The sequence below is a fragment of the Pelecanus crispus genome, chromosome 14, assembly GCF_030463565.1.
Source record: "Pelecanus crispus isolate bPelCri1 chromosome 14, bPelCri1.pri, whole genome shotgun sequence".
NCBI classification, from domain to species: domain Eukaryota; kingdom Metazoa; phylum Chordata; class Aves; order Pelecaniformes; family Pelecanidae; genus Pelecanus; species Pelecanus crispus.
The window spans coordinates 9567860-9637656 of NC_134656.1; the positions used below are offsets into that span (position 1 = coordinate 9567860).

Consider the following 69797-nt stretch of genomic DNA (forward strand, 5'->3'; position numbering starts at 1 on the left):
CCGGCACCCCAAGGCCCGCCGCCCTGGTGCCCGGCACCCCGGGGCCCGGCACCCCAAGGCCCGGCACCTCAAGGCCCCGCACCCCGAGGCTCGCCGCCCCGCACCCCGACGCCCGGCACCCCGAGGCCCAGCACCCCAACGCTCGGCACCCCAAGGCCCGCCGCCCTGATGCCCAGCACCTCAAGGCCTGGCACCCCAAGGCCCGGCACCCCAAGGCCCGGCACCTCAAGGCCTGGCACCCCAAGGCTTGGCACCCCGAGGCCCGCCACCCCGAGGCCCGCCGCCCCGAGGCCCGGCACCCCGAGGCCCGGCACCCCGAGGCCCGCCGCCCTGATGCCCAGCACCCTGAGGCCCGGCACCCCGAGGCCTGACACCCTGAGGCCCGCCGCCCCGAGGCCCAGCACCCCGAGGCCTGGCACCCCAAGGCCCGCCGCCCCGACGCCCGGCACCCCGAGGCCCGGTACCCCGAGGCCCGCCGCCCCGCTCCCATCGGCACTCTCCTGCCAAGCAGGGTGGGCCGGCTGCGGCCCAGTGGAGGCTGCACCTGCTGCCGCCGCGTCGCCACGGGCTCCTCAGAGCGCGCGAGAGCGGCCCCCGCCCCTGCCCTGCAGGGAAGCCCCCGTTCCCTCTGCCCCCCGGCGCCCGGCAGGCGGCTCGTGCCCGGGGCACCCAGGACAGCGGGGACCCTCGGTGGGAGAGCGGGGACTTGAGTACAGCATGGCGGGGGCTTGGCTGCATGCCACCCCTGAGCAAACCGGCCAGGAATTTAGCTCTTCCAGAGGCCGCCTTGAGGTAACGTGGCCTGTCCCATTCCAGCGTGGTCCTCACCTTCTCCAAACAGCAACAAGATTTCCCTGCAGAATTACTCTCCTAATACAGACTTCTGCTCAGAGGCTCAGCAGCCGCGTCCTAGCTATGGGGATGCCTGCACCAGGCACCGGCAACTTGCCTGACACACCACTGCACTCCTAAGGCGGCGTTTCTAAGAGCCATTGCACTCACGCGACGCTAACTCATGGCTCCACCCTCTCTTGGGATGTGGTGGTACTCTCGGAGTTTCACCAGGCTATGAACTAACTTGCTGTTTCTCCCTCCTCCCCCAGATAACGATAAAAAGGGAACATTCTTCAGACGTGTCCCAGGCGTTGGTTTGTCTCCAGGAAAAGACCAAACCCTCTCCTCGATGGCCTTCTGTCTTGTCACGTGGAGGTGGGATTAGGAGGGGCTTCGGAGCACCTTTTTCCTTCTGCGAGGTTTATCTTTAGGCAGCTACACTGATGTTATTACAGAAAGATGCAGCTTTATTCCAGCTGATAGCAAGGGAAAACTAATAACCCTTTTCCAAGAGGATTTTATAACCCATCCAAAGCCAAACCTTGCTAGCAATTTGCTGCTTGCTTCACGCTGACAGCATCTTGACAGACCAAGATGACTAACAGATGTTGAAGGTATCTTGGGAAACACACCCAAGAAGCGTACCTCAATTAAAACCGTTTGTATCGTTCTTCTAATTTACGCATTCATAATGGGGACGTACGGTCCCATACCTCAAACCACATTCAAAGGTGCCATATCCTACTGAACTGACATCAATTCAGTCACATTTACACCCCTTCTGTACTAACGTTACCGAGGTCGCTGTGACCCTAAGAGGATCTTAGCAAAACCCTTGGCATCGGAGCAGCCTAACCTCACACGTCTAATGAAAACATCAGCATCCCTCGATGCCGGAACATTCCCATCCCTCAGTCTAAACACAGCGCCGTCCAACAAATGGAGGCACCCCAAGCTAATGCCTTCTAATTGGCTTGTTACCCAATTAACAGAGAACACAGCAAAATCTCCCCTCAGATAAATACCTTCTTCTGTGTCAGCAGCAAATCATTCTTATTTATAGTTTCCAGAATGTTACATTTTTTTATATAGATGTATAAAAAAATAAAAAACTCGTGATGAGTCCAGGACTCATCAAATTCCTGAGCCCTTTTTTCATTAAGAACTGCCAATCTGAGCACGTGATTCCAGCTCATTATTAATTATCTGGCGATCCTCCCCGCAGCGGGGCAGGCCCCGGGAGCCACGCAGCACGCCTTGTCGCCTGCTTCGGAGCCGTGTCTTCGGAGCACCACGAAGTGGCCGGCCTTGAGCGACCCTTGGCCGCCGGCTCGGCCCAGGTTGGGGAAGGCCCCGGGTGGTTTGGCGCCAGTGGCATTTCTCATCCCGCTCTGCGGAGGGGAGCGCGCCGGGCAGCCCCGTGACGCAGCCCGGGGCAGGGGCTCGGCGGTCGCCCCGGGGCCGGTGCGTGGCCGGTGGCCTGGGTATGGCGGCGGGGCCCAGGTGACAGCGGCCCGGGCTCGCGCCTCGCCGCCCGGCACAGCGAGGCCTTTCGTCCGCCGCGGTGCGGGGTTTGCGAACGCGTAACCTTTGCGGTAGCAGCCGCCCGGTTCGGTACCTCAGCCTCTAAATGGAGCCGGTTTTAACGTTTAAGTGGAATGTGTCCAATTATTTGAAACGCTCCTTATTTTAGTGCGATTTTATTTGATCTGCAAATAAATCTGTTGCAAAAGCTATTTCTCCTGGGCATGACGCAGCACTCGGGCGCTGCCGGGGGCTCTTTTTGCTCCCTCCCCCTGCTGCCCCCCACGCGCTCGGGCCGGGGAGCGCGCGGCCGCCCCCCGCTGCCGGGGACGCCGCTGGAGGCCGGGCGGCGGCGGCCACCGACGGGATCCTGCCGGCACGAGGACGGCCCCGGCGCCTCGCGGCGGAGGCGGGGGCGGTGCTCGGTAGCGCCGCGCGGGGACCGGGGAGGCGCGCGCCGGGCAGCATCGCCGCCAGGGGGCGCGCGAGGCACCGGCCGGCGAGGGGGGCAGCGCGCGGGGCGGGGGAGGGCACGGCGGCCGCCTCCCGCCCAGCGCCCGCGGCACCGGCGCGGCCCCGCGCCCGGCCCCGGGCCCCGCCAGCGCCCCCGCCCGCGCCCCCGCCCGCTCCCGCCGCCAGCTGCGGCCCGCGGGGCGGGGCAACTCCAGCTGCGCCGCCGACCCTGCCGCCACGCCATTGGCTCCGCCGCGCCGGGCGGCGCTGCCCATTGGCCCGGCGGCGGGGCGGCGGCGCCGGCGATAGGCGGGAGGCGGCAGCGGGGCGTGGCTCGCCGCGCCCGCCCGCCCCCTCGCCGCAGCGCCGCGGCGCGGCCCCATTTCCCGATGCTGCCGCGGGCCGCAGCGCTGCCGCCGGGCGCCTCGCCGGGGCCTGGGCGTCGCTCGCCGCCGCCCGCCGGCCTCGAGGAGGAGCCGGAGCCGCCGCGGGGCCGGGCCATGGCGAGCGGCGGCGCCGCCGAGAGCGGCCCGCGGCGGGCGGAGGCGGCGGGGCCGCAGGCGGAGGCCGCGGAAGAGCCCGAGGGCGGCAGCCGGCGGTGGGGCGCGCAGCACGCCGGGGCCCGCGAGCTGGCCGAGCTCTACTCGCCAGGTGAGGGCGGCGGCGGCGGGCTGCGCCCCGCGGGGCCGGGCGGGGGGTCCCCTCGGGGGGCGGGGGCGGCTCCGCTCGGCGGCCGGGTGCCTCCGGGGGTGGCTGCCCTCGGGGCCCGGCCCCGCTCGTCCCCCGCCACGGCCGCCCCGGGGCGGCGCGGCCCCTCCCGGCGCGGCTTCAGGGAGCCCCGGAGGCGCGGAGGGAGCCGGGGCCTGGCGGGGCCGGGCCCAGCCGGGCGCCGGGCGAGGCGGCCCCGGGGACGGAGCTGTCGGCGGGGCGATGCCCTGTGCCGGCGGCCCCGGGTGCGTCTGCCGCCCGCCCTCACCTCGGGCTGGGCAGAGCTGGTGAGCGTGGCTGCTTGAGGCAGGCCCGAGAGACGGGCTGCGGGTTGGGCCGCTCGCTGCGTTTCTGGTACCTTCGAGGGCCCTTTTGTTGGCTGCCGGTGTCTTGGAGGTGTTTGCCGAGCCGGTGGCCTCCCCCCGCCGTGTGCCGTCTGGGAGATGCTCTTGTGTGCGGCCATCAAGCGACGCTGGGTTCCGGCCCGCTTTTGCGTTTGACGCTTCTCATTTATAAACTGAGACTTGATGAACATACTTAGCACGCCACCTTTAAAGCAAACTTTGAGAGGTTAGGAGAGCACTAATATGGCGAGGTTAGATGGTCAGCTCATGACAAGGTGCCAGTATGGGCCTGGAGTTGGTGTCTCAACTGCGGACCCGTGATCTAGCTGCTGGGGTGGAGATTTTCAAACTAGAACCTGCCCAGAATGCTCTTCCCTTCAAAAACAAACAAAAATTGTCCTTTCCATCCAAAAGCAGATGTACAAATTTGGTTGCTAAGCACGGTAACAACAGAAGCTTTCATTTCAGAATATTTATTCAGTGAACTACTCTGAGATACCCAGTCCTGGCACCTCAGAAGGGCGTGGAGGGATGTTTGAATATTTGCTTTGGTCTTGTCTTCCTGAAGCTTGCTATTTTGTCAGAGCTCAATAAAGTGACAGCAGCTATTCGATTATGCTATAGAAATAACTGCAAACTCTTTATAATAAATAATGTCATTTGTTTTTAGCTCACAGTGTGAGCAATACTAGGTATTCTTGCCATTCCCAGTGAATTCATTTGCAGGTGAAGGATTAGGAAAGGGAAGACATGTTTTCAGTATCTTACAGTTTCTAGGAGGTCAGCTGAACAGCTTAGCTTGCACATTCAAGGCAATTACTGGAAAAGCAGGTGTTCTTACTTGTACAGAGCCACATAATGATAAGAAAGCCAAGGCATTCATTAGTTCATCAGTTTTTTTAGAGTGTTCAGGGCAAGCCTGCCCATTTCAGCTTGTATTGGTCACCTCTTCCTCGCCTTGAGAGGAGGTGGTGTGTGACATCTTTCAGCTGGTCTAGATACGCAGTTCTGATCCAGGCACTGGCTGATTCCTGTGCTCCACAGAAAAGCAGTCACTAACTTTACTACTGCACTGTGCTCTTGCTCATAAGGAAAAGATTTTCCTCCCCAAACAACTTGCTACCCTTACCTTTAGCTGTAGACAGAAGTTCCTGGGAAGCTGGTGAAGTACTGTATGTATAGTGATATCTATCAGCAGTGAGCTGTGATAATGTATTAGATGTGCAATTTTTTTCTGGCATTACGTAAATAACTTGCATAAACATCAGAATACGTGTTATGGTGTGGTGGAAGCACGTGGTGTTGAACTACTGAATTCTTAAGAACGGGGATTGCATATAATTGTGCAGAGTGAATATGACTCTGGAGTATTTCCACGATTTGCTTAAGCATATACTTTGTGGCTTGGGCACCTTGTTCCTTCATGGAGGGCATACTTTTAAGTTTGCTCTTTAAACACAAGTTATTTGTGCTGACTCTGCTCTTTCAACTGATTTGCCTTCCCAGTCTGTCCAGAGCTGGGGCTGCATTTTTGGTCTCTGATATCTCCAGACAGTCATCTTGGGATCCCTGTGTTCAGAGGACAGTGGTGTTTGCATAAACTGAACTCATGGGACTTGCTAGTAAGGAGCCTAGTGTTTCCCTGCAGTCAGGTAATTGTTCAATGAGGAGCTACCCTCTTAGCTCCTCTAATCAGGGTGTAGTGTTCTTATATAGGAAGTGTGTGTTAATTAACTCTTACTTTCATTACTCCAGGGATCTCTTTACAGAGTCTCCCACATTGTGACCTGATGCTGTCTTGAAATATGCTTGTTCTTGTGTCTTAATTTAATTTTACGATTTTCTTCTCTGCTACTGCAGAGGATGTTAATTTATATACTCATCGTCTGTCTAGAACAAAACTCTGGACTGTAAAAGTCTTTGTTCACACTTCTTTAAAATACTGCATTGTAGGCACATCGGAGATAATACTGATCCTCCTTTGATGTTCCTAGTTTCCTTTTCATTGCATGGTGTAGTTGAGAAGAAGGACTTGATTCAGCATTTAGGAGGAGAAACTTGACCAGACAGTGGGTCAGCATAGAGGAGTAGTAGGAAAGAAGCTCCTATCCTGAACATATGCCAGACATGTGAGTATGCTTCTGCTCCTGCGAGAGGATGTGCATCTCGTGTGTAGTCCTTACTGATTGTTCCCCTGCACGTTGTTTTGCCTCAGACTCGAGTGGTGCACAGTGTGCAAGGCTACAGGAGGGAGCAGGGAATGAACTGCGGGATTAACGGCTCTGGGAGGCCCTGGGCAAGAGACAGCTGTGCTGACTGGCCCCCTAAAATAGGTGGAGACTGACCTGTCTGCCTCTGAGCATGTTAAGAGCTGACTACAGCCAGGGCCCCTCTGTGCCAAGGTGGCAGCTCACATCTTCTTGGATTTAGGCATTAAAGGTCTGTTTCTGATGCCTTAATCCCTACGGGTCTCGCATTGAGTGTTCCCTTGCTCTCAGCATCGGTGCCTTGTGAGGATCTAGTAGTGATTGACAGGCAGAAGCTTTCTGCTGCGAATATCTGAATATTCAAAGTGTTAACATACTCTGTGTCTGTTCTCTTTTTATAGGCAATAAATGAGGCTTTTGTCAAGGTACAAAGTAGTACAGCAAGATACAGGAGAGAATTTGTGCCAGTTCTTTCTCTTTGCTTATTCTGTCTCTTGTCATCTCAGAATGGCTGAGAGGTCACAGCCTTCTGCCGGGGAGCAGGAGGGCAAAGACAAGACTGCAGGAGTTAAGTAAGCATGCAAGCTTAGGAAGTATGCTTGCAATGTTAGGAAAGCAATTCTAGGGCCATCGAAGTACAGGAGGATGCTTTTTTTCTGTTAGTACAACAGCTTTATTTATAAGCTCTGAGATTTTAAATATTACAGATCATAAGGTGATTTAACTACAGGGCATCTGAGGCTATAAGTTTGTTCCCAGATTCAGCCATACCAGCACACTGCATGTTAAATCAAATGCAAATTTGAAAAAAGATGTGATGCGGAGGAACGTTATGCCAGCAGCCGCAGGGAAAAGGAAACTAGGACAATGTGAGATGATGTCTGATTTGTCCCTGTTACTTGGGCAAGGGCGGAAGGAAGGGGTTAGTAGTGGCTCAGGGAAGAGGACTGTCATTTAACAAAATATGCACACCTCCCGTGGATAAATAAGTTTCTGTTTCAGTTCCCTGTCAGACAAATGGAATGAGTCATCCAGGCAGTAGAATAGTCTCTGTATTATTTCAGACTTCAAAATGTCCTCTCAGATAAAAGTAAAACATGCTTTTTTCCTTTTTTCCAACAGGAAAGAGACTACAAGAATGGATCTCTGTCATCTTATGCTTCTCTCTGATCTGTTTCAATTTTTACAATCTTCTCTTCTACTTGCGACTGGAACACACGCCCTCTGTTATTGTTGGGATATGTAAGTAGGAACTGTTCACTGCCGTGAACAAGGCAAGGCTGTCTGTTCTAATGCTGGAAACGGATGCGTGATCTTTTAGGCTTGACTTACTGTTGGAAAGGGAGAGGGATGCTTGTGCGTGTGCAACTGTAGTGCCTCTGAAACTGGGACCATCTGCAAAAATTGTTAGTGCTTTCTGTCTTTCATTTCAGTGGCTTCTTGGTATCTCAAAGGTGAAGTTTTTAACGTAGCTATTTAAGTTTGGTGTTCTTATGTAGCCATTGCAAGTGTGAGGACTACTGAGAGGGAAAGTAGATGTCAAGACTGTCAGAGTTGGAAACAAAATACACTGATTTACAAAAATATTTGCAGGAACTTTTCAGAAAGCAAAAGCCCAAGAGAAATCTTACAAAAGCTGTTTCAGGAATCAAAATGGCTTGATTTCTGGGGACTCATAACTAAAACTGCATGTTTTGGAGTATTATGCTTTCACCTCAGGTTGTGAAGTTTGGCCTTTATCCTGAATGATGACTTTTTTCCAGCAATGTAAGAAAAGTTGCAGCTTTCTTTGTGATAATAAATGTGACTCTTGGTCTCTTGTTACTTTGTTTGACTGGAAGCATAGGCAAGCAAGCTCAGTCTCATATCTTTGCCTTAGACGTGTAGAGATATTTGAATTAGCTGGATCTTGGCAGTAGAGAGCTGGCTGGTCTAGATGCAGTGCGAGTTGGTGATTTCACCTTTCAGTGAAGGAGAGGAAGGACTAGTAAAGGATTCTAATTTGATGCTGTACAGTTTTATGGATAGAATCAGGAACTGTGTGGGATTAGCTAAAGGAAAAACTTGTCTTGGAATAAGCTGGGTGTGACAAGGGACTCCACAACATTCATTACAGTATTCAAAGCCTAAACCTGTGGACAACTAGAATGTTGCTTAACACTCAGGTATCAGTGTTTACATGAGCTTTGTGTTATTAGTATAGTATTGAAATGCTGTTGCACAGAAACTTTCTTGAGAACAGGCGGAAGGGCGGGCAGTGGAGCAGGCTGAGCTGAAGGCGGTCGTCATCTCTGGATGACTTGGTCTGTTGGCGTTATCTGGGCAGCATATGTTACTGGTAGCTCTGTGGTCGTGTGTGTATGGGAGGGGACGTGGGAAAAGGAAAGAGGATTAAATTTAGAAATTGGAAGAGTCAGCTCTGCAATGTATGCCTTTCATAATTTTCTGGTAAACTTCTAATATGGGATGAGGGATGGAAGAGAATGGTAACTAAGCATTTCACCAGTCTTCTACAGTACTTGCAATGCATATTGAATGCAATATTAACTTCATGTATTGGGTGTGTATAAATATTTGCATATTTTCATATGAATTGCCTTGTTAACTGAAAGAACATGGTGTCATTCAGTAGGACACCATATAAGCTAGCTACGGGCGTTCAGCTTCTGTGCTTTGTAATAAAAGTAACTTTTCTATAAACTGCATGAGGTGGTGTATGTTAGAAGAAAATGGTGCTTGTTTCTAGTCACTGTTGCATATTGCTAATGATTAAAAAAAAAAAAAAACCAAACAGCAGATTCAAGTAGCAATATATGATAGATGCCATGATTTTTTGCCAAAGCTGAGAAGTGGTACTTCCTGATGTCTGTTTAAAGGTTATTGGCTTTGTGTTGGGGCTAAGGGGGAGCAGTGTCCTCCCACTGTGAATCATACCGGCTCACTTGGCCTAATTCAGTCTTGCCTGCTCTCAGCTGAGGAGGTGGAGGTGTTGGGAGGAATGGAGAAGAACATGGCATGAGAACTGCTCCATAATGATGAGGACAGATGTAGACAAGAGAATCGGTAATGATGGTTAACCTGTGGTGCAATCTGTTTGCAACTGGCTTTCATCTCAGAGTTAATATTGATAAAAGCTTGAGTTCTCTGATATCCTGGTTACCAGTCTAACTGATAAAGCAGCCAATTCACTGATAATGTTATTTAAGTAGTAGTGAATGATTAAAGTAGCAGAATCTGGATTCTGTGTAAATAAAGTAGTGTGGAAATAACTGATAGTGTGTACAAAAATGAGTGCAATAAAATAATAACTGCTGCACACTATCTTGTTTTGCTGTCTTCCTTCAATATATTATTTCTCCAGGTAAAGTGTGAATGATGTCTGTGATTCCCAGTGATGATGAGGTTTTATTAAGTTTTGTGAAACTCATTTCCATAAATGTCCTGATTCCTAAATACCGCATGCAGCACAATGGGTGAGATAGGGAATACTGAGTCACGGACATCGTCAGATGTGTTCCCATTGAAAGCTTTCCTGAAGCTTAGATTAGAGTATTGACCTTTGAGTTGAGATCACAAAATAAACATTCTGCTAATAAAGACATAGGTCTAGATCAAGTTCACATCAGGTCTTTGGAAATCTGAAAGCAATCAGTGATCCAATGTGTTAGATCTGATCTGCTGCACAGACCTGTTCATTAAGATGCGCTGTTGGGACCCCCCTGTGTACTCTGATGTAAATATATATTTTCTTTTAAGAAATAGGGAGTAGTTTGAACCTTCTGCATCATTTCACCTAGCCTAAACCCTATATCTATAATTAAAGGCTGGTTTATATCTTCTTTTTTTCATGCCTTTAAAGGCACACATAATTGTAACATGGGTAATACTGTAAATATTTTAATCTAGAAATTCTTGGGGCAAAAAGGATCTGATCTTCCTCTCACTGGCAGTCCGAAAGCACTTACTTCCTTGTGTGATGCAAGCAGGCAGTCTGCTAAGAAATGAACTTGCTTGGCATGCTGTCATTTGCTGTGCTGAATCACCTACGGGTACTGGCGCTGTGGTGTGAGGGAAGGCAGGCAAGAACTTTATGGCGTTGGTTTAGAATAGTTTTTGAATTGGGTTGTATTCTGCTGACTAAAGGTGATCTTGCCGGAAAGGAAGAGGAACCTGTGTGAGTCTTCTGTCTTCCAGGCTGGTTTAGCAGAGACATGAGACAATACCCTTCCTCTCCTCACTGTTAAAAAAACCAAAAAGGCAGGGGATGGATTTTTTTGTGTTTCTATGTTAAGTCCAGTCATGCCCTATTCTGAACTGAGAAGCTATGCTGAGAAGCTATGAACATTTTGCTTTTTGTGCAAGCTGACAACTGTGTAGCTCCATTAACACGGTTAACTCCAGGGTAGGCTTGGTCAGGAAGGCTGGGTGTGATGGAGGTTTAATAACCCCATTTTTGCAGCTGCACCGTCCCATCCTAGCAGTACTGCAGAACCCCAAAGCAGCCTCTGCCACTGTAACAAGCTCAGTAGTGCCAGGGACAAGGCTGGCGTAGGTATTACTTCTGTGATAAGCAGAAATGCCTCACCAAAACATGTAAGATGGGGCTTGAAAGCTCTTGCACCTTCAGGTGAGTTTGTGGTGTCCAGCATTATTCCATATGTGTGAGTGTTACATATAGGTGGTATATTAATAGCATCTACATAAAAAGTTTGGCAAGTTACACCATGGATTCTGGTTTTCATTTTTCCCCTCCCTCCTCATGTCTTTTGTATGGGGTTTTAAACACTTTTTTCCAAATTGGTTGACTTGTTTCTGACATTGGACTTTTATCTGCAGCTACATTTGTTCTTAATAGATACTGTTTATTGCAGTCTTACAATGAGTTAAGTTTGTGTTGTAACCTGGTTTTATGCATAAAAACTGTCCAGTGTAGGACAGATCTCTTTAGAAACATCTTGTGACACAACACAAGATACAATTAATTATTGCTGACTTGAGAGATGGGTAACTAATTTTTTTAAACTCATTTGAGGTGCGTGTTTCATTATTGCAAATGTTGTGGGTTGGCCGGACAGAGCATGTAGAAATAAATCGCTTAGTTCACTTTCAAAATAGAAACTTGTTCTGATCAAGGCCCCAAACCTTTGTTTCAAGCTTGAGTAGCTCTGCAGAGCTGCACTTGGCTAGCTGCATTGCAGAGCCAAACGATGAGTGTGTAATACAGATGAAAGCTCTGGCACACATTGGAGTAAAAGCACTCTAGAGACCATGAGTGCTTTATGAAATGGACTGCTGTGCACGTGGATCAGCTGCTTCAAAGTCCTGCTGCCGTACAGCCAGAGACAGAACTGTAGCGATGTCACTTCACTTTGGATTTACTTTGTACATTAAAATGAGTTTCCACTTGAAATTTTTATTTTAAAGGTCCTTCAAATTACACCAGGGAAACCTCAGTTAACAAAGGAAAATTATCCTTTACTTCAGTGTTGGTCCAAATAAGCCAGATCTTTGTCACCTGCTGTCTCACCCTGACTATCAGTTACTTCATAGCTGTAGGTAACTTTGTGTTCTAAACTGTACCATCTCTTAAAGATGGGGACTCTACAAGCTGTGATTAAATAGGTGAAACTTTGTTTTGTTGCACTTTGTATCGCACAAATACAATTGCATTGCACTAACACAATTTGTATTCTATCTTCTTCTCTTGATCCATTTTGTAGCAGTTCTGTGTGTTAACTTAGGAGCTGCAGGCCTTTCCAGCACCGAAGGATCCTGGAGGCTGTTGGTCTTGAAAGTGGAATTATGGAGTATAATTGCTGGCTTGCACTCAGGCAGGCGATGTTCACACCAGTTATCTGTTCTTCATGTAACTGGGGTTAGGGGATGAACTTCTCAAGCGTGCTGGCAGCTGTTCTGGGGCAGGGTGGATGAAGGCGGTACCCTCATGGGGGAGAGACCACCCTCCCTGCCCGAGACCGCTCGCGTGGCAGTGGGGAGAAGCTGGTGAGATGGCCCCGTCTGCGCATTCCCACTTCTGCGCACAGCGGACGTGCTATTGCTCTTGATGTCAGCAGCAGCGACTGGGACAAAGACAGCTCTGTGTGCTTGCGGAGTTGTCAGGGGCTCTGTTAAAGTTGCGGGGAACTTTGGCTCGAGGATTTAAGAAGTATAGGTCTCAGTGGCCCCGATTCACTCGGAATAGTGCCTCTTGCACTTCAAGACACCAACGCATGCTGGAGTGTTGCCCTAATGAAGGAGTGGGTTATAGCGAATGGTGACAGCAATCTGCTGTGGTGACAGAGTGCAGGCCTTGAACAAAACTGGCATTATGGCTGCTTGCGTCCCGTGCCAGGCAGGTGTTCAGGTGTTAGGTCTCCTCTGGGTGCCAACCTGCACGCACAAAACTGCCCCGTGCTCCCGAGAGCATGTGCTCTCCCTGCTTAATTTCTGGGAGCATTTTAAATGGATGAAACTGGAAGATTAGTTTGATTAGTCATACTAATGAAAGTATTGGGGGTTTTTTTTGAGGGAAAATTTGCTCTTGGTTTTCATTTAGTATCCATTGTTCTCTGTTCTTTTAATCACTTTCTTCTGGGATGGCTTAATTGTTCTAATAAAGCATTTTTGGGGAAAAGAAGTGCACACAATGGTACTTTTTGTTTAAGAACCTGAGGCCTAGGTAAAGTTGTCAGGATTTTGTCATTTAAATGTGATGGGTGCTTCACAAGCTCTCCATCAGCTGCAGAAATAGTAGGAATACCTTGCTTTGTGCTAACAGACTAAGATTAAAGACATGAAAATAAAATTTGGCATTTCCTATCATTAAGCTTATCAGGCAGTGATTCTTAGCCAAGTCATGCTTTTGGTAGATGAATGTTTGCTTTAGGATCTGCTGCTCAACTCTGGGGGAGGTGGTGCCCTGATTCCTTGGGGATCTCCTTTTCCTGCTAGCTTCTGGCAGTGTCGCGAGCTGCGTGGTTTCTGCCCCGAGGCTGGCGTTCGGGTCCGTCGCAGTTAGAGGTGAGGCGAGAGGTGTGCCCTGTTCTCCGGCAGGGTTGCTGGGAGGCGATGGGTATAATCACACTGGCTTTCCCGTAGCAGGGAGTAACTGGAGTGTACAGGGGAAAGAAGAAATGTCTGCTATAGGAGTAGCATGCCAGTCTTGCAAAATAAGCTTGTGTGACCTCGGAGAGACTTTTCCCATCTCTGGAGTGCATGTATTATAGACATGGCTTATTTGAAAACCCAGTTATAATGTAATATAATTACAGTATATATTAATAATACATATAATATCCAGGCCCTTCTTTTATTTCATAGTTCAGCTGTGTTCTCTGCTTACTTGCACTCATAAGTCCAGTTCTGACTGAATGTTTCTCAGCTTTAAAAAACCAGAATTATTAACTCTTCTTTTTTGCTTTTAAGCCGCTACACTTTATACTTGTTGAAATATTCAGGGACTACTTTCCTAGGCTCATAACTTGCCATAGTATCAAACCCCTGCCTTCTCTGTACTGAAAGCCAATAAGCGTGGAATGGAGGTGACTAAGGCATTTTATTTTTATAAGCATATAAATAACAACTTTAGCATATTGATTTTTAGAAAACAAAATTTCTTCTGAGTTAGCCACTCCCCCCACTCTTCAGTGCTGTAACATTCAAGTGGTTCGTACAGTCACCAATTAAAAATTACTGTACTTCTCAATGATGTTACACAATAGCATCAAGTTATTTAATAACATTTTATGCTGTTTTTTCCTGTCCAAAGACTCTAACTGAATTTTTACAGTAAATACGAAACTTTATGTACTCTACTGTAAGACTTCTGGGTTACAATTTGAGAATTTTTCTATGCAAAGCCAGGCTTACACTTGACTCGGTAAAATTTGGGTGAAGTACAACTTTTTGTTGCAAACGTGCAAAATAGTTTTCTCTCTTGAACATGTTGTACCTCAAATGTCCCACTCTCATCTGGCTTCACGCCTGGCAGCAGCCAGGTTGCAGGAAGTGGTACGTGACTTGCTCGCAAGAGAAGCCCTTCATTATGGTTGCAAGGTCTAACCTCTCAATTTGGTCCTTAAGCAAGGAAGAGGAGGAGCAGGGGCTTTTCTGTGACACAAACCCCTACATATTATCTGGTTTCTGAACAGAACAAAAGCGGGAGCAAAGCCATCTTGCGTGGATTACATGTTTGGGCCGGTTGCACTTCCAGCCCGGCGACCCACCGCCCAGCAGGTGACCCGTCTGCCTGCGTGGTAGCGGTCGTGCGCTGGCATGTCCCCTGACTCAGGGGAGAGGCACTCGCTTCCTCGGAGGTGTCCCCAGGGTGCTGCTGTGCGTGGAGGCATGCCTACGCGAAGGATCACAAGTACGGGGTGGCTGGAAAAGAACAGCCGTTCTAGCAAATGTGTGCATCGGTCGTGTTCACTTACTTTAAAACATCTGCTACTGGTTGAAGTTCATTTGTACACCTTTGGTCTCCCTGTATGCTAGGCCTTTTTCTTTTCTGCTGATTCAGCAGTCTACTTCCAAAACAAATCACGGTATTTTGAACAAGTTCTGCAGCTCACTTCTTAACTGCGATACCTTCTTCCCCTTCTCCTGTGTTTTCTGTGTACTCACCTCCTCTTCAGATATAAGCCATAGATGGGCTGATCCTCCATCCCACCGCTCAGCAGGCTGGAGTAAAACTAATGTGTACAGAACAGTATTTCTCTAATGCTTTACTGATCTTGCTTCTAATAAGTGTGTGAATCTACCGTTTGCAGTTCATATGTATCTATACTGTGGATATCCTGCTTTTTCTGATGCTGTGATTAACTCGTAATTCATGTTCAGGGCTGTCAATCTTATCTCTTACCTCCCAACCCTGATGACGGAGCATCAAGATCTTACACCACCTTAGAGAAATAGCTGAGCACCTGTGCCTCGGTTTTCCCATTTTAACTAAAGACAGTGCTAGGTATATGAGAATACTGAGTGCAGTTCATTGCTGTCTGATGTGCCTTCCGAGTCCGGAGACAGGATGCAAACCAAGTGTTACCATGCCAGTCAGGTATAACCTTTGGTACAGTTTTTGCTCTTTTATTACAACTTGTCGTACACACTGCTGAAGAGTGAGCAAGCCCTTCTGCAGTACAGCTGAGAGATGATTTCTGGTAGTTAGGTTTTTTCAGATTGCCTTAGTATAATGCACTGCTTCAGGCACCTTTCATTCTTTCCTCTTAGCTTTCTACCAGCTGACATCAAAGTAACATGCAAAATATCTGTTGAACTGTCAGTATTTTGCCTCTATTTTTGTTGTTCTTCCTGCTGTTATTTCAAGCTCTGATAATGCAGTGTGCTGGAGGCGATGCAGGTTATTAGGGTGATTACCTCAGCAAGAATGGTATTTTAGTTGATGCAAAGGGAAGTGTTTGGATATCTTCCCCTCTGAATCAAGGCTGTTTGCTCTTTCAGCTGCTAGGCGCAGATCTAAAAGCTATTGGGCTCCACCCTGTCTCACTGTAGCTTACATGTATCGTCTGAAACAAAAACAAGTGTACAGAATTTACTGCTTGTACTGAAGACAGCTTATTTTTTTACAATTAGGTCATACATGAAGGATGAAGTGTCTCCTGCTGTATTTAAGAGTTTGGGCCAAGTAAATAATGGATTCAGCAGTGGGGATTGATTTATAATACAAAAAGAAAGCCTTTTGGGGTAGTAGGTGCCACGCTAATCCTGATTTCATTTCTTCTTCCTTTTTGGAAATGAAAGGTGAGGGGAAGGGCTGTAGGGGTGAGGGATCAGCTAAGCAAAAGGTAACCACGAGGAGGAGTATATCTGAAATAATACTGGGCTACATGCCCTGTAGATAACCACCGTATCCTGAAGATGAAGAGCATTTGATCAATAGTAACAGAACAGCCTCGTCCTCTTTCATGTTCTAAAAATTACCTGCTCTTTAGCAATTCTGCTGATGTTACAAGAGCTTCATTAAACTGGACTCTCAAGGCAGCGGACCTAAGCATCCTGGTTAGAGTAGCAAAATCAGGCAAAGTCCAGATCACAACTGGGGTAAATAAAAGTTGTGTGATTTATGGGGAAGATGCACATTTGTTCTTTTGTTTCCTGGCATATCTCAGATTGCTTTCAAGTTTCTGTGAGAGAGGGAGGAGTAACAAGATGTCTTGGAGTCTGTTATGGTTTAGCCCCAGTCGGCAACTGAGCACCACAGAGCTGCTCGCTCACCCTCCCCCTGGTGGGATGGAGGAGAGAATTGCAAGAGCAAGTAGTAAGAAGACTTGTGGGTTGAGATAAGAACAGTTTAATAATTGAAATAAAATAATAATAAACTGTAGTGAAAAGGAAAACAATGAGAGAGAGACAAACAAAACCCAGGAAAAACAAGTGATGCAACTGCTCACCACCCACTGACCGATGCTTAGCCTGTCCCTGAGCAGCAGTCGCTGCCCCCAGGCCAACTCCCCCCAGTTTCTATACTGAGCATCATGACATTATATGGGATGGCATAGCCCTTTGGCCAGCTGGCCTGGCTGTGCCCCCTCCCAGTTTGTTGTGCACCTGGCAGAGCATGGGAAGCTGAAAAGTCCTTGACTAGCACAAGCAGTACTTAACACACTGATATTTTAGTTGTTGCTATCAGCATTACTCTTGCACTAAATCCAAAACACAGCACTATACCAGCTACTAGGAAGAAAATTAACTCTATCCCAGCCGAAACTAGGACAGAGTCAAAGCAAGATGAACCAGTATGCCAACAATTTTAACTTTTGGTTTGGATTACAAGTGAGTTGGAATTGTCTTCCTAACATATTAGCAAGGAGAGGAGTACCTGCCTATCACAAAAAGCCTTAATACTATAAATGAGAATCTGTGCTTGAAAAAAGTCTTCAGAAAGAGAGAAACAAATGCTGGCTAGTAGAGGAGAAAGCCAGGAATTCTCCTAGCACCACAGACATCTGAAGAAGAGTTGGTGAGGCAGGCAGAGCAAAAAATAAATTTCCTGCATCACCTCTGGTTTTGCAACTCCCTGCTGTTTCTGGTGCAAAGACTACGTTGCAATAGGTGACTTCTGTAAACAGCCTGATTTTTTTAAGTATCAGTGGGGAAAACTAAAGAACTATGTTCCAGCTAGTCTGATCTGGCCCTGTGATGACTTCTCTGGTTTGCATGGACCCACAGGCTTCTCTGAGAACTGCCAGGCATGCCAACAGTAAGTGACTGGGCCTTATGCTCTGAGCACCAAATGAGTAGGTGTCCTGGTTTCAGCTGGGATAGAGTTATTTTTCTTCCTAGTAGCTGGTATAGTGCTGTGTTTTGGATTTAGTATGAGAAGAATGTTGGGTATCAGTCAGCGGGTGGTGAGCAATTCCATTGTGCATCACTTATTTTGTATATTATTATTTTCCCTTCCTTTTCTGTCCTATTAAACTGTCTTTATCTCAACCCATGAATTTAACTTCCCCCCCCTCCCCCAATTCTCTCCCCCATCCCGCTGGGGAGGGGGAGAGTGAGCGAATGGCTGTGTGGTGTTTAGCTGCCTGCCGGGTTAAACCGCAACAGTAGGGAATTGCTAACTGAGCTGCTTTGAAATGTGTGTTTTGAACCCATAATCTTTGTACTTCTGTTGCTGTGACTCATTTAACATAGACTGCAAGATCGGTATATAGTGCTTTAATTGGCATGACCTTTGTATATGATTTTGAGGGAGTTGCACTGAGATCAGATGCTATCAGTTCCCAGGTATATCATATTTGCACAGCATGCAGTAGCTATTTTGAAATCTGGGTCGTGCCTCTGCTGAATTCTTTTAACCAGACCTGCAGGTAGGAAGTGTGTGCTGCCTTCCCCTTTCAGAGCCTGAATGCTGGCTCTGCAGAGACTCACCAAGTGTGCTTGTATTCACCGGGTGGTCAATCTCAGAAAAAACAAACAGATCTTTCCGATATTTTTATTAACCTGAAGGGATGGCACTGCAGAGAAAAAGAATCCTGATTCTTAGTCTGGTTCATTCTTCACCAAATCTAGACTCCCTTCAGACCTGGTTCATCTCCCTTGAAACCTGCTCAGAGCAAGATGTGCAGGCTGGAACTAGTACCTCTTGGTGTCTCTGTTCTTTAAAGGGCAGGGTCTGACTGTCCTAAATCCCTCAAGCTTAGAGGTCCCAAGGCAGCATCTCACTCTTTGCTGTGTTGCTATAGCCATATTGCTGTGCTGTCTGCCACATTCCCCTCAGCCTCTCCGTTAAAAACATGGGAGATGATCTTCTCTGAATTTTCTTCCTCAAAAGCATGAAGAGCCTGGCAGTAGAGCTCATGCAGGAGGATGTCTCAAACTGTGTTGGAGACTTCATTACTAAAGGGATTGGGAACCTGGGAGTCGGACAGCTTCTGCAGGTGAAGAGTGATAGGTGTCTGTTAAACACCATCTGGCAGATCTATGACTAACTGGAAAATATACAGCTGTTCTGATCAAGTAAGATCTCTTACGTCCTTACTTTTAAAAGTCAGGATTAGCCAGAAACTTGGATAGGTAGATTATCCAGAACATGAAGGCAAAAATAGGGCTTTATGTGCAAGAACTGAAAATCACCTGTACTTGACCGTGGTTTTAAAGTTATTGTGATTGGCAGCTAGAAAAATCTTTACACTTGTTGCAACAACCTCCAATTAATGGTGTATCTAGTGTAGTATGCAAACATTGCAAGTGTACAGTGTCCCTTACAGAAAATCGTTAGCATCGTTTCTGGGGCCTTGCCTATAGCTTTGCAGATGCCACAGTCTTGAAGTTGTTTGATATTCCAGTCTTATTTTGTAAATAGTATTGCTTTACCTAGGAGTGGCTTCTTAATTAGTGCTTATCTGTAGCCATTGGAGTTCAGTGCTTCTTGATTACAGACGTAAGGAGGGACCAAGGGAGAAGAGGAAGGGTCTGCAGCTAGTATTATCTGTTGGGATGGCTTTAACAGCTATTTTATAGACAAGTAATCTGTTAAACGCTGCTGAAGGAGGGGGTAGGCAGATCTAAGTGATTCAGTTCTAACTTACTAGTATTTTCTGTACCAGCAATTGTAAAGATTTGTCAAGCTCTTCTGTAGAAGATGGGTTAAACACAAAATCTTGCTATAGATTTAATGAAGATTGTAACCGTCCAAATGGTGTCTTGTTAACTCTTTCCTAGTTGCCTGACCTCATGTTTATTGAGATTGGGTAGATCTCATGTGGTTGTAAATATCTAAGTTGGAGGTAGATAAACAAGTAAACTTGTAAAACAAGTATAAAATGTGAATATGTCAGTAAAAATGCTTGCATATATCTAACTGTCTCTCTCCTCATTCAAGTTGCAGGAGCTATTACGGCTGACTTTCTATCAGGATTATTTCACTGGGGAGCCGATACCTGGGGATCTGTGGAGCTACCCATAGTTGGAAAGGTTTGAGATTGTTATCCTTAAGCTTGAAAAAGTTGCGAAATACTCTTCTGAAACACTTCCAGTATTCCCAGCTGTGTTGGACAGTGTATGTAAGCTGGATCTTTCTTGCAGTCTTGCCAATGTAACCAGCTCCCCCCCTGCCCCAGACCCCTCCTCCACTAAGTGGCACGGTATATTGCTGGTAAAGTGCCATGTTTACACTTGGGCTAGGTGACATGTGCAAGGTGACACTGTTCCGCTTTATCACCTTGTTTGAGGTTTGCACACAGTTTTGCAATACCAGTGTTAACAGACCTTCCCAAGGTACTGGGGGAATGGCCTGTGACACCACAAGCATAGAAACCTGGCTAGAGCAGTGTAGATCTTCCAAAAGGCCAGTAAAACACAGCAATGTGGAGAATTGTTCCTGTAGCTAAACTCTCTAAAAGCTGTCTTGTAAAACATGAAGACTCTCCGGTAAGAAATATTTCCAGTTCTCTATGCTACTGGCCCCTATTGTAAATGCAATAGTATTAGAATGGTGATGACTGAAGATTTATATTTGAGATGTATTACGCATTTGCAGCTACAAATGCCGGATGCTTAGTGGAAGGTACGTTGACTTCTATAATAAGCAATAATCTGTTTTTTAAAATAAACTTCTTCATAGCTATTATTAATTACTCCTCACAGTGCAATATTAGAAGGATCTCTATTAAAAAAAAAAAAGTATATGGGATATTCCTTGTAATTATCCAGAAATACATGAACTGGAACAGCAGAATTAAGAGTGTTGGTTTTAGGCTTATTTTTGTTCACCTTCAACAGACTTCTTAGACCTTGAATCCCTGTATCTCTGGACCATAGTTAAAAAAAAAAAACCCACAAAAAAAAAAACCAACCCAAAAAACACTGCAGGAGACTATGCACTAAATAAACAAGAGTTCAGACTGATCAGGACACACTTGCATAGACTGTACATGCCATATATGTTAAAGGCAAACAAGCGTACTTGTTTTACTGTCCCAGTCCTACTTATCACATTTGCTCTGTCTCCTCTGGGATTGTGTATTCAGGTGTGATTTTTACCCCTAGAGGAAACTTTTGTATAGTCTGTTTGACTTACATTGGTTTGTCTAATCATTTAACTTGTAGTTAGTCTGTTAATGCTGTCATCTGTAGGCCATACAAAATGTTAGGCTGAATTTTTTTTTTTAGTGTTTTCTTAGTTTATGCTGCTTAGCAAGTCACTTATATTTGTGAATTTCACAGGGTTATTTTGTCTGTGAAATTAGGATGCTGATGCTTTGGTTTTGAGATCTAGAGACTAAAGGTCCTAAGTGAAAATTAAGAAGAAAAAAACTGAAAAGCAATGAAAAACTGGATTTGAGTCTGGGAACTGAATTGCTTTGCAAATGTAAACCAAATTATCTGAAGTGTTGTCATGACAAAAGTTTGAATCCTGCTTACATGCTTTGTACTATGGAACTGTCTTAAACTCAGTCATCAGATTTCAATGCCTGCAAGGTTTTGGGGGTTTTTTTATATATTTTTCTTTCCAAGATCATTATTGAGCCATTGTGTCATGTTTATCAATTTGTTTTTTCAGGCTTTCATCAGACCCTTTAGAGAACATCATATTGACCCCACAGCAATTACCAGACATGATTTTATAGAGACCAATGGAGACAACTGCTTTATGACGCTTGTCCCGTTGGCAAACATGGCATACAAATTTGTTTCTTTTTCCCCAGGTAAGCTGTTACTTCTGACTTACGTGGATTTAGCATTTTTGTTGATGTTTAAATGAACATTTGTCTGAGGCTAGGAGAAATCAATTAATGTGAGATGACAAGTAATAGCTGTTGGAAGCATGATGCTCCTGGGAAGACGGAGGGAAGGGTTTTTTTTTTCTTGAAGGTGGAGCAACTAGAAGGTGGGACAGCTAGATTCTCTACCTCAACAGAGGATCTGTGGCTGAAGAGTCTTGCAAGGAAGCATTAGAAGTTACAGTAAGTATTTTTATAAGAGGGATCAAACTGTGCATATAGGGAAACTCATTGTTCTAAAGTGTATAAAAATGCTTCATCTCTGTGTAGAAGTACTTTATTTGCAAATTAGAAGTGCAAGAATTAATGGATTAATTTAATTTTATAGATGGTTAACTTCCTGTTTATGGCGAGTTGACAGACATTGGCACTTACCAGCCTGTCTTGTGACATTCTGGAATTGCTTATGGATCACTGGCTCTCGTGACTCTTCTGCCAAAGCAGCTTCGTTGAGGCTGTTGTTAGTTCCTGCAGCACCAGGCAGCTCTGTCTGGGCAAGACATCGTTTTCCTAGTAGAAATTTACCTTTTCATAAATGATATTTAAAGATGCACGTCTTGTTTTGCAGAGGCATTATATGAAACATGTCCTTGGGAGTGTTATGTCTTTGCCCTTATCATCTTCATAACCATGACGAACCAGATTCACAAGTGGTCTCACACGTACTTTGGTCTTCCACGCTGGGTCATATTTCTACAGGACTGGCATGTTATCCTGCCACGGAAGCATCACAGGATCCATCATGTATCTCCACACGAGACGTACTTCTGCATCACAACTGGTACTGCCATCTGGTTCATACTGCAAACTCTCTTTAGTAGTTTAGTGCAATTCACCTGGCAAGATGTAATTTAGTGACAGCTGATTAAATACCTAGAAAATTACATGGTAACGGTGCTCTTAGCTGCACAAGCTCTTAGCAAACTATAGTTGTTTGTGTTGCATAAAAAATGTGAGGCAAGGATTCGTGATTGGCTGAAAGGTAACTTTCAGCCTGATGGGATAGTTGGTGGTACTGACATCCGATTGCATGGTATCTTGGTAATTTCATGTTAGTAATGGGTTTTGTTCATTCTTAAAGCTGCTGTTCCTTCAAAAGAGTGTATCATCTGCAAGTGCAACTTACTTCGAAGGCTCATTTCTAAAGCAAGGCTTCTGGATTTTCAGCATTCATTCATTCTGATTTGGGGCAGATGAGTGGACAGGCTTGCATAAAACGGGCTTTAGGTTCCTCTTATATCTAGCTTTAATTTTATGCCCGCTGTACAGGGGGGTATACTCATTTTGCACAATCCTGAATAAGTTAATCAGACAGGTGGAAATAAACCTCTCTGATTCTTCATTCTGTCATTGGCTTTGACAAACAGTTTATATCTGTTTTGAAATCTCCGCCAAGAAACAGGCATTCTATTTCTCATGACCAGAATGTCATGTAAAAACACGGTACAATTAAGAAGCCTGACTTGACAGGTGATGACAAGAACTTTACCACCGTAAGAGCTGGTTTCAGTCCTACTATGTCCTGAAAGTTTAAGCCTGACCATTATTAGCCACCTTGGGCTAGTGGCTTTTTTCCCTCATTAGGAAAAAAAAAAAGTATGTGCTTCTGTTGACTCCATGCTTTCTGTGAGTGTTCACACCATATTAGTCTGACATAACACAGCATGATAGATTGTGTACTTGGATTTTCCAGTGAAGCAAAGTTTCTGCAGGCTGAATTCTCTTTTTTTTTCTAGGGTAGAAGTGAGGAGGAGGACAGAAATACGCAATCGGTGTGCTATTTAAAAGGGGCCTTTACCAAGTAAAATAGGACTAGTTATTGTAATGCACTTGTTAGTGTCTTAAGAGTAGACAGCCAAGTCCAAAGAGTATACTCGGTTTCAGAGCTGACCTATGTACGTAAAGGTCCGCCACTAGCATTGCCAGGGAAGGTGTCAGATAACAGAGCTTTCTGGCATTCCCAATGTTAAAGCTTTCGGACTGACTGCCATTTTTAGACACCAGGAAGGAGTCATCCATTCCTTGAGGGCTGATGGCTGTGTTAATGAGAATTGCATGGGCTGACTTCCTAAAGGGCATCAGTATACTGGGAGTTGAGTGGAGCTGCAGGACTGCAGGTGAGCTGGGGAAGGTCATGTCCACCTACAGAAGGTGGCTGAAAACAGTGCCTGTTTTGATAGATCGTTAAAGCTGTAGTTTTGTCTGATTAGGAACGATCTAGCTCTCTAGAAATATATTTTTCAGCAGTGAACATCCTGAATGTTCTCTCCCTTTAGTATTTCTGTCCCGTAATAGCTGTACGCACAGTCTAAGGCATCACCAGCAAGAGCAGTTGCTTTCCTCCTGCTGGCTGTGTCACCGCCGGGGATGGGACTCGGACCTGGCAGAGCTGGCTCTGCGGCAGCTTTCCCGTCTTCCAGCCTTGCTTGTGCTAGCCTGCATTTTAGCTCTTTCCTCTAACACGAACTGCTGCTGCTAGCTCACCATTTCCATTGTGGTAACAACTTCTTCGTTCCCGCCTCTCCTTTGGTCTTGTTTTCTTACGCTTTTTTCCATTTTCCAGAAATGTACATGCAATAAAGTGTAACGTGTGCTTACGGAACAGTTCTGTAAGTGTAGGATAACTAATGCAACCCTGTGTACATCCATCTCGTCCTGGTTGTAGGAAAACTTCTACAGGGAAATAAAAGTTCCCGGTGCTGATTTCTTCTGGTTTTCCTAGTTTTACAATATTTAATGCAACAGAGGCCTAAAGTTACTATATAATACATTGTAATAAAACCGTGTGAAATTGCCTCTTCGTGCGCTCTCCTGTCAGTTATATGTAGTTAGGTTGGCATCAAAATACAGTATCAGAAGATCAAGTTAATGTACTAATTAATATCTTAAAAGTGAGACATTAAGCCCTTCTGTGAGGGTGAGGCCTGTTAAGCCTGTGTGAGTTCCAGTCTCGCAGTCTGTACAGTGCAACACTTCTACAAAGCATTCAAAATACCCTAAATCTGTTGGCTAGGAAGGGTGCGTTAAACTCCTGTTGCATACAGAACATGATGGCACTTACTGCTATTTTTATGTAAAATGCTAAAAGCCTGTCCTGTACCAACCTGTTACAGCCTTTCTGGTTACTGGGAAGCAGAAGTGCTCCATTAGCAGAGTTGCACAGCTTTTGGGAGTGTGCTGCTAGCAGTGCTGCCCTTTTAATCCAACATCAGCTACTGTTAAATGCAGTGTGGTACTACAAGAAGATTTCCCCATCACAGGTTTTATTAGCAATCATTCATGTGAACTTTAATTTTGCCCAGGGAGAGCATAATATATTTCAGTACCTTAAAAATGAAAATTGATGTTGGAACTATCTAAACTTGAGGCTTTATTTAAGAAAAAACTTTGTTTAGTTTGCTGAGCCTTAGTGGTGTTTAGGTCCCAAATGGAAATCTTGATTTTTTTTTTTTATTATTATTTCCTTTTTTCTAGAAACTGTGGCATTGATAATGTATTTGAGATTTCAGAGCCATGTTGTGCGTCTTTACTTTCTTGCTGTACTACCTAATAAGAAACACAGGGAAAAGCTGAGCTGGCTTTGGTGATGGGGAAAATAATTGGGGGAAAAATAGCTGAAATTATTGGATTGGGGTTTTTGTTTGGTTTCTTAAATTTCAATACTAAATCTAAGGTGCTACTAATACAAATGTCTTACTTTTAACACAAATCATTCAACTTGATGGTCCCTTTTCTGATAGCCATTGCAAGACATTGAACTTTGGATGCTATGACAAACTAATCCTCTTTTTCCTTTGCAATCACTTAGGTTGGCTGAACTATCCATTAGAGAAGATAAGATTCTGGAGGTGTTTGGAGAACATTATCCAAGGAATTACTGGGGAGAAGCCAAGAGCAGATGACATGAAATGGGCTCAGAAAATTAAGTAACTGTTGCCAGCCGTCTGCAGTCCTTAACTTGTTGCCAATGTTGTTTTTTTTAAAAAAAAAAAAAAAAAAAGCCATCAGCCAAATTCAAGACCTGCAAAGAAATAACAGACTCTAAAGGACAAACTAAAAAGTGCTAACACAGACTGTAATGAAAAGAACTAATTCTTAAAACAATACTTGAAATGAAGATGATTACTCTTACTGAGCACCTTTTCGTTTAGCCATGTCTGCTTACATCTTAGAAAATACTTCATCACTGTATCTCATAAGGCTATCGGGCAAGCCAGGAAGGCAGAACAGTCACTCCATTGGTACATGGTGGCGTAGTAAACATGTGTTGTATCAACATTATTTAACACTGCAGAAATAGCTTGTTGCCTAAGACCTATAGGGGGAATGGTGACAACAGTTTGTCACTTCATGTTTGAGTTCAAATGCACTGCATGAAAACAGTGTGTCAGTAATGGAAGCCTATAAAGTCATCACTGTTCAATGCACTTAGTGATTGATAAACTTACAGCTCTATCTTCGCTATCATGTTAAAGCTAATTGATGTAATGTGGAATGGACTTTGAGAATCCCACTCCACCAGTGGGCCACAAATCCTCAAGTGTCTTCAGTTTCCCTTAAAATAAAATTGTTCTACTCTACATGGAATTGAGCAAACCATTTCTGCATAGGCCTTCAACTTAACAAGCCTCTGAGGAGAGGGAGGGCACCCAGTACAACACATGCCCACGTTTGTTCATGTGGAGTGCTCACTGATGAGTCTTCGATTAAGTGTTTCCTACCCTGACAATAAATGTTTAAAATAGCTCTAGCATTGGACACATTGCAAACAGCTGTATTTGAGAGCTCAAGGTATCAAAATTGTAATGTGAGAAGGGAAATGTCAATGACTGGTGTTTTGTTGTTCTTTTGTTGTTTTTTTTTTTAAGGTGCTTGCTTGTTTCTGTAAATAATATAAAGCCTTAATCTCTCTGGTGTAATGGAATAATATTTTAATGTGATGTTTGAATGTATATAATATATTTATAACAAAGCAGTTGGATAATACTAATCATGTTTGTTAAGTCTTGTTGCTGTTCTTCATTCATGCATTGTCAGCACTTAGTCCAAGAAGTTGATCACTGGTTGCAAAATGCTTCGTGCTATTCCAGTCACCCGAAACACTTTGCAACATGTTAAGTCTTGTTTTGGTTGAAGCGATCAATTTTTTGTCAGCATTGTAGGAGCCTGACGCTATATTATGCCAGACTTCAACACCTTTCAAGAAGTGCAAGTAATTCTGCTTTGGATGCTAAGGAGTAACTCTGCTGGATTGGAGGGGGAGAAGTTCCCTTAAGAACTTCCAACAGGCACTTTATTGAGTTAATGTGATTTGGATCTTGTTTAACTCCTTCCTAAATGAAAGCTTACTGATGGTCAAATCTAAGACTATTTTCCCTTCCCTAGTTGTAAATTGTGTTGAATTCAAACTGTTTTTTCCTGAAGAGCATGGTAAGGTGGTTTTGAGTCATAGGTTTAGACTGACCTTGATCTCAACTTCTTCCAACATAATGGACCACAACTTCTGAAAGGGTTGGGACTTTGCAGCTCTGCTTCGGTGACAACTGCTGAATGCAGACGTGTCTGAGCTGGGTTCTACAGATTAAAATTGCAGTTGGTACCTTGGTTATAAAATATTTAACATGTTGAAATAATTCAGACCCTTGGAGAGCTTTATACCATTACATGAAACTGTTGTCTACTCCAGTTGTCATAGTCAATATCAGGCCTCCATGTGGCTTTGACAGTGAAGAATACTTCTACTTCAGTAGGAGTCTCAGAATGCATTTAGTTGAAATGGGAAGAGGGAGGAATACTCCTTCAATGCTGTTACTGTGGAAGACAGGTGTGTGATTTCATACTATCTTTGGTGAAAAGAGCAGGTTTTTCCCTTTTTCTCCCACCCACACCATCAAAAGCCTTGGCAAAGAAGGCCATGTGTAAGAACACGCCATGTATAAAAACACAGAGCACGGGGGGGAGCAGCCAGGAGGTTGCAGGCTTGGTCAGGGAAGATTGTTGCAAGCTGGTAAGTTCTTTATTAATTATTGCCTACTTCTCCTAAATCTGGGTGTTTAAGAGGTTTGATTCTGTGCCAAACCTGTTGGCTCAAAGTTGTTCCTAGAAGTCATTTTATCTCTACTTGTTTTAATTTCCAGGCACTGATTGTTCAGCTTTATGTTAAAAAATTGAGGTGTGAATATAAACTTGGGTGGGAAGAAAGGTAACTTCCGCTACTGTGGAAGTCAGTGTGACGATCATTACTCTGAATCAGTGAAGTTAGATTCATTAATATTTGCTGTTTGTGGCTGAAACTTATTTTATAATTTCTTTGGCATAACAGGTGTGACAGGTGTTGAACTGAATATATGCCGAATGCTGGTGAGGTGAGGATGCAAACTACCGTGTGTCCAGAGCAAAGAATGCTTCTCCTTCCTCTTCTCTCCTTCCAGTGTGAGTGTCCTGCAGTTTTAGAGGTGTAGGAATGCTTAGGGAACATCATCTTTTGCTGTGATTGCAAAGAAGTGCAGTAGTTATTTCTGCCATCTTGACAAAAGTTTTAATTCACGCCTGCTTCTACCTTGAGACTCCCATAATCCATATTCTGACAGATTTGTAGTCCTTGGTTGTCTGTCCCTCCTGCCCTCATCCCTTTCTTCCCCTTTTCCTCGACCCCAGTTTGAGTTAAGTAAACCAGTGTCAAAGCCCAGTACAGAACTGGGTGGATGCTCAGGACTCCCGTGTAAAACAGCCTTCAGCACTAAGTACTTTTAGAGCTCATCTCTTACTGCAAATTTCAATGCCAAGTGAACAGCAGTGGTGCAGTGTATATAACAAATGGATTTGAAGCACATAAATTATTAGAATTTGTACTTCCAGAGTGCTGTTAAAGGCAATTGCTGTTGCCCAAACCTCTCTTAGCCACTTGATCTATAGTCTTAGGAAATAAATCTGAGCTGCTAATACTGGTGGCTGCTGGGACTATCTATGTGTTAATCTTGCTTAATTCTGAGAAACTGGGACAGCAGCAGTTAATCTCTGGATGCTGTTTTACGTGCTGATGCTGTGCTCGAGTCCTGAGGCAGCTCTGGCTCAGAGTGACTCAAGGCGTCCGACATGGCTGGCATCTCCCAGGGTCCGGTATTAATGTCACTTGATAGGGCAATGTCGAGGGGCAAGCAAGGTTTGGTTTTGTAATCCTTGATCTTTCCCTCTCTGCTGTGAGTTGAGGTGCATCGTAAAGCTTCCTACTCCTTAGTGTGGGGCTAATGAATACCTGTATGGATTGGCTTGGTTTTCGGTCTTCAGTTGGTTTCTGGAAACGGTTCCACCCACTTCAAGTAGTGGATGCATCTATAAAATTGATATGGCAATTCTGGAGCAAAAGGCTATGTGGATCCTTTTTAACAGATGTAAATCTGGGCTGGTTTCTGGAAACTTTTCCACCCACTTCAAGTAGTGGATGCGTCTATAAAACTGATACGGCAATTCTGGAGCAAAAGGCTTTGTGGATCCTTTTTAACAGATGTAAATCTGGGTTGGTTTCTGGAAACTGTTCCACCCACTTCAAGTAGTGGATGCATCTGTAAAACTGATATGGCAATTCTGGAGCAAAAGGCTATGTGGATCCTTTTTAACAGATGTAAATCTGGCTTAAGATAAATTTGTCTTAAGTTGATTAGGAACAGATTAGAGCTAAAGCAGAATAAGGCACTCCTTTTGAACTCCCCAGAGATGGCCTGTGGTTCAGTTTAACTTAATGCTTTTAAAAGCGATTTGACTTCAGTCTGTCACTTCCACAGAAGGATGCTGTTAGTCTCCTGCTCCCTGGACCTTCAGGAGAAGGTCTTTCAGGCCTTCAACTTCTGCCAAGTCTGTAGTTGCCCTCCAGCGAGCCGCTTACTTGTGGTAATGCGACAGCCTAGCAGGAGCAAACGCATTTCTTTACCTTTATCTGTGGTGTTGCAGAGATCCTGCAAGCAGAGTTGTTTGGGGACTCATGTTCAAGGGAAAGCATTGCACTGTGGTAAACTGAGGAAAATAACCGTAAAGTGTCTTAAAACCCTGTTTGGCCTTTTCTGAAGCCAGGCTTCAGGACAGCCTGCTGGGGTTGGGTTTGGTGTTTGCTTTGAAGGTCCCATGGAAGCATTTCAAACTGCTCAGCTTTCTGGTGTCTCTCGACGTCTTCAATTTTGTTTCATTTTGCTGCTGGATCAACTTATCTGTGTTCTCTCCGCTCACCTGCGGCCCTGACCTGTCTGTTCCTGCTGTGAAATACTGGGGACAAGCAAGGAGAGCCCCGTCTCGGAGTTAGAATAAACGTGAAGCAGTCACACCGCACGAGGAAAGGGGGTTCTCTTTAAGCCAGCCTAGAGATCATGAATGCAGTGGCAGATCTGTGTCTTTCTGGTGTGTTTTTCTTCTGCACTATTTTAAAAAAAAAAAAGGGGGGGGGGGGGGGGTTGGGCTCAAGAACTGGTGTGGCCCACAGCTGTTTGCACAAGACAGCTGGGCCAGCATCAGCAGCCCTGCCTGTATGAAATGAGGCCAAACTAGGAGGTTTTGGCTCGGGCGTGGTGCCGGGCTGGCCGTGGTCCTGCTGCAAGGAGGGGGAAAGGCAGCTCTGGGTGGTGCGGGGTCGGACCGGTGATCCCACCTTGCCCCCTGAGATTATCCTGCGGCTGCTCGGTACCGAGCGCCATTATCCCGGCGAGCCCAGTGGCAGCAGGGATGCTCCCGTCGGCCGGTCCCCGTCTCCCGGGCAGGTTCACGGGGCTCTTGTGCCACCTGGCTGCTTCTGCCGTCGCCATCTGCTGCCGCGCTCGGCCGCCTCCCAGCTGCACGTCTGAACAAAATGAAATAAAATCCAACCGGCAAGACCAGCGTTGCTGTGTTACAGTAGCTTCAAAGAATATTTGATAGAACCGGTACCTTGGCTCTGTTTGCTGCTAAAAGCTGAGTACATTGAAGTTGACTTAACTGAGTAAATGGCTTGAAGCGCAATGGGTCTCCAAAACATTTTGCTTTGTAATTGTTTCTGCAAACTTTCATAGGATGTCTTGGGGCACAGGTTTTTGAATATGTGTTACAAAACAAAGCAGAATTAATCTCCCTTTTTTTTTTTTTTTTTAAATTACTGTATTAATTGGAGAGGGACAAGGGAGGATGCGCTGTTGATTGAAACACGGCATTGTAGATCTTCCTGACGTTCCTTACATTTCTTCTGGGTAGAGCTCTTCTAGAGTTGTATCAGCTAGTTTAGGCCTCAAAATATTTTTCATTGCCACATGTCGGCCAGCAGCGACCTCCTGAAGCGCAGTAAGGAATACGTGGCTGTGCTTCATGTCCGCTGTTGTGCAGGGAGATGTCCCAGACCCCGCGCTCGGCCCGCGCATCCGGCCCTGCGCTGCTGCGCCATGCTCCCACCAGGCCGAAGCTGTGTCCCTGCACACGCGTGTCCCCGCGCACGCGTGTCGGGCTGCGCGCTGCTGGAGTGGACGTTGCCGTCGGCCCGCGAGCGGTGCAGGGCGGCGAGAAGGCAGCAAGTTCAATGACGCTGCTGGGCCCAGCGCTGCGTAAATGCATAAACAGCGTCCGATCATTACACAGTGGCTGTGCGTAAAGCAGGAGAGCTAATGCTGCTCGTGTTCTGGCCGTAATGAACGTAGTACGCCAATTACTCATATTAATTGCATTCGAGCTTTATGGGCTGTTCAATGCTCGAGAGCCTGCTGGTGTTTCAGCGCTCCCCAGGGAGCTCGCTGGGGTTGCTCTCCCCAGGGCTGCCTGGCAGGGAGCGGGGCAGGGGCAGCCCCGCGGAGCCGCTGCCACAGCCGGGGGGCCGATTCCCCTCGCCGGCAGCCCCCGCCCGGGACCACCGGGGCCCTGCCCCTCCCGGGGAGCCCGCCCGAGCCTCGGAGCTCGGGAGGCGCCCTGCGTGCACCACAGAGCTCTCCGTGCCTCCGCCCCGCTCCGCCCGAGCCTCCCCTTAGCGCGCCCGCCCGCGCCGCGCCCTCGGAGCCGCACTTCCCGCGTTGCGGTGACGTGGTGGGAGGGGGCGGGGCTCCAGCGGCAGCGGCGCAAGATGGCGGCCACCACGGGTGCGGGTGAGCGGGCGCCGGGGCGGCGGGGCCGCGGGCCGGGGGGGGCCGGGCGGGGCCGCTCCTCGCCGCGGGGCGGGCACGGACCCCGCGGGCGGCGGCGCGGCGGGCGGCCGGGTGCCCCGGCCGGGTGCGTCGGGGCTGGGGGGGGCGGCGGCGGGCGCTAGGCCGGGAGGCGCCCGGCGGAGGGGCGAGGGCGGCGGCGGCCGCGGGGGAGCGGGCGGCGGCGGCGGGGCCGGCCCGAGGGGCGCGGCCCGGAGGGGGCCCGGCGCCCGGCCGGGGGCGGTGGAGCCGGTCCCCCCGCTCCTCCGCCGCGGCTCCCGGGCGGGCCCGGCTGGCGCCTTCCCGGGGGCTGCCGAGGCCCGGCGGCGGGAGCGGCCCCGGCGGGGCGAGCCCGGTGCGGGCCGGGAGGGGCGCGTGGGGCCTGCCCGGGCCCTGCGGGAGCCGTGCCGCGGCTCCGCCGGCCGGCACCGGGAAGCGGCGCGCCGGGCCGGGCCGGGCCGGGCCGGGCTGGGCTGCCGGGGCTGGGAGCCCCCGGCCGGGCCCCGCAGCCCGTGGCTCGGCCCCGCGGCACGGCCCTGGGGCGGGGGCGGCCCGGGCGCTGACAGCCGCCTGAGCGCAGCCGGCGCCGCGGCTTCTGCCTGCCCCGGCAGGGCCGCCGTGCAGGCGGTGTCCAGAACGTGCTGCTCTCCGGGCCGGGTCCCTGCGGGCAGAGCTGGCCCGGGGGGCTCGGCTCTCGGCAGTCACTGAGCCACGGCTAGAGCTACGTGGGTGAAATCAGCTGCTTTAAAAATCTTTTTCACTAATCCTATCTTCCTGTTACATCAGAAGGATGTAACTTCCTTGTCAGGACATCTGTGTTTCAAGAAGTCGGTGTATTTTTTTTCCCCTTTAGAATTGCTCCTCGCCTGCGTTGAGTAGTTAAACAAATCCTGTGTTTGCGTTTATCATTGCACATTACACAAAAATACCGCAACTAGATTTTGAATGTTTTTTTTTCTGCCGACATCCTCTAATGAACTTCGACAGATCGAATAAATCGGTTTCATTTCTGTTTAGCCAGTTTCATTTTCCTGTTTTCCTGAGTCCGTATAAGGTTTCAAATGTGCCACTGTAATACTTGTTTTCAGATTATTTCCTTTAAATTTTAAATATGTGGTCAGCAGAGGACTGCTCTTGAAGATGCAACAAAAATGTTTTGGAATTCTTTTTACGGCTAGGTCTCTATCAATGACCACTTTTAAGAATAACCATCACAATGCAGATGATTTGTAGTAATCAAGTTTATAAAAACACTTAAAATGCAGTGGATGCTGTCCTGAGAATTATGTTTTGCAGATCTGTGTTTGAATGTATGTGATTGTGAGGTGTTGGAACACTTAATTAAAATACACAAAAAATGTAGTGGAGCCTTCTTCCCCCTCTTATGTCGCATTATTCTGGCTACCATACTTTCTCAATAATCCTTTCAAGCTGCTGACTTTTCATTTTGTATTTGGCTGGAAGAACAAGACAAATACTTTTCTTTTTAAGCCAGTGCAGCTTCATGAATTAATTGTCTGGGTGGTCACGGAGGGGTGTGTGTGGAAAGGGACTTGAACTGCGGTGATAAAGTCCAAAGCCGGTCCTACTGCACAGCTTTCCTTTTGTAGTGAACAGTCTTTGTGATGAGCTGTCGTTAACCGTCATCTGCTAGCCACATTGTGTCTTTTGGCTTGCTTCCTATTATTTCATGGATTTCTGAAAGCTGTCTGTTCCTTCAGCGCTGAAAGCGGGTAGCAATACACAGCCAGGTAGATGTGAGTAGGGGCCTCAGTTCCTTGTGTCTACAGCGTGGGCATCTGACAAGCACTGCACTTCAGCTGCTTACGAGAGCCTGTGTGTTTAACTGCTTCTGGGGGAGAAAAAAAAGAGTGTGTGACTTATAAACATGTGCTGCAGTAACACCGAACTTTTGTAGTAAACCCTAAATATAGTGTAGAAGGACATTCAGGTATAGACCAGCAGCTTACATTGATGGGAGCCTTAGAGCTTTGTTGAGCTGTAAATCAGAGGCTGCCCTACCAGCAGTGGTCTGTGTTTTCTTGTTGCATTAGTAAAGGATGGAGATTGTCCTCTTCTGATAGAACAACGTCATGTCCTGTTACTGGTGGTGGTGGTGGCACTGCAATGCAGTTTGTGTGGTTCCTTCTTGACACTGCACTGAAGGCATTGCCCAGCACGTAGGAATAGAGCCTGGAAGTGACACCTTCTTGTTCTCTACTGCTGATGGATTCGCTGTGGGGCTTCGGGCAACTAGCTTGGCAGTATCTTTAGTCATATGTAAAACAGAATTTGCTAATTCTTGGTTCATGGAATCTTAATTATTCGTATTTGTTTATAAAACACTTGAATGTGTTTGATATCCTAAGTTTATAGTTGTTCAGCAAAGGAGCTTAAACAGAGGTTGAGGGTGAAAAATACTGAGTCTTTCTTTAAAAGGAGCTACTGACCCAAGGAAGAAATGGTAGCAAATGTCTCTGTAACTTAAAAAAGTCATAGGACTGGTCCTGGGAATTAGACAGGTAAGCCTTATATTTGTATCTAATAAACAGGTAGAAATAATTAACAGGAGGGGGGAAAAAAAACCACCTTACCTGGAAGAAATGTTTTGGTGCAAGGTCTGCCAGGATCACTTACATAGAGGAGAGTTCTGTGTTGCTGATGACGTGGGTTTCCCACACACACAATATGTGCATACAAAGATAGGGTTGACTTTAATCATTCTATTAAGGCTCTTCATAGGAGACTATAGACTCCTGTGTAAAGTGTAAGCGTATGTCTGTCCATCCCTCAGACTGAAATGTCGTGCAGGAAGGCTCAGCTGGCTCAGGTACCAGAGGTGATGTGGCCAAGAAATCAAGGGTTCCTCAGAGGCTCGCGTGCGCCCTGGCCCCGCAGGGAGGTTGGGCTGTGTGGAGTCTGTGTTGCAGTTAGACCGCAGGAGCTTGCTCCACATCGCTGTCCTGCAGACTCTGGTATTGTAATGGGTCAAACCTGACCTTGTTGGCCTATGGAATCCTGTTTTTCTCACTTCCATCCTGTGAAAAGTTTAAAGGCCTCATTTAACCCACTTTTCTCCCGTAGGTGCGTCTAGGGGGTCCGTTGCAGGGCTGTGGTAGGCGCTGCATTTACCAACAGCCTGGAAAAACTGAGTAGTAAAATGATTTGCCCAGATTTAAGTTATTCAAAGTCAGAGGAATGTGAAGAACTCCAGAAGGACAATGCATTAGGTGAACAGGCACAATAGTACTGATATATGTGGCTTAATATTGCTACCAGAGAGAAGAGCACAGATTGGTTTTAGTACAGTGTATTAAAAGTATATATTTGTAATTGTTGGGGGACCCATAACGTCGCTGTAAACTCAAAGTTATGCTTGTGAAAAGCAAACGAGACATTACACTGCAGAAGAAACTGTGCGTTGAAGGATATAGAAGGTGTACCCTGCCTCTGCAAATGGACCGTGATGTCTCCTTTGGAGTGCACCGCATACAATAGTCATTGTTATCTCAAAATAAATATTGCCAGCCACCAAGTACTTTCTAAGTCTGTAAGTAAAATACTCAAGGGTAGGGAAAAAGTAATTGAAGAGAAACTGGGAAGATAAATTGTGCTTTCTTAAATAAGATGGACTATAAGAGCACATGAAATAGCATGTGCTGAAGGAGTTGATTGCAGAGCTTCTTTGTGTATTGTAATGGAAGGATGCGGTAGATTAAATAAAAAGGTAAATAGTTCAGAACTCTTACAAGAAGATACTCAGTTGAATCTTTTCATGTATAATGATATAAATTACATAGTATATTTGAAAAATGCTATTCTGGCTGAGAACTTAAAATGATTCAGTAGGGTATTAAATACGTAAGCAGGTAAGGATCGTAGAAGATGCAATACTGACAGATTTTGTAAGGTGTATGGAGGTTGGGATTCTCAGGTTGTAAGGGTGTGTTTTAACTATTGGAAGTCAAGATGAAATTACTCTGTTTCCATCTGCTGATGAGTTTGTGCGCTTTCCTCCCAAGTCTGGCCTGGGCCTGGCCAAGAAGCAAGGCCCGGGGCGGTGCGCATCCTGCCTCCGCCGCTCCCCGCCTGTGCTTGTCAGCTCTGGCGTTACAACTGGAGTCCCGTAGCAAACAGGTAACTCTGCTGTAGTCTGTTGGTGTGGCGTCTGACTCTTCAAAGCCGATCTTAAAAAATCAATGAACCCTACTTGTGCATCCACCTGTTGTTGGGCGGTGTGAATTTAAGAAAACCTAGTGATACTTTGTGGGTAGAAGAGGCAGGTGGAGGAGAGCACTCAGCTCTTGGGTCAGTAACAACCGTTTCTTTTCACAACACACAGAGGAAATGGTGGGGGTTTCCCTGGTGAGATCCTAGTGTAAAGATTTTGCCCAGGACACTAGTTCAGGGTGGCTTATTTACTAGAGTAACTTCTAGCTGAGCTTGGTAACGTTTTGCTTTCCAGCTGCGATACGAGCCACGGAATGCATCTGATTTGAACTCTTCTGCTGCTGGAAAGCTTTATTTGGCTTCAGACCTCAATGATACTGCCAGTCTGCCTCAGACAAATGTTTTAAAGCGATCTCTTTTCATGTAATGTGCTTAAAGTATTGAAAGACAGAACGAGCGCTGTAGCTTACACAGAACAGAAAACACTTCACATTGTTTCAAGTGGTCAGGAAGTTATTTTGGATCTGCAAAATATCTTGGTACCCGTCTGCGTTATCAGAGTGGAAATCATGACTATAAAGATGATGCAAGAAATCTAAAGTTCCTGTCTCCTGAAAGTTTTTGTGGCAGTTGCTGAAAGCCTTTTATTCAGCTTTAAATATTCTGTCACTTCAGAAACTTTATACTGTGACAAGGAATGATTTACTTATTTTTTATAGTTGCAGTGCTGCAAGGGTAAGCTATCAAATTTTCAATAGTTGCGATCTCTGCAAAGAGATAAAAAATATATTGGAAAAGATGTAATTAAGGCTGAATGTCAAATACACAAAAACAAACAACAGAAGGGGCTTTAACATATTAAGCAACAGAGGTCTTTAAATCTATTGGATTTCAGTTCACTTGAGTTACTATAAATCAGGAACTAGTACAGAAAGCAGAGTGAAAACTGGCCTGAAAGGCCTATTTGATAAGCTGCCTGTTATCGGTGAAGTTATCAAGAAACCTTCAGCAAAATGATGGTTCCTCTTTTTAGAGCCACTAGCGAGTGAAGTGCATTTTCTGTGTGCTTTGCTAAGGTGTTCTGTGCGGTATATTTGTGCTTTAATCCAGAAGAGAAATGCTTGTAATCTGATTTCTCTTTAGAAAGGAAAGAGAAATGTATTCTTGAAGATTTTGTGAGAGGTATATATTTTGTTCTACTGCCACCAGTGAAGAAGATTCAAGAAGAGGATCTACTCTCAAAGGCATATTGTCCACCTTGTTTCAGTGGTTTCATTGTGCTGTTTTTAGCTTGATAAGGATTCTGAATTTGGAATTGCTTCCACTATGTAACTGGGGAAAATTAAAATATTAAAAAACACAGTCTGTCAGAAAATATTGGTTTTAACTTGTTAAAAACATACTGTGTACTTCACATGCATGTAAATTTAAGATGAGAAAAATCTCAGACTGGTAAGTTCACTGTTAAAACTATCGTAAGACACATTCAGTTATGTATCTGTGTATCTTTAGTGTGCCGTGATATGAAGTAAATCTGAGAGTGCTTTAAGGTAATTAAAAGTCTATGCTGGCATTTAACTGTCTTCCAGGAATAATTCTGTTCTTTCCTAGTGCAGAACTTTCCTTGGTGAGATTCTGACCAGACACGGTCAAACTCCTTTTGTCCTCATTTCACCTTGCTGTCTCTCTGTCTTGCAACTCGCTGCTTGGAAAACAGCTGGGTTGTGAGGTGCCGTGGTGGCGAAGGCTCATCAGTACCGGCCCGCCTGGCAGCACTGGTATTAGGTGAAATTTTTGACAAGGAAAACAGAAGGTCCTGATTCTGTTAGAAGGCTGAAGAGGATGCTACCCAAAACCTAGCAGCTTCTTAACTGCAACTTTAAACTCTGTAAAGTACACATCCTGACTTTCTGGAAGACTCAGTCTGTGGTTTAGTTTTGTTCTCTGGTTTGCCATAAAAATATTTCATAACCTTTTTGTAACTGATGAACTAGTGTGTGGGGTTGAGGCTTCACAGATGCACATTTAATAAGGGTGAACTTTTAGAAAGATGGTACAAACCTGTGTCATTGGAGATCTTACCTTGTCAGTACAGTTATAATTTAGCTTTCGTATGTTTGCTGTTGTGATTAATAGTAAGTATCTTAATAGTAAGTATCTTCTTTTGCTCTGAAATGTTTTTTCAGTTCTATTTCTGGGAGTCTTTCTGTGTGGTCAGGCAAGCTGCAAGTGAAGCAATTATCTAGATATCATTGTATTTTTATATCAAATGAAGCTGCTTTTTGAGAGAGTCTTCTTGAACCTAGTGAAGGCTAAAACTAAAATGCATAACTGAAAGTAATTTCAACAACCTGATTACTTTTTAATTGCCTCTTTATTTAGGTTTTCTTGTGTTAAATAAAGGAATCTTAGAAAAACAAGTTGATTTAGTTACTGCCTTGAAAGTCTCCATTGCTACCCTGAAAAGATTATGGAAGGTATTTCTTGGGGGGTGGCAGGATGACGCGCAGTTGACTCGTGGTTGTGTCACCTGGTGCAGGACATCTCCTAGCTCTGAATCTGCTATGGTTTAGCCATGGAAGTTTTTTTGGCAAATACTGTGTATGCCTAGAACAGATCAGATCACTTTCTAGGAATCTTGGTGGACAGCAAACATGATGATGATATGTTTGCGTGTGACCACAACGGATAAAGCTTGTGCGGTTTCTGAGGTTCAGGTCCCAGCGGGATGTGTTAGCTGACCATGAGTGCTCCAGGCCATTGCAAAGAGGAGATGGGGTTGGCTTAATGGCTTCGTGCATCTTTCCAGGCTGACCAGAAGGGTGAATCCGGTCTTTTATTCTGCCTTGCTTAAGGGCAGGTTATTTAGAAATGATTTAAAGCATTTATGATCATACGGCCATGGTCTTTTATATGTTTATGTGTGTTTTTCTTCCTGTTGAATCTCCTGAGAACACGTCAGGGAGGGAGCTGAATTACCATCTTTGATGTGACTCTGAACTTGCCTTCTGTAGTGGCTGAGGTGCTGGTCTTCCATGTTACACCTCTGAGCTTTAGCATAGGGATGAAACATTTTTAGAAGGCAGCGATGCCCGATCATCTCCCATGATCATTTTATTTTCTGTGAAAGGCATAAAAACTCGAATATATGTGCTTCACTTTTCACACCTCCCTTTGCCACTGATGCTCCTGTAGTGCTCGCAAGTGAGCAGTTGCTGTGGAATTAATAATCATTTATGTTAACTTTTTCCGTGTGATGGGAGCCGGTGCATGGTATGACTAGCTAGCTCTCTGTAGACCTCAGACTTGTCAGAGAACTCTGAAATCCTGTGTGACTCTTACGGCTCTGATTCATGCTGCATCAGAGCAGCTGTATCTGGGGAGAGCTTGGAAATAAAGTTGCCTTCTCTTCCTGTAAGGTTGTAAAGCGAAGCCTAGCTCTGGTTAGCAAATGTCAGAATTAAGGCTGCCTTTCATCCTTGGTTGTGGCCTCCTTGAACATATACATGATGATGTAATTTTTAATTACATGATCACTTAATTTTCTTCATGCAGAATTCCTGCCTCACTCGGTGAACAGGGTGCGTGATGCTCAGAGGAAGGGTAGACAGGCAGTATTTTTAGTTTCCTCCTTTGGTGTGTGGCCTGTGTCTGCTTACCATAAAGCTGATTCCTCCTAGGTTGTTTGGTTTGGTCTAAGTAAGTATCAGTAAATTATCTTCACACCACTGATAAATATGAAATAGTATTATCGAGTACTGAAGTATGGAGACTGAGACTTGTTAAGCATGGAGATGTGGTCTAGAAGAGAGAGTATTTTTTGGCAACACATTCGAGGCAGGTCTTCGCTGGCTTCAGTTTATTGCTTCTGTGAGCAGGGAGAGGCTCAGGTTGGGTTTCTAATAATAACCACGGACGGTTTCCTTTGCGGCGTCACCTGCGTAGCCAAAGAGCTGTGTCAGACCGAAGGGTGGAGTTCAAGAAGGACCTTTTGTTTGTCTTTTGTTTGTCCTTCTTCCCTGGCTGTTTCTTTCCCAGGGCGCCAGCAGGCAGGGCTGAAGCCCAGACAGCAGCTTCAGGCATCGTACAGCCATGAGTCGTTCCCCATCGCCAGCTCTCCCGTGCATCTGCTGCAGCAAAAATAGTGAAATAGGTAGCGTGTGTGTGTGTAAGTAGAGGTGGCATCTTGTCCTTCAACTCATACTCCATCTGTTTCTCTTGTCCCCCAGCTCTCTTATCCCCTGCGCTGGCGCTAGACTGCTCTCTTCTCTGCCTCCCCTAACTAGAGCATGGAGAGCATTGGGACTATAATTAAACATGGGGTGGCTAATCTGTCATGATTCAGGTATGAATTGCGTACCTGAATGTTCGTATGCCTGAGGTACACAAGATACATACTTCATACTTTTAAGACTTACCGGGAGGAGAAACGCTGGAGGTGTTGGTGCAGGGGAAGTGACAGTGGTCCCCAAGAAGGTCCCGTTATCACCGGGGGTTTGGGGCTCAGTTAATCTTATGGCGATGGCTTCACCGGCCCCAACTGACTCATTTCCTTTCACGGCCAAAGATTTGTATTACTCAGCAGCCATGGTAACACCACGGTCCCGCTGGGAGCTGAAGATGTAGATTTGGCATGGAGCTGTATTTGAGTCGTGCTCAGCAGCCCCCGTACATGTGGTTTGGTATAGCCGGTGCAGGTCTGGCATCTCCTGACACCGCTTTTCTGATTCCAGGTTTCTCTTCATGCTGTTGCTACAGCTGTGCTATTGAATCATGTTTCCCCAGAATATTCTTGAACATGATTACGTTAGATGTGCATCAAACTGGCCAACAAACTAATTCCTGTAGTAATTTGCGGTTTTGGTTTCTTTTATGCTTGTTTTGCAGTGAATGAAATTTGGGCAACTCCAATTCCGCAGCAAAGTCATCACTGACGTTTAGTTTCTTTAGGTCATTAATATATTTAAAAGGGATTTTAAAGCTACCAGAGTTATTCCATTTTCAGCACTGCTACATTTCACAATGCCTTAGATCCTCTGTATTTTCCACATTGCCAAGTAGCTACAGAGATGATTCCCAAAGCTCCTGGACCCTTTCTGACACCCTTAGAGTTCGGTGCCCTGGCCGTGCTGGAAGCACTGGCTTCTGACCAAGAAGTTTGCTGGGTTCACTTTATACACTGAAAGGCTGATTTCCCATTCTCTTTCTGCTGTACTACATAAGTGATACTGAAAAGGGGATTAATTATGATTTTCTGTTGTTATGTGCTGGTGAATAGTTAACTTCATACTATTTGGGGGGGGGGGTGGGAACTCCAAACCCCAAATTCAACCTTTTCCTATGTCAGGTGAAAATAACTTTATTAAATATATCCTGGCAATAATTTTGTTGCTGTTGGAGAGAGACATGCTTCGCACAGGTACCTGGAGGGATATGGTGGGTTGACCCTGGCTGCACGCCAGGTGCCCACCAAAGCTGCTCTATCGCTCCCCTCCTCAGCTGGGCAGGGGAGAGAAAATACAGTGAAAGGCTCGTGGGTCGAGATAAGGGCAGGGAGAGATCACTCAGCAATTACCGTCACAGGCAAAACAGACTTGACTTGGGGAAAATTAATTTAATTTATTACCAATCAAATCAGAGTAGGGTAATGAGACGAAATCTTAAAACACCTTCCCCCCACCCCTCCCTTCTTCCTGGGCTCAACTTCACTCCCAATTTTCTCTCCCTCCTCCCCACAAGCAGCGCAGGGGGACGGGGAATGGGTGTTGCCATCAGTCCATCACACGCTGTCCCTTCCGCTCCTTCCTCCTCAGGGGAGGGCTCCTCACGCTCTTCCCCTGCTCCAGCGTGGGGTCCCTCCCATGGGACATGGTCCTCCATGAACTTCTCCAGCGTGGGTCCTTCCCACGGGTGCAGCTCTTCACCAACTGCTCCAGCGTGGGTCCCTTCCCTGGGTGCAGCCCCTCAGGAGCAGCCTGCTCCAGCCTGGGTCCCCCGCGGGGTCCCAATTCCTGCCAGCAAACCTGCTCCAGCCTGGGCTCCTCTCCCCACGGGGCCACAGCTCCTGCCAGGAGCCTGCTCCGGCGTGGGCTTCCCCCGGGGTCCCAGCCTCCTTGGGGCACATCCCCTGCTCCGGCGTGGGCTCCTCCCCGGGTGCAGGGGGATCTCTGCTCCCCGGGGGCCCCCATGGGTGCAGGGCACAGCTGCCTCGCCATGGGCTGCACCCGGGGTGCAGGGGAACCTCTGCTCCGCGCCTGGAGCCCCTCCTGCCCTCCTTCTGCAGTCACCTTGGGGGCTGCAGGGCCGTTCCTCTCATGTATTCTCACCCCTCTCTTCTGATTGCTACTGGTGTTGCACAGGGTTTTGGGTTTTTTTTTTTCCCTTTCTTAAGTGTGTTATCCCAGAGGCACTACCACCGGTCACTGACGGGCTCGGCCTTGGCCAGCAGCAGGTCCATCTTGGAGCCGGCTGGCATTGGCTCTATCTCAGACATGGGGGAAGCTTCTAGCAGCTTCCCACAGAAGCCACCCCTGTAGCCCCCCTGCTACCAAAAGCTTGCCACACAGACGCAATACAAAGGAGAAGTGGTGGCCTAGAGTGCACTTATGTTTTGTGATGACTGAGGTACAGATACCTTGAAGAATAATGAGTAATTAAGTCTCCTGTGGCCTGGGTTCAAGATCCTCATTTGCGATGAACTTACTGTGTGACCTTGGATATGTCACTTAAGTTCTCTGTGCCATTGTTTTCAATTAATGTAATGGGGGATTAAAAAATTTCCCTGTTTTGCTGTGTGTTTTGAGGATAAATGTGCCAGTAATTAAGAAGTGCTGATAGTCCTTGGTGATGGAGGTCATAAGTACAAAGGATGCTATTGCTGCTGACAAAGCCCACTTAAATTAACTTCAGATTAACCTACTAATGTTATAAAAGAGTTTTATTTGCTTTGAGTGGTATTTTTAAAAGCTCTGAGTGAGTTGAGTAGTATAATTTTGTAGAATATTCTAAATTCTTATACTATAAATCTTATAGACAAGTGCTAATTAGAGCTCCATAATACCGTGTGTATCTCTGAGTGGACAGAGATTTCCTTTCATTTTACTGCCTGCCCTAATATCTGGCGTGTCAGCCTTCTAGAATGTTTAATTGTGGAGAGCTTGATTTTGCTTGTAAAATCCAAGCTAAATACGGGGATATCTTTTTCATAGTGTTGAAATACCGTCATTCAAGAAATAGTGACATTTTCATGTTTTTACCCAAAATGTTTTCTGTAGAATGACCAAAAGTATCAGGGAAATTACTCTAGCTTTATTTCTTTACTAGATTTCTCAACTCAAAATATTTTTCTGATTGTTTTCAGGAGTAAAAGTTCCTCGTAATTTTCGTCTGTTGGAAGAACTTGAAGAAGGTCAGAAAGGAGTAGGTGATGGAACAGTTAGCTGGGGCCTTGAAGATGATGAAGATATGACACTTACAAGATGGACAGGAATGATTATTGGGCCTCCAAGAGTAAGTATACACTTAAATATTAAAATACTACTGTTACTTTTTTTTTTGTTCTTCCCCCTTTTCTTCTCTTAATCTAATTACTGAAGTAGAAAACAAAATGCAAACAAGTGAAAAAACACTTTAGCAAGTGATTTATGTTGAAGGTTCAAGTTCCGTATAATAATGGGTTTCACGTATCTATGTCTTTTTGCTTGTAATTTGGAATGTTTTTAGTGTCTTTGGTTAGTCCTGTTACATGTCTGCTTTATATTTACAGATTCATTAAGACATAACTTTTGAGATTCCAGGATTCTAGTATCCTGTACTCTTGAATACAGCAAGGTTTAAAATCCTTCGGCTAGTGAGATTACATATGGAGCTAATGTAGGTAAAATGTGGATGTTTTGTTCAGTACTGCTAGTCTTTCTGCTGTTTCTTGTTGAGTTTATGGGTGGTTTTTTATTGCAGCAGTACTGACTTGCTCTTGTAGAGTTTCAGCTAACTCAGGAAACTCAAATTTTAATGGATTAAGTTTCTTCTCTGAATGTTCTCTCCCGAAGTACCTTCTTACAATGCTACTGGTCTTTGTGGTAGTATTGTTGCATTCTCTCTCTTCTCCCCCCAACCCTGCTAAACTGTGGGCCTCCACTCTGGTAGTGAACTTGAGGACTTAATTGTGCCTTGTACGTATGCATGCATTCTAAAACCAAAACATCTCTGTTGTCTCCAGTTTCAGTGTGTATCTCTGTTCTGTTTCCTTAATATCCTTACCATGAAGTGCAAGTAGCTGATTCTCCTTCCTGCAATAGTAGATGTTGTCTTCTATATCTGGCCTCAGTATCACTTCTCAGTAATTCCAGTGTTCTCAATCTATTATATGGAAACTTTTGCAGACCTTTAATCGTGCTACTGCCCTACGTGTTTCCATTCTATCAGTTGCCTTTTCTGACATACGATGAGGTCGTGCGAGAATTTATGTTATAATGGCATTAGAGGTGCAGTATTTTCTCTCTCATCCAGAAGTGTTGTTCGCTTTTTGTCTGCCATTAACATCTCCCCATTCATGATCATTTTGTTTGCTTATGATATGCCCAAATAATTTTCTAGAACAGCATTTGATTTTAGAACATTAGGAGAGTGTTAATGAGCCTGCATTAAGACTGTGAAGAAAGCTCGCTGTGTGCATACACTTCATGGAAAATTTAAGCAACCTTGAAATCTAATTTAGAAAATTAAATAGAAACTGAAATGTGCAAACAGGCATGTGCTGAGTTGTCAGCAGTGATAGAAATCTGTAGTTCATATCATACTGCTAACCAAGGCTAGAGGACTGTCACAGAAGATGATTCAGCTGTGCTTCTTTTGTCTTTCTGACACACTTGTGAATATAGTTTTTTTTTTTCCAAAAGTGTCTTGACTTCTTTTGAGCTTATTGAGGCTGTACTGAGAGACATTCTGGGAACTTGAGTCATTCTTGTTTGCTGAGTGGCTCTCCTGCTTTTAGCACTGTTCCTGCTGTTATATTATTATAATTTTTTTTCTTAATAGGGTGTGGGAATACTGGCTCGAGGAAAAAATTTTTAAATCCTATTTCCTTCCAGGTAGAAAGCAGTCACGCTTGTAGCAGGTGGAAGAATCTTATGTTGGGCATCCCAGAGGGAAAAATGAACCGCGGGTCAGAGTTAGATACGTGCGGCTGCTGAGTGTCCTCGCTACCATACATGGAAGCATACTTCTCCTTCCCAGACTTTGTGCGGATGGTTTCGCAGCCAGTGATTCATCTTGTTTATACAAGCTATTTAAAAACAGTGGCACTGTCAAAACTTCAGCTGTAGCTGTGCATATTTTATGTTGGCTATAGACATGTGCACCGTCAAGGCTTTCCATTCACTTAATGTGGTGCGGTTATTTGCAAAGACCCTAAACACCTGCGCAAACCTCTGGGCTGTTGATTGCTCTGTGCACAAGCTATGCTCAGGGACTCGGTCAGAAGACCTGGGCAGTCCGAGCAGAGCTGACAGATGACTTTTTTCCCCCAAAACTTTGTGACGGCATTCAGTTTGTCACCACCCTGGCTGGACACGTGCAAGGCTGTCTGGCCGAGGTGCCGGAGGAGTGACCAAGAGCTGCCACTGCCAGCCAGCGCTGGCCCGGTGCTGGTCCCACCACAGGTGGCTGCAGGCTGGTTTAAAGCCACTTCATTTGCACAGATGAGAGGCGGCTGAATCAGGAAGTCAGTTCTTGTATTTTTGGTAGTGGTTTGCATCAAAAAGCTCATTAATATTAGGGGAAATGTTAAGATGTTCAGGGGCATAACAGGCCCTTGAAAGGGATTGCATGGAGTTTTTTATTGAGAAGTTTTTGTATGCGGGGCAGCGGTTCCTAAGCTCCTGGTGGAGCCATGGTGCTCTGCTGCCACAGGTGAGCCGGAACTGCTGGCTGCATCTGGGCTTCTGCGCTCACACGTTCGCTTGGATCTTTGCTCATGGTCGCTGCCTTGTGAGTTTAATGTTCATTGCAATGTTGAAGGTGCAGGAAATTGTGTCAGAAGCTCTAAATCTGGAGAGCTTGTCTGCCTAAACTTCCCCATGATGATCCTGTTCCTGTCGTGTACTTCTGCTGGCTGCCTGCGTTGCCCAGCTTAGCTAGAGCTCTGTGCCGGGCTGCACCAGATCAGCACATCAAAACCAGTCATTCTCGGAATGCAGAATAACATTAACTGTTGTTTCTTTTAATTAATTTTAAATATTGAAGAATCAGTGTTGCCTTGTTACACTTGTCTCTTTTCTATACCCGTTGATTGGTTAGTTAAAAATTCATAATCCAGGATTTCTCTCTATTAGCTGTTAAGTACAACAGAGTGTTAACTGCGGTGAAGACAAAGTGATAACGCTGTTTGGATCAGGATGTACTTTGCAATGTGTTGAATCTTGGAGCATTCCCCTTTCTGAGAACTGGCACATTGGTTTATGACCAAAGAATATTTTTCAAGTGCAGTTGTAGGATAGGCTGACTTCAGCTGGTTGCCTAAGCTAAAGCTGTGGCTTCAATTTCAAAGTAGTGTGTCTGATTAGTAAACTGATAAAACAAAGCTGCTTTATAAAGATTGGTTGAAAAGTAGGTATCTGAGCTATATGATGATTAAAAAAATTATTTCACGTGGTGAATGGGAAGCAAATGCCATTTTCATTCCTGATATGAAAATTTGATGCTTAAAGGACTAGTAGAATTTATTACCCTGAAGAGGTAACATTTCATACTCTGAATATTATAAAATGAACCCAAAACAGAGGTAGCCAGCATAGTATGTAAGCGGCTGCCCTTACATTTAGTAGTTCACATGTCCCTAAAGTAACCACTGTTTTAACCAAATGCTTATTGAACTGCCTAATGTAATTGTTCCCCCCCTTTCTTTTCCCCTCAGACAATTTATGAAAACAGAATATACAGCCTTAAAATAGAATGTGGGCCTAAGTATCCAGAAGCACCTCCATTTGTAAGATTTGTAACAAAAATTAATATGAATGGAGTAAATAGTTCTAATGGAGTGGTAAGTTTTGGATTTTTATTCATTTTAATGTGATTTTCATGTGCAGCTTCAAATTAATGCTTTGTTTATACTTGCAGCTTGCTTAACTACTTATTGCTTGTTGGTGCCATTTTCTTTGAGTAGAAGGAAAGGGGGGTAGAAGGAAAGTGTACAAGCCAAGTATGTTCTGAAATCAAAACATGGGATTTGCATTTCCTGCCCTTCTGCAACTCACAAATAGTTGCATCATGTGGGGATTTATTACGCTTGTAGGAAACCGCTTGCTTGCTTTTGCTTTCTTTGCTTGCTTTTGCTTTCTTTGGTTCGTCCCACTCAGATTCCTTACAGGATCTTTACTTGGAGGGTGTGGGGGGGAGTTAAGTGTGTCAAACGTATCGATTCTGACAGGAATGGTGTTTTTGTCTATTTTAGGTGGACCCCAGAGCCATATCAGTCCTAGCAAAATGGCAGAATTCTTATAGTATCAAAGTTGTTCTGCAAGAGCTTCGGCGTCTAATGATGTCTAAAGAAAATATGAAACTTCCTCAGCCACCTGAAGGACAATGTTACAGCAATTAATTAAAAAAAAAAAACAAACATGCCCCCCTTATTCAATTTAAGCTGTCTTCATTTTCCACAGTAGTAAATTTTCTAGATGCATCTTGTAGACCTCAAAATACTGGAAAGGAAGTTCCCATTCAAAGGAAGTTTTTCTTGAGATACTGTAAATGATACTAATTTTTTTTTTTTTCATTTGAAATATAAGTTGTGCTATAACAAATAATCCTGTTGTGTAACCACTGTCCACATAGCTGAACTTCTGGTATCAGGAAAAGTCTATTTAAATTTATTACTGTCAAGACCAGTGTGGCACATCTAACTTAACTGTGAAAGCATACATCCCACAATCACTTTGCTGTGTGTCTGGCCTGGTTTTTTTTTTTTTATTTCTTTTTCTGTCTTTTGCAATAGAGTCGAAGCTCAGGGCTATTTATTAGAGTAGACACAAAGGTTTTTGCTTCCAGTACTACACTGGGCTTTATGGACTACTAATGGGGATGTGTGCTAACCTCAGTCATCCCTCCCTTTGTGCTATCTCTAGTAAAGGCTGAATGTGACTGTGGTCGTTTTGGGGTTTTTATTATTTTTTTTTTAAATGCCCTGATAATCTGGGGCAAGCTTTCCTTCTTCCCTTTGGCCAAGGCATAGATTGTATTTCTCTTCCTGGTCCGCCTCACCAGTGACATGGGCTTTGGGTGAGGGATTCAGGGTTCTTTTAATCTCTTCCTTCTTCCCCTCTTTTTAGCGGGGGTGCTGCTTTCTTTTTGCCCCTCTCTGTGACTCTTCTCACCCCTGGCCAGCAGGGGTAAGCGTTGGGGCAATAACTTGACCTGTTCCCTCCTGCTTGTCATTTTGGTTTTGCAACAAATTTAGTCTTCACCAGCCTGGGAAACAAGAGTATCTGTTCTGCTCGCAAACTTGGATTTTCCCTGTCCCTCCAGCACTGCTGCCACACCGCCAAGCTGGCCACGGCTGATGTTATTAGATAGGCTTTTGACGTGGTGAAAAGAGCAGTAATTTACCAGGATTGCCGAAATCTTCTGCTGCCAAACTTTAACAGGGAAACTTTGCACATAGAGATTCTGAACACACGCTCCAGCTCAAATAGTTGTATTTTGGTGCTTTGGATTGACCCAAGAATGTTAATTAATGAAATGTTGCACTTATGTTTGGCCCTTCTAAAGATGTGACGACTACAGACAAATCAAACCAGTGTAGTAGATTTTATTAGGATTCTGTAAGTCTTAGAAGAGAAATCTCTTCAGTGAAGATTTTGGGGAAGCGGTGCATACAGCAGATTAAGGACCTTTATTGGCTTTGCATCCTGGCAAATCACTGCCTTTTCTGGTTTACTGTTTCGGACCACTAACTGCTGAAATGTGGATGCAAGCTTACATATGACCAACCTAGTGTGTCCTAAGTTTTATGAAAAACTCAGTGTTTGTGTAAAAAAAGAAAAAAAAAAGGGAAAAAAAAAGAAAAAAGTAAAAATAAACACATTTTAAAGCAGCAGCTATCAAGTCAATGAACGATTGATGTTTCCATTAACTCTTTTGAGGAAAATATTAGTTGTAAGGATTTAACATCCTCTGTAATTAAAGTTTAACATAACAGTATTCCATAAGCAGCCTTTTTATTGTATCAGACCATTGCCTGATTTTAATATAATAAAAAGTGTGCATTAATATTAGAAGGCTTTAATTGTATTTATGTTTAGAATTTTGATCCCTTATGGAATTCTTGATTTGTTGGAAGTATCTTCCTACAGATCACGTTTAGCTAACAGTACGTAAACTGGTTTTGCGAAAGGCAATTGTCTTTATCCAGCTGCTGCTGCTGTGCCAAGGAGAATCTTTAGTTTTAGGTTAAACCTCAGACTCCCGTAGACCTGGCAGTTGGTAACGTTACGTGATGCTAAGGAACTGCTGAAATGGATTTCTAGATACGTGTGCTGCCTGAAGGTGCTCTGTCATTGCAATGAGCTTTATGTGTTGTAGTCCTGAGGAAATCGAATCCCTGTACAGTTGCATGTTACGCTGTCTGTCAAGTTCAAGGAGAAGTTCACAACTTGAAATTTTACCCATTTTCCCTCAAATAGTGAAGTGTAAAAAGATGACCTTCTCTGCAAATCTGGATAAAAACGGGGCTGTGAAATTTTGGTCTTTTCCAAGCGTAAAGCATCTCCGCTTCAGAGGATTGCCGGAAGGTACTCGCTGTGCGTGCACTTCAGCGTTGTGGTGAAACAAGGTTCTTCCGGGGTTAGGAATTAAAAAGGGAATGACCTTTTGTGAAACTTTGTGAAACTTGCTGCTGGCTTCCGGCCTGGAATACTACTCAGTCCTTTGGTAGCTCGGAGGCTATCTACGAAGACAATGCGACTAATACTTTGTCAGCATCATGTGTGTGTTTATTTAAAATAGCTTGGTATCTAAAGATGTTAAATGGGAATCGGAACAATGCTTGATAATTATAGCGTGCTGCTTGATTATCTCTGTTTTTCAGAGCTGTTGTAAGAGTGCCCTTGCCCTGTTCAGGAGGATATGGTTGGTGCATGTTTGGGGCCTCCCCCAAACTTTGTACTTCAAGTAACGATTTGAAAACCTTGAAACTGTCTGTTTTGCATTCCACCCTGACCTGGGCCGTGCTCCGCCGGGAGCTGCGCTGGCAAGAGTCATGTGTTAACAACATTTGCCATACAAAGTTGGGTGGTGCTTTAAAGAAAAAAAAAAGGGGTTCGCTGTAAATTTTTTCACCCAGGAGTTGCACTCTTTGAACATGGCAGTGCTCCAATGCACTGCTGTTCCACTCGCAACCAAGTAGGAGTGGTATGGAAAAATAACACCCAAGAGTCAGCTGCCTTTGAATCTACGTGTTGTAGCTTTGTCAGTGTACGTGACCTACAAACTACGTAGTGGAAGAGACCGGTCACCCAGAGCCTGGTTGCTTGGTTATGCTTCAGAAATGAGGTGGGGAAACAAAACCGTGTCTTGCCTGTATTTATCCTAACCCTGGCAGTGTGAAGGCAAAGTGTTTAGTTGATCCCTGCTGACCCTCAGTTTATGTCCTGAACCAGTGCCTCTTAAGAGAAAGATATGAAGGGATAATAAATAAAATAAGCGGATTGGCTGTAAAATACATGCTGTTCCTTGGAGCAGGTGCTGCTGGAGGTGGCTGAAGCAGCGCTCAGGGAGGAGACTGGTTTGAGCAGGAGATCTCCATGCGGCTGCCCCTTACCGCTTCCTGCGGGGTCGTGTGAGCCACCCTCGTACCAAATGGACTGGACACTTACAGTAAAAACCTCGCCTGCCAGTGCTTTCCGTGGATGTGGAGCGAGCTTTTGACTCGGCTCGTAATACGAAGACGGTAGAGGGAGCTAGCAAGCTTTACAAGGCTTGGGTCTGAGTAAGGTGCAAATGCTGCTCAACTTAAATGTTAAGTCCTCTTGTGGGAACCACTTTTCATATTTATCCTGAATCAATTTCAATTTTAAAAGCCTGTTTATCATGACTTTCTCACTGTACAGGCATTAACTTGCTAGGGGGAAAACCAGCACTGCAGTGAGATTTTAATTGTTAATAAAGACTGATTGTTGTTTGCTTCTTGCTTTGTTGTAATTTAGCTCTGTGTGCGTATGTAGGGAGTATATGCTTAAGTGTGCCTTTTCTGTACTCTTGCAACTTCTTGCAGTGCTTTGGATTTAAAATTTCAGTTTCTTCCACTGTCATTAGAGTAATAATTTTTAAGCCAAAAAGCGTCATCAGCCGCTCTATGAGACGCCAGCGCTGTCTGTGGTTCACCCCAGAGTCGTACAAGGACGCGAGCGGGAAAAGCAGCCGGTGAGTGTGGCCGTGCCCATCGGTCTTGGGCAAACAGCCTGACCGAGGGACGGGCTGCTCCGAATGCTTTAGCTTAGCGCTGCTTCAGAGCCGTGCTACCGGAGCTCCCTGCGGCACTGCCAGGCAGGCGGGGTGTAGGGGGACAGTGTTAAGTTATGCTGGTTTTAACAAGGCAGACAAACCCAGCAGAGATACGCAGCGAGCCCTGCGCTTACTCCTTTGCCAAATACCAGCCTTTGTAGTGTCTTGCCAGAATTGTGGGAGCTGTTTGTGGCTTACCTTGCTGTTTGTGGGAATTGGCCGCTAGGCATCTGAGGTCGGTACTTTACCTACAGGACAGTGTCTCCTACATCAAGAAACAGCACAGTGAATTCAGTATTTTTTTCAAGCTGGCACTGGCTTACACTGAAACAAGGGAGTTCCAGTTCTGCACGTACCTGTAAATATGTGTCTGCTTCAAGCTCTACCTACCTTGAGCTGAAAGAAGGTGAAGAGAATTTGATAGTGATGTTCTTAATATCTAATTTTTTTTACATATAACTTTGTATTAAGAAGCTTTTTCTGATGGTTTAGAGTTTTCCAAAGTCAGTGGAAATTGCCATGTTGCATCAATCTTTGGCTAAGGTGCTTTCCAAAAGCATGCTAACGTTGCTGTTGACTAAGGTTCAGCTTCTCGTTTTCTCTGGTCTTGCTGTAGCAGATTGAATGTGCTTAACTTTTAAGCCTGTGAAGAGCCCCGGTGAAGTCACATTTAAGTTTGGCGCATGCTTAAGTGCTTTGTTGGACCAGAGCCAGCACGCTCAGCCTCTGCTAGAAAAGATTTTTTTTTTAGGCTTTATTGAGCATCTTCTTCCTAGTCCTCCCTTCTTGGTGCTACGCCCTTGGTGCTCGTGCCTTTACATTCCCCCCCCCCTCCCCCCGCAATGTCTCCCACATTTGTTGTAACAAAAAAGCAAAGAGCAGAAGACGACGTGGAAGATAAGGAGATAAGCTAGATTCTCATCATTTTATATCTGTCAAGCATCTTGTCACCTTTTTCATCCTTATCTGCTTTTAAATAAAGCCTACAAAGGGTTTTCAGAAATGTGGGTCCTGTCCTAATTTTCTGCCTCTCGAGCCAGGTTGTTGGTGGCTTTGCCCTGACGTATAGAAAACCCTGTGGTACCTTGATAGGTAATAGGAGGGGAGGATGGTCTGTCTAAAAGTCCCTTTCCCCTCTCCGTTGCTCAACATTTATTCTTTTATGTTGTATTATTTCATTAGGTCTCCACTCACCAAAGAATGTTTCAGGATAGCCAATGCTGAAGTTTCTTTTGGAAGAAAAACAAGCAGGAGTTTTGGAAAGAAAAGGGAAGCAAACTTTGGAGCCATCTTCATCAGAAATGATGAGTCTGTTTTCCCTTCTGCTCGCTCTTTTTATAGAGCTGCTTTAAAACCACGTGTTCATAACTGGCCGGATAGCAGTCTCCAGGTTTACGGAGAACAGGATTTTTGTTTGCCTTATGGAGGCTTTCTGGGGCAGATCTGTGCTGACTTGTGGGTCGCGAGCGCGGGAAGAGGGAGCAGGGAGCGGAGGGAGCAGGGAGCGGAGGGAAGGCTGGAGGGCTGGCGGCGCCGACCCGCGCACGCAGCCTGGGGCAGGGTAGCGGGGGGCCGTGCGTTTTGGGGCGCTGGCAAACGGCTGCTTGCGCCCTGCTCGGGGCAGGGGGAGCGCACGCAGTCACGCACCCCAGGAGTGTTCCTGGAAGTCAGGAGCACTATTTAATTACAGCTTTTTGTAATCATTGAGACTCAGGTGCTGTGTAAATGGGATCGGGGTGTAACTGGCTGTATGCATCATCCCGGAGCGGTGAGCGGGACTTGAGAAACAACTGTAGCAGAACAGAGATCTCGGTAAGGGATCTGCCAAACTCCTGTCCCTCCGACGAGAGCGCTTAAATCCCTGGGCTACCAGATTAGATGTTGTCCAAGGTTAGCGGCCAGATGTTTCTCAGCTGTTTGGACTGCTTTCCAGCTGAGACCAAATGAGCGGCTATCCAACATGTAAGTATTAATATAAACATTTTCGAGGCCTTGCCTTGAGCGAGCCATTAAAAACTTCCCACGATGCTGTGAGCGGTGCTGGCTTCCTTAGAGAGCGTCAGTATTTCGTGTATCGCGCTTGAATATCCTGAGCGGGTCAGACGCGGGCTGCCACCTGCTCGTGCAGCGCTGGGGCCGGGCCTCCCCCTCGGTTTAGCGGCGCCAGAGCAGTGTGGTCCCTGGAATTTGATTATTTGTGTTAGCAGATAATTTAGGCCAGAAGGCTGAGAGTGTTCCCTTCCTTCCCTGGATGTCGTCATGCTTCCCAGCAAAACGCAGTCCCGGGTCCTGCGTCCCTTCCCCTCCCCTTGCCCTGCAAGTACAACAAAAACGTTTTCGACGTCCCTTCTTCTGAAGGGTCACCGTCCACTCGTTTTGAGCTTAGTTTTGGCTTGTGCGGGCCTGCCAGAAGGGGAGGATTTTATTAAATCCAGCATGTCGAGCCATGTTTTTAATTATTACATGTATTAAAAAACACAGAATGTGTTTTTAATGCGTGGTTCTTCTGAAATATTCCTAATGCCACCCATGAGCTTTGGTGTTTGAGCGTGAGCGATGAGAAATGACCCTCTTTGGTCTCCCACTGGCGTGAAACAAGACCCTTCTAACGCTCTCCATCGATTTCATCGAGTTCTAATCCTTCAGTTCTCCAAGAGCTGGCCTGCTCTAGCCCTAACGCTGAAGAGCGTTTTACGCCAAAGCTAGGTCCCGCTGGAGATGGCGGGGTATTTATTTGCGGAGGCAGATGCTGTTCCACAGACGTGAGTGTACTGGGGCCGGCTCCCAGGGGATGAGTTTGCGCCTCGGGGCTGGCGCCTGCAGCGAGCGCAGCGGCTGACCTCAGTCTCCTGCCTTTTAAGTTGCTCTATCACGACCTGAGAAGATGTCACGGGTCTGCCGGGGTTACTCGTCGGCGTGAGCCACTGCCACAGCGGCACGGGGAGGGCGCGCGTGGGGAGGGCAACACGCGGGGCCGTGTTGCGGTGGCTCCGCTTCCCCCAGTAGACCCTGCTCCGAATTGCCTGGGATCGCTGCCGGAGCTGCTCGAGGCGAGAGGGAGCTCACCTTGTCGGAGGTGTTTTTTTTTTTTACGAAGGGTTTGAAAGCTACAGGTGTTAAGGACATGGCCAAAAAGAGAGGATTTAACAAAAATAATTCTGGCATTTAGGGTGGAAGGGTTCATGTAAGGCACCTTCATCCAGCACCTGGCAGCTTCGCTGGGTACAGTCAACCTGGCCAAACGCTCGCTGAAAGAACGAACCCCCAAAACACATAGCTTATTTATAGCTGTGGCTGAAAAACCCAAAAATATCACCATGGGAGATGTTTGCTCTATTGGGCGCTGAATGGGAGCTCCTGAGATTGGGGCCCATAATTCAATTTACTGACGGCCAAAAAATCCAAACCTGAGGCGGCCGGGGCAGCCTTTGCTTCTCGCTTGTTAAAATCCTCCCTGTTGCCGCAGAGCGGCGGGGGAAAAGGGGCTTTTAATTCCCGCATCACGTTCCCCTCGGGAAGGCAGCGCTCCCCACGGCTGCTCCGTTCGGTGCCCTCTGCTCCCGCCCGCGGAGGCACGGTCCTGCCTCCCCCTGCCAGGTCCTGGGTTGTTTGCACAGCCTGCGCGTGATCCGCAGGTTGAATCCATCTGTCTGGTAGCCTCGTGGCATTCCTACCAGGGGTGTGTAAGTTCCTGTAATAATAATAATAATGATAATGAAAAAGTTTGGGAAGTAAGACTTTTAAACCAGCTTCTCAGAGTAAGGTGGTGTCCCATCAGTTCGCATGCTGTGGTTTAGATCAGTTATCTCTGTTTGCAAGCAATGAAATTTTGTAAGGCAGAAATGTGCCATTATAACCTACGGTTTTTCAGGTTTGGGGCTGGAGCGACTCTGATAAGCGCTACGCGTGGCTTTTATTGTACGACCCGCAATCATGCTGCTCATAAGTGAGAATCGAAGACCGGAGATTGCTCTTTCTACCTGGGGCTTTTCGTGTTGGTTTTTCCCCTACTCTGTTCCCGTGGCGTTCGTGACCTGCCTACGAGCCAGCTCCTGCGCCTCGTGTTAACGCGGGAGACGCGTACGGCCCCGAGCCAGGCAGCATCGTGGGGTCAGAGGCACGAGGGCTGTGCTGGCGCGCAGCCGAGGAGGGGGCAGAGGGGACGGGGCAGGATTTGTGCCCGAGGAGGTCGATACCTCTGCCTCGCGTGGCCAAGGGGCGTATGTCCGTGTGCCTGCGTCCTTCGGCCTGCCTGCCGGCAGCACGGCGGAGCTGGGGACCCCTCTTTCTCTTCTTGTGCAGCCGTTCACCTCAGCCGGAGGCTGCTGACGTGCGCGGCAGCCAGCGGCGCCCTGCCGAAGGGCAAAGTGCGTGAGCGTGCTCGGCGTTCACGACGTGATGCTGGTCGGAGCTGTGGGGCACCGGCGGGCAGGTGGGCTCTGCCCGGCCGGGGCCGCGGGTGCTGCCTGGGTGCTGCTCAGCCCTGCACGCCTCGCTGCATCCCCCGGGAGCGTGGTTTGCAGGATTGCTTTGCTGCGCGTCTCCACTGGCTTGATGCAGTGCAACTGTGACGGTTGTGTGTGCCGGTTGGAAGGGAAACAAGGAGGACTGTAGAGTTATATTTTGGGTGAAACCTGCAGAATAATGAGGTCAGTGTTGACAAAGCAAAGATTCCTGTTGTTACCTTGGTGAAAGCGTGGGTTTCTCCTGTATCCTGAGAAGCAGCAGTGTGGGAGTGGGTTCTCAACACCCTCCTTCTTATTAACAAGTACTCAGCTAATGTCAAGGTGTGGATTTGTCACTCCTTGCAAAAAACTTCCCTGTTTTCTTCATGGAGACCACCTGGAGGACACCTGATCCAGACAAACTGACCTGCTGCTTCTAAAAACATCCTCAAGTTGCTTTACAGCAGTGATGTCCAACGGGGCAGAGAGCTCCTGCACTGGGCGCTCTGTTCCTGCTGCCGTACGTGCCTCGTCGCTCAGTCGTTTCTCTGCAGCATCAGTAAAAGTCAAACGCTTGGGTACGACCATGTTGGGCGTGGACTCCACGGCGTGGAGTAATGCGATTCTGGTGTTGGTCTGGAAATGGGAGAGCAGCTCCGGGAGCTCGGTAGTAGAAGACGAGGGTGACTGTTGCAGTGGGTCTGAACTGCCCTGGCTTTATGGAAGGGAGAAATGGCCAAGTGCCATTTTTAATGAGATTATCGGATCAGCTGGTAGAAGCAGCAGCGCTGAGATAATGTGCTCCGGCTCGTGATGTTTCTTGACAAAGAGTCTCGGGTGTCCCACCACTGGCAAGGCACTGGACTGAAACCTGGCTCGTCAGCCCCCGCTGTCACTAATGGGGGGGCTCTGGTTTGGGGTCCCTAACCCCGCTGAGTGGTGCCTCCGCCCTCCAGCGCGTTAATGCTCTCGCCAACACCTTGCAGTGAAAGGCGGGAAGAGCTGGGCGACGGGCTGAGCGACCGCCCTTGGGCCTCTTGGGAGCTCTTGCTTGAGAAGGGTGATGTGGAGGAGGGGGAGCCCACCTCCAGCCCTCGGGCAGGCTCTGCTGCAGGGACGCCAAGGCGGGCGAGCGCGAGGGGCGGCACGGGGTGCCAGAGCAAAGGGGTGCTCTGGGCCACCCCCCCCGCCTGGCAGCAGGTGAAAAGTTGCCCGCCAGCGTGCCCGCTCGTGCGTGCAGGCGAGCCTGAGCTTCCCAGGTGCTTCGCTGTAACTCGCGCTGCGTGTCTGCCCACGGAGGAGCCGAGAGGGCTCGCTTTTGGGAACAATTCGAACTTCATTCTATGAGCACAATTTTTCAGCATTTGTGTACAATAACACCTATATTTTTGACGTATCCTGGTGTGAACAAGACCAGAATGCAGCTCCTCTGTTTGTTTTTTAAAGATTTTTAAGAACGTTGAGTAATTGAGATGCTCTGAACGGAGCGGTGTAATGAAGCGGCCCGCTCCCAGCCGTTTAACCCCCGGCTGTGCCTGCTGCTGCCCTGGCGGGACCACGATTCGTGTCTGCAGCTCCCACAGTTCAGTTGTAACCGCAGATTTTTGGGCCCTTGTTCTTTTAATGTCACTCCCCGCGCATCCTCTGTGATCCTGCACCCTGTGCCGATCCCCTCTGTGCATCCCGGCCCTGCCTCCCGCCGGAGAAGCAAAGCCAGCGCCTCCGGACCTGCTCCCGGGGCCGCTTCTGCCGCGGGGTGTGGAGGGGCTGCCCCAATGAGCCTTTGCGGGGTGACAGCGGGCTTCTGGTGGTGCTTTCACCCGCCGCTTCTTGCTCAGCCGAAGCCCCGCCGCAGAGCGCGGCTGCAGAAACCGCTCGCCCGGCCCTGGTGAGCTGGCGGGGCTTTCACACGCCCTCGTGGGCACACGAAATGCGCTGGCTTTCGCTCGGTGTCCGTCCCGTTTGCAGCGGGTGATGTGCCTGTGGGACGCTGCACTCGCATCCCTTGGTGGGAGCGATCGTGTGCCGGCACGAATCCCGGTCCGAGTCCAGGAGCAGTCGGATCTGGGGCTGGGAGTTAGATCCATTCCTCTTCCCATTCCCTGCAGCTGAGCATCCCCAGCTGGGAAAAGGATGCAGTTTGGTTGAAAGGAAAAATGAGAAATTATTTTACCTCTCTCTAGCATAGAAGGCATTCTTGCAAGCAGGAATTGTCGGCCCTGGATGCGGGGATGGGTGTTTTCAATCATTCCATTTCCTTGTATTTCTTGCTCATTTTTTACCAGTTTCAATTTATTTTTAATGGCCCTGACACCCTTGTTTATAATAATAAATAGCAAACGTGTGGACACAATGAGACTGTTTCAGGTTGAAGTGTTTTTAATAACCTTGCAGCGAGAAATAGACCCCAGCCGAAATCTGGAGAAACCCGATGAAGACTCTCTGCTGCTGCAGTGAAATACGATTTCGGAGTTGCTGCTGTGCAAACAGCCCCGGACAGCGATCGCTTCACCGCTTTGACTCCCAGCCAGTCTTTTTAGACAAGACTCCCCTTTGTATCGCTCCAAACCCTGACTTCTAAGCAGTGTTTTTGTCTTCCAGACATGACCTGATTTAAGCAAAGGAAAGACAAGGGGGTAGGTAAAGATTTTATTGTTGTTATTATTATTATTATTATTATTATTATTATTATTATTAATCCGTACCTCTGCAGCCCTCCTCAGCGCACACCCCGTCCCAAGCAGGGGCCGGGTAATTCCCATCTGGGATGCTGCAGCAGCGCAAGGCGAAGGGAAAAAGTGACGATGGGCATTGTGAGGCCTCGCGCCATTTAATTAAGTAAAACCTTATTAGCTATTTTCAATGGTTTAACAACTTCGAGGGAGTCGTCGTTTGCCAAGAAAAATAATCAGGCGGGTCTGCCGGCAGCCGAGGCAGGCTCCTCGCGCCTGTCGTGCGAGGCAGAGGTCTGGGGCCGGCTGGTGGAAAAATGCTACCCTGGGTCAGAGGCGGGTATCCGCCTTTCGGGAAAACAAGGGTTTGTTTTTGGAGAACCACAGGATGATAACGTGACCCCTGGGGAGGGGGCCAGCCCCCCGCGGGCAGCGGGACCCCGGCAGGGTTTGGGGGGTGGCAGAGGGCAGCAGGGCTCGCTGGCGGCGGGGGGCTGAGCACGCCTGGGACCCGGCCCCGGGGCTGAGGCTCACGCCGGCAGCCCTGCGGGGTTTGGACTTGTCCCCTCTGCCTCTCCCGCGTCTGCAGGCGCGTGCCGTGGTTTCCCTGCCCGCGCCAGGGCAAGTCTGAGCTGCCCCGCGGGGCAGGGGCCTGCCCAGGTCTGCTCCTCCCAGTGCCCCCCCTGCAAAGAGATGCCGGGGGTGAAACCTCCTCGGCTGCGCCCTTGCAGGGCTCCCCAAACCCTCCCTTGCAGAAAGGCCCCTTTCTCTGAACTGGGCGGCTCTCCCGTAGGGCTTTCCCCTGCTTCTGCCCTCCCGCCCCCTGGCATCCCCCCCGGGGACACACGTAGAGGGTAGCTGCAGTCACGCCGCGCTACCCTCTGCCTGGGCATCCAGCCGTGCTTTCCTGGCCTTTTCGGGAAGGGGGGACATGTCCTGTGCCTGGCAGGACTGAGGGGAGAGGGGGCGGTGATGGCAAGCAGTGGCCCCAGCACCGTGGCTGGCAGAAAGGTGCTGAGTTCTGGCGGAGTGGGAAGTGCGGGGCACCCCACAGCCTCCCCAGCTCCCTCCTGTGTGCCGCCACGGCAGGAAGGAAAGGGGTGCGCGTGGAGCCGGGGCCCTCCCATGCCAGGGGATCGCCTATAAATCATCATTGTCCTCGTTAGCAGGACCCCTGCGCTGGAGCCGTTCCTGCCTCCCCCGGCGCTGGGGCGGCCCAGGCGATGGCCTGGGGTACGGCTGGGAGCATCCCCCGGGTGCATGCACCGCGCTTTGCACGTCCTCAGCCAGAGCTGGGAGCCGGGAAATCCTCCCCTTGCTCCCCCTGCAGAGAGCTGCCCTGTCCCAAGGCCGAGCGGGGCCACGCTCAGCCCTTTGTCTTTACCGGGTCTTCTGCCCTATTTATCTTCCCCAAATGACATCTCCCCTCCCCGCTCCATGCAACACTCCCCAAAAAATAATAATCGGCGGCAGGCTCTGTAAACAGAGCCTATCTCCAAAGCTGTTTGAAATGTAGACAGGCTCAAGTGAATTAGTTCAGCGAGGACTTAATTGCCGTCCTGTCTGTCAGCGTGCGGCGCTGAGGGTTAGCAGGGGAGCGCCGTGGCAGGGAGATGGATGGGGTCCTGCGCCGGGGTGGCAGCCGGGGTCACTGCTCCAGAAACCACGTCCCGGCGTGACCCCCGCCGAGATAAGCGGTCTCTGCGCCGTCCCCATCGCTGGCTCGTCCTGCTGCTCTGACCCTCCCCGGCCTCCCCCGAAATCCAGCCCGGAATGAAAACGCTGGGAGAAGAGCCTGGGTTTGCAAAAAGTGATCCGGGTTTGCTTCCCTGTGCCATCCGGGGCCGGGGGGGTTGGCCTTGCCGGGACGCAGGGCTGCTGGCCCCCTGCCCGCAGTGGGGAACAACGGGGGTGCAGTGGCTGCTGATGGCAGCGCCGTGTGTCCCCAGAGCACGAGGCACCGCGGAGCGGCTGGCCAGGAGCTTTCTCCATCGGTCAGGGAGATGCCCCAGGCAGGAGAAATTCCTTCAATCATATCTAAGAGGAACAAAATAGTACTCCCGCGTCCCTTCTGGAGCAGGAGCAGAGCTGTATCGCTCCTGCACTGCAGGAACAATCCCGGCAGTCGCAGGGGCAGATGCCCGGCTGCTGGAGCCGGCTGCATCCCTTTCGCACGCTGCTCCAGTCGGCGTGAGCGCAGCTGGTGGGCAAAGACGCTGGAAAAAAAACCCAAGGATAACCGTCCCCCTGCTTAGGCCTGCCACAGCGCGAGGGTTTTCGGAGGGGGAAGGTGGGAGACTTCCTGGGGAGGGCGGGTGGGGGGCCCGGCCGGGTAAGCAGGGGGGCCGGCACCCTCAGGGTACGGTGCAAATGGGGCGTCAGCGCGGGGAGCTGCCGCCTCGCCGCGGGGGGACCGGGCTTTGGCGAAGGTAGCCGTCAGCGAGGCGTCTGGCCGGGCTCTTCCCCACCTCCCCGTTAATTAAACGGCAGCCTCTTATGCATGTGGAAAAGGAAGGAGAAAAAGAAAAAAAGATCAGCAAGCCCGAGCCCTTAGATTACTGTTTACCCCCTCGAGGAGCACAGGAGTATATTGTCCATTTAATAGAAGCCTATAAATCACTGAAAAGCATTTATAAAATAATTGAAGGTAATGGGAACCATTTGTTTAAATAACATCACGTTCATGCCCCAGAGGTGCAATAAAAGTTAGATTAATTGATAGGATTTTATATCTCACTGTGAAAAACCGAGTCACATTCTAGACACCGACAGTTTGGGAAAGTTGCAAATTCATCAGGCACCCAGCTACTATCAAAATAGTCTCTTCCATGCGAAGAGGCACATTTATATGACCCTGAAGGGTTTTGGGACGAGAACTATTTACTTAAACTGTGAAGTGAACTAGCCAGTGTGAGATCCTGACCCAGATTGGGGTTTTTTTCCTTCCTTTTCTATCTGCTGCTTCATTTTTTTTCCCGTTATGATAAAAAGCAAATAAATATCTCTAAACCAAAGGCTCATTCCTAATCCGGGGCTAAAGTGTCCCGCGTCCATCCGTGCCCATGAGAACGGCACCTCTGAGGCACCGCACGAGGAGGCTGGGGCTGCGCCGGGGAGCGGGGCTGGGGGAGCCGTGCCGGGGCCAGCCGCCCCATCCTGGGCTGCTCCCCCCAAACCTTGCCAGGTGCCTGCCAGCACCGGTGCGTGCCGCTCCCTGGCCGGGCCCCAGCCCCACGGCAGGGTTTGCTCTCCTCGGGCTCTTCTCCGCTGCCAGCCGGGGCCAGCAGCAAGCTGCTTTCAGGTTGTAAACCGTCCCCTCCTTCCCCTTTTCCCCTATAACCGTGTTTTGTGGTTTATTCGGTTAAAGGGCAGAAAACTGAAACAAAGCATGGGTTTTAGCAAAAGGGCAGCTGGCAGGGCGATGGGAGCCGCAGGCGGGCAGGGACTCCCCGGCCCTGCCGCCGCTCTGCCTCCCCTGGGGTTCCCCCACGCTCTGCTCCAGTCTTGCCCTGGTTTTCCCCCCCGCTCTGTTTTCACTTCTTTCCCCTCTTTTCAGTGACTCTCGCGTGCTGGAGCGAGGCCAGCGGCGAGCCCGGGCTCCAGCTGGTAAGAAGGTGGCACATGGGACTGCCACCCCGCCAGCCACCCGTTGCCCTGCTGCCCCGTGGCACCCCGCTGCTGGCATCGGGGGTAGCTGACCCCCACCCGAAACGCCCTTCAGGGCTCCTCTCTACAACAGCTCCATCAGCCCCGCTGTGGAGGTGCACCCACAGCACGGGTGCCCCAAATGCAGCCCCCTGGGGGGCACAGCAGAGCAGGGACCCACCTCTTTGGGGGCTCTGCTCCGAAACGTTTCCAGAAAGCCCATCCCTGGGGAAGGACGGGCTCCCAGCCGCCCCTCGCCAGCAAGCCACGCCGAGCCCGAGCGCGCGGTGCAGCCGGGCTTCGCATCGGCTTTTGATAAAGGCGCCCTGTCAAACAAGGGCTGAATAAATCATGATGTGTTACCAAGACGCATTACAGCTTTTAAAACAACCACCATGGCATTCTACCCCACGGACTGATGAGTCTGGGGATGCCAGATCCCTGGCGCTCCGCAGCCTTGCTGGAGCCAGCTCACATCTGGAGTGCAGTAAACGTACCCAGAAGCAAGAAAGCAGCTCTGTAAGGGTCAGGAGTACAGAGAGCGGCTGCTGACTCCAGGCGCCACCCCAAAACCCACATGCATTTCCTTGTGTAAACACATGTGGCCAAAAGGCAGCCATGGTCACCTTTCTCCAACGTGAGCCCTATAAAACCGCCAGCAAAGTGAGGAACAATGTCACTATTATTGTTTTAGAGGAATTCCTCCGAAGCAGAAAAGCATAGCCGGGCTGCCGACAAGGGTGTCTTTAAAAGCAGGGCTGACAATTGACTCCAGAGCCGAGGGGAGGAAAAAAAAAAAAAAAAAAAATCCCCCTGGGGTTGATCATTTGCAGTTGTTGGGGGCTTCCAGAGCCGCCCGTTAACCTGCTGGGTCCTGCTGCCGCAGCGGCACAGCTGGGCGCGCAGAGCCCTTACGCGCTCGTCGCTCCCGTGGGGCTGCTGCCGGTGCCGAGGCAGCCCGCCCTGGGGATGGGGTGCTTTGGGGCCAGCCCTGGGGGGCTCCGGCGCGTTGCTTTTGGCTGCTGGTGGGAAGCATCCCTGAAGCTCCTTCTGCCCAGTGAGTCGACCCACCGAGAGCCCAGCATGCCCCAAAACCGCTCCCAAACCTGTCGCGGGTTTATTGCCTGTGAAAGAGGATTTCTACCCCCACCCCATATCAGCTGCGTCTGCAACCCTGCTGATGCGATCAGAGCTCCCAGGGCTGGCATCGTTCAGGGGGAGAGCTTACTGCACCTGGAAAAGAAAACCCCTGGTGCCTTCTCCAGAGCAAATATCTGGGGTCTGGAGCTGCTTTCTCTTGGGGGGTCCATGATCAGTTAGAGCGAGACCTTATAGCTGCTTCTCTTTGGGGATTTATTGCCCGGCAGCAAAGCCAGACATGGGCTAGCAGAAGCAGCAGGAGCGATAACCTGGGGCCAGATCCTGCCCATAAATCGGGAATCGCAGCCTGGAGCTGCAGGGACACCCTCGCTGCTGCCTGGGGAGGGCTGGGAGCTGGCAGCAGGCACAGGGCTCCTGCCAGGGGGGCTTTAATCCTCCATCCAGAGCCCAAGCTGAACAGGGCTCCAGCACCAGTGGTACTGGGAGAGTCCCCACAGGAGGCCTGGCCAGGAGAGTTTTGGGGACAGGGCTGAGAAAGGGCTGTGAATATGTACCGAGGCGGGAGGCGTGCAGATAGGGCGAGTCTCCACGCTTACCGCCTGATTGGGATGACCTTGCTCCTGGATAAGGGGCTGTCCGCCAGTGAACACAGGTGAACATTTGAATTGCAGTGATAAGCCCATCAAATAGTAAAGTGTGTTAGAGGCTGTATAAATGCCCCACAGAAAAAGTTTCTCCAGTGAGTCAGGGTCCCAAAACCTTTCTTTGGGGAGCTTATCTTATCAGGCAGGGATGCAGCGCTCCGCAAGGGAAGGGGGCCAGCTCAGCCTGAGTAATAGCTCTCTGAGCAAAAGCATTGCAAAACTAAAGGTGCTTTTTAAAAAGTCCTGACATTGCAGACAGAGGGGTGAGGAGAGAGGAAGAGGAGGCTTAGTCACGTTGGCCATAACCCAACGCCGTGGGGTTTCTCCAGGGCAAGGTCTTTAATGTCCTTCCTAGGACAAAGCTTTACATCTGCCTTCCCCCCTTTCCCTGTGAGAGCAACCTGGGGGCTGTTCCCAAGCCAAATCCGCTCCTTAATTCCCTCCATCAGAGGCTGGGGCCAGCGAGAGGGATGCTGCCGGCATCATCCCGAGGAGCGGGAAGCCCCATTCCCCCGCGGGGCCGCCGAGCGAGGGGTGCCAGCGGGGCTCGGGGTCCCTCAGCCGCCGGCCACGGTGATGCTGAGCTCCCTGGGGACGCCTCCAGCAAAGGCTCAGCCCGTGCCCTCCTGGAGGAGGCCGTGGGCGTGGGAGGATGAGCTGTCAGGAGCCACCAAGACAAGCAGCGAGTGAGAACCAAAATGAAAACAAACCAGCTGGCCGGAGAGCTCCCTCCTGTCCCGGAGCTGAGCCCAAGCCTGAACTGAGCCTGAAAAGCCCCTGCGGTCGTTCGGGTCCCCTCACCGACGCGAGCCGGGCAGCATGGGAACCCAAAGGCCAGAGTAAATAACATGCAAACACTGGCCGAATTTTTAAAACAGCTGGAATTCCCAGGAAAGAGGAATATCAGTGTCCGGGGATTAAATACCCAAAACTGTCAATGCCTTCCCCACTCCTCCTTTCTCCCTGTGTTGATGGAGATCATGAATTTCCACCTACTTGGGAAATTCTTCCCAGGGTAAGTGCCAGCATTAAATTAAAACCTCCTTGGAGCCTTCCCCTAAAAGCCAGCGTGTCCCAGCCGACATCCGAGCGTGCCCATGTGCGGAGAGGCGCCTTGGGGAATGCCTTGCGTATGGTCCCTATAAGCGCACGGTGGACGGGATTCCTGGGGGCTGGCGGGACGGGAAGCCTCCGAGCTGCGGGAAGCCTTTGGTTTCTGCCCGCTGCTTGCGTAATTCCCCAGACACCCACGCGCTGGGTGAGTTTCTCGTGCTGGTCTCTTCTGGGAGGGGTGAAACAAGGAGGAAACTGGTGATTCACTATGTGTAGATGGTATGAAATTGAGGGAATGGCTCTGCCGCTTCCAGAGCAGCGTGACCACGCTCTGACCTCGGGGTAGGTGACCAGGACAGTCCAGTTGCGATGTGTCCCAGCACTGAGTGGAGGTGGAGATGGGCTGGGGCGGGGGCCTCGGTGCTCGCTCCCCGCATGGGTGTGCAAGGGCTGAGGCACTCGCACCTCCGGAGGCTTCACAGGCAGCAGCTATAGGACACGTGATTATTATTGTCATTCCCTTCATTTTTTGCATTTCAGAGAAGTAGCTGCCCTTAGGACAGGGATTTAGAAGAGGCTGTGGAGGAGCCGGTGGCGTTTGCTGCTGGGCTTCTGTGAAGGTGGAAGAAAAGGAACTTAGTAATGTGGATTTTTCATAGTTAATAAAAAAAAAAAAAAAGATGGGACTCTTTAGCCATAGAGGAAGGAAGTGTCACAAATGATTGATGAGATTTTGAGCTCCTTGGTGAAATATGGTCAAAGCCATCGGGTGGGAAATGTTTGGGGCCACTTCTGCCACCTGCCCGCTGTTTGCTGGGGACCCAGGGCTGGCACAGGGCTGCTGGGGGGTCACAGCGTCGTCCCCAGATGTCCTGCAAGATTCCTCCTGCTTTGCGATGGCTCGGCACGGGGAGCATTTGGCAGTCTCCTGCGATGCCCATGTGCCTCGAGCCAGCCATGCACTATGGGACCCGCACATCAGCTGCTTTCCCAGGGCTGGGAGAGCTTCCACCGCGAGCGCCCGGTGCTAAGACCCACATCATGGTCTGCCCTACCTGGATGCAGTTTTAGGGAGGGTCCAAGAGCAGGTCACAGGCGAGCTTTGCCAAGGGCACCACCCTGTGCAACGGCACGGTTCTTCTTCAGCATCCTGGGGAGACCCAGGCAGCCCCAGATCCTCACCGCGATGGAAGCCAAGCGCAGAGAATCTGAAGACCAGCTGTGGGGGACACCCTCCAGCTCTGCGGGGACTGGCCTGTCCCCAGCCCCGGCCTGGGGCACGGCCCTGCTGCGTCATGCCCCTCCGAACTCCGCCGGGATCCCAGCCAGCCTCTCTTTGTAGTGCTATTTTTAAAACACCAAAGGAGAACTCCCACCTCCGTCTGCTGGGAATGTGGCATGTCCCCCTGCTATCTGCAGCAGCCAAGAGCCCTGCTCATTTTCAAACCCGCTGGAGTTAGCTTTAGATATGAAACCAAACTGAAAGGCGCTTGTTGTGTAAAAAAGTTCCTCCGAATTAGTTATATCTGGCTTGTGATCCCTTTTTGATTGAATACTTAATAGCAGCCAGGTGCAAGCAATAAGGGACGCTCGCCCGCGCCTCTGGAAGCAGCCTGGGAACGCGGGGCGGTGGGGCAGTCCACGGGTGGCTCGGTGTGTGGGCTGCTCCTGCCCTTCCTCTGCCTCCCCTTTCATCCACGGGGATCCCAGCCTTTGTTTCCTTCCCTCGGCGCTGAACGAGCGCGGGAGATGCACACATATGCATCTATACGTTTGCATGCGTGTATATATGCAAACGCAGAGCTCCTTCTTTGTGTCGGGGTGCATGCAAAAGCATGGGCACGCGCGTGCGTTGTTAATGCAACCAGGCGAGTAACTTGCACATTACAGACGTGTGTGTATGTGCATTAACGCATGTGCATGTATATAAACGTGTTCTCTTCAGCAGCTGAAATAATACGCCCTCCTGACTCGGCCAAGGGTGCAGGAGCACTCCCAGCGCTCGTGCAGCAAGACGGTCACGTGGCACTCGGAGACATTTTTCCATCCTGGCACTTCCAAATGCGTCTGCTGGTGTTTAAGCCCATTTCCATCCCCAAGTACGTATGTGTGCAGTTTTACTGCATTAATTTTAGAAACATACCGCCTTCGTAGACAATAATAAAAAGTGAATGCCAGGGTGAGAGACTGTCCAGAAACTACCAACTTAAAGACATCGCTCTTCTGGAGCATAACCTGTCCCTGAAAGCACGGGGCACAGGCGTAAGCGCTCCTGAAGGCAGAAAAATTAACCCCACGAGCCCGATTCTGGGTCAGTGCTGCTGCGCTCGGTGGCCCTCGGTCCCCATCCCCACACCCGCCTGTGGGAGCAGCACTGCCGGGCAGCAAAACTGCTGCGGCTGAAGATGCCCAAGCTGCTCCTGGCTTGGCATGGCCATGGGGTCCTTTTCTGTCCAATGTCCCAATTAAAAATGCACTCCCCCCCTCCCCCCCAGCCCCCCCCATTCTTTTTCCCAAGTGATGCAATTTCCACCCAACGCTGTTCTGGAGGAAGATCTACAGCGTGTCACTTCCGATTATAACTCCTGTAGTGTTGGCTGTAGCCTGCCTGGCTACTTGATTTATTGAACTCCCAAATCCTCCAAAGAAACTCGATGATTTTATACGAATGATTCCCTTATGCCTGAAAATACAGCATTTGCCAGAGCACTTTCTGGGTGTTAGGATTCAGAAAGTCATTAGTGCCAATAGGAGAAAAAATTGTTACGGGTTCTTAAAATCTGGGGCAAACACTTTGTGCAGTGCAGAGGTACGGACTGAGCACACGCCTACGCTTCAGCTCGTGCTTCCCTGGGCTGCGGAGATCAGCAGTGGGTTGGTGCCGCTGCTGTTGCGGGGGGTTTTGTCACCTTCTGCGGGCGGTGGAGGCCAGGCAGGAGCCAGTTTGGTGTGCAGCCGGCGTGGCACAGACGGGTGAGATGTCAGCTGGCAAAAAAAGCCAGCCGAGCAAAATTAAGCTGTCAAAACATTTGGAATATATACCCTGGGGCAGAATGCGTTTGCACCGGATCAGCTTCAGAAAGAAGCGCTGAAACCAGATTTCCTTCGTCACCGCACCATAACTCCAGTCATGCCACCTGTGAACGGGACCAAGAACGCTTTCAAGCTACGGAAAGGGTGATAAGATGCAAGGGGAAAAGGCGCTGTACAGAGCCAAGTCATTCCTTATTACCCCAAGGATTCAGGTGTGTGCAAAGGGCTGCAGAGAAAAATCGGCGAAAGGCCTGTTCCTTCTCCTGGAGAGGAAGTGTTTGTAGGATTAGGGCATATTTAGACATGGCAGAAATGGGATTCCTAAACAAAGGGCAGGGGGAGGCGGGCCCCCACACCGCTGCCGCCGGTTCCCACACTGCAGAGGGTTTCCAGACTCGCTGCCTACCTGCCTGCAGAGTAAAGCTGTCCAGACCCACTGCCCAGCGCTAGCAACTTCTATTTTAGGAGGTGGTGGAAGCAGGGTTAGGCATTTCTAACCCCCCCGCTTTCTTACCCAAGTGGACAAGGTGGGCTGGGGGTGCTGGAGAATCTGGGTGCACCCACGGCTTCTGGGCTCACACCCATTGCCACGCACGCTAGCGAACCCGGCTGCCGGCTTCTGCACGAGGACGCCCCACTCCGAGCTCTGCTGTGACGGCCACGCTGGGCACAAATCCGGCACGCGTACGAGCCGCGTCCCCCAGCAGATGTGCCTCTGCTGCCCGGCTGGGTTTGGGGCTGGGGCCCTTCACCTGCGGGTGCTTTGGGTTGGTCGCAGGAGGAAGCCTCTTCTCCATTAATGGCCACAAAATAAGTTGGACTTAAATGCTAAATTGCAACACGGTGAGCAAGCTATACAGATTTACTTTGGGATTGTGTAATAAGCAGCGGGGGGATGTGCAATTAGCTGAGAGTTGGTGTGCGGGAGCAAGAGCGGGCCGTTTCTTATGGAAGAAATCAAGGCAGGCTGAGGAAAGGTGTCTGTTACCTCTGCAAACAGTGACGGGCCTGGGCTATTTAAGCTTTGGCCCGAGTTTAGGCAATAAAGATGCGTGATGCCAGATTGCTGCTGTGGAGCCAGGAGGGGATGCTGCCGAGGATTTTGGGTGTTGGAGGTGGAGAGAGGGGGCTGCACCATGGAGGGGGACAGAGGGGACAGTGGGCCACCTCCCCTTGGTCCTTGGAAACCTGCCTCTGAGCAGGGTCCTCGGAAACCTCCCTCTTTCTCCCCCTTGTTCTGTTTGTCCTCAGCTCAATCCCCGTGCACGTGCACAGACGCCGGCGTGCGCGGGGCGAGTCGCTCGCAGCGAGCACGAGCAGATGCAGGGAGGCACATGTGCTGGGCTTGGCTTGCAGCAGCGACACATATGCAATTTTTTTATTTACACCCACAATCAGTTTATAATCTCTGGCCAAAACTTCATCTCCTGTATGGGAAGATTTGGCCTGTGGAGAGACGTTAACTCGAAGGCGAGTGGGAAATATGAAAGGGCCCTCTATGTGGAGAGCAATTCAGTTTGTCTCCGGTACGCCACTGTGGTTTTTCCATCCCTCCGGGTTTCTGCTCGGAGACGTCTCCGCGCCACGAGCTCTGCCTGGGCTGCAGCGAGTGCTGCCTGCGGTCGGGCGGCCGCGGGCCGGGCGAGCCAACGACGCTGCTCCGACGCCAGTGCCGCCCGCCGCGCTCCGCTCGCTCACGGGAGCCTAGGCTGCGAGAGAGCCGGGGTGCGCCGGAGCCGCGGCTGTGCCCTTGTGCGAAGGCAAAGCTGGGCTCTGTGCTGTTTGGCTTTTCAGCCCCGGGGTGCTGAGCATCCATTCGGGAGCGCTGCCACGTTCCGTGGCTGGGGGGGATGGAGCTGGCCCAGACCTGAGCGGACCTGGCGGACCAGTTCCGTGTCAGGAAAGCACCAGATCCAGCAGCCCCGGCCGGACCCCGGCCACCCAGGGAGCACCCCGGGATGCTTGGCTGCCTCTTGGCCCTGGAGATGTGGGGTGCAGGCAGGATGCCGCCACCCTGCTGGTTTGGCACTAAATTTCCTTGGGAGTTAATGAGAAAGATAAAAAAATGCATCTTGCTGTAAAACTCAGAAGAATAAATGGGGG

At 48.3% G+C, this 69797-nt stretch overlaps 2 protein-coding genes across 4 annotated transcripts; both read left to right on the forward strand.

The window, feature by feature from the left end:
• The first annotated feature begins 3200 nt into the window (after positions 1–3200).
• Positions 3201–26251, forward strand: PEDS1 (plasmanylethanolamine desaturase 1). 2 transcript variants are annotated; one of them, XM_075721291.1, is made up of 6 exons: positions 3201–3462; positions 7193–7312; positions 19416–19507; positions 21096–21240; positions 21884–22096; positions 25124–26251. In XM_075721291.1, exons 1-6 carry the CDS (start codon positions 3201–3203, stop codon positions 25243–25245), a joined length of 954 nt encoding a protein of 317 aa, XP_075577406.1. In that variant the 3' UTR covers positions 25246–26251. The 2 variants fall into 2 exon arrangements, with proteins under 2 accessions (XP_075577406.1, XP_075577407.1); XM_075721292.1 differs by lacking the exon at positions 7193–7312.
• A 5114-nt stretch (positions 26252–31365) lies between these two features.
• UBE2V1 (ubiquitin conjugating enzyme E2 V1) lies at positions 31366–48644 on the forward strand. Of its 2 annotated transcripts, none has more exons than XM_075721294.1 (4): positions 31366–31394; positions 42967–43115; positions 46519–46644; positions 47056–48644. In XM_075721294.1, exons 1-4 carry the CDS (start codon positions 31379–31381, stop codon positions 47200–47202), a joined length of 438 nt encoding a protein of 145 aa, XP_075577409.1. In that variant the 5' UTR covers positions 31366–31378; the 3' UTR covers positions 47203–48644. The 2 variants fall into 2 exon arrangements, with proteins under 2 accessions (XP_075577409.1, XP_075577408.1); XM_075721293.1 differs by having other exon boundaries at positions 31371–31400.
• The last annotated feature ends 21153 nt before the right edge of the window (positions 48645–69797 follow it).

Excerpts from the sequence above, each read along its gene's own strand:
- PEDS1 (XM_075721291.1), top strand. The coding sequence starts at position 3,201 with ATGCTGCCGCGGGCCGCAGCGCTGCCGCCGGGCGCCTCGCCGGGGCCT. Across the intron at positions 7,313-19,415 it reads CTCTGTTATTGTTGGGATAT|TTGCAGGAGCTATTACGGCT; the intron begins GTAAGTAGGAAC and ends TCCTCATTCAAG. Across the intron at positions 21,241-21,883 it reads ATTTGTTTCTTTTTCCCCAG|AGGCATTATATGAAACATGT; the intron begins GTAAGCTGTTAC and ends CTTGTTTTGCAG.
- UBE2V1 (XM_075721293.1), top strand. The coding sequence starts at position 31,379 with ATGGCGGCCACCACGGGTGCGG. Across the intron at positions 43,116-46,518 it reads TGATTATTGGGCCTCCAAGA|ACAATTTATGAAAACAGAAT; the intron begins GTAAGTATACAC and ends TTTTCCCCTCAG. Across the intron at positions 46,645-47,055 it reads TAAATAGTTCTAATGGAGTG|GTGGACCCCAGAGCCATATC; the intron begins GTAAGTTTTGGA and ends TGTCTATTTTAG.